Source organism: Neophocaena asiaeorientalis, unplaced genomic scaffold, assembly GCF_003031525.2.
Source record: "Neophocaena asiaeorientalis asiaeorientalis breed wild unplaced genomic scaffold, Neophocaena_asiaeorientalis_V1.1 scaffold151, whole genome shotgun sequence".
Taxonomy (NCBI): Eukaryota; Metazoa; Chordata; class Mammalia; order Artiodactyla; family Phocoenidae; genus Neophocaena; species Neophocaena asiaeorientalis.
In genome coordinates this window covers 3,486,908-3,558,996 of record NW_020175490.1, presented here as the reverse complement: position 1 = coordinate 3,558,996, position 72,089 = coordinate 3,486,908, and the positions used below count along the sequence as shown (strand labels likewise).

General features: G+C 37.1%; 1 protein-coding gene and 1 long non-coding RNA gene across 3 annotated transcripts; both read left to right on the top strand.

Moving 5' to 3' along the window:
- Window positions 1-34,065: 34,065 nt before the first annotated feature.
- Window positions 34,066-46,127, top strand: MSANTD4 (Myb/SANT DNA binding domain containing 4 with coiled-coils). 2 transcript variants are annotated; one of them, XM_024768907.1, is made up of 3 exons: window positions 34,066-34,113; window positions 44,393-45,010; window positions 45,361-46,127. In XM_024768907.1, the coding sequence occupies exons 2-3, from the start codon at window positions 44,549-44,551 to the stop codon at window positions 45,934-45,936; spliced, it is 1,038 nt and encodes a 345-aa protein (XP_024624675.1). In that variant the 5' UTR covers window positions 34,066-34,113; window positions 44,393-44,548; the 3' UTR covers window positions 45,937-46,127. The 2 variants fall into 2 exon arrangements, with proteins under 2 accessions (XP_024624675.1, XP_024624678.1); XM_024768910.1 differs by lacking the exon at window positions 34,066-34,113 and adding an exon at window positions 34,151-34,535.
- A 90-nt stretch (window positions 46,128-46,217) lies between these two features.
- LOC112415746 (uncharacterized) lies at window positions 46,218-69,031 on the top strand. The gene is made up of 3 exons (XR_003006366.1): window positions 46,218-47,891; window positions 48,802-48,948; window positions 68,976-69,031. It is a non-coding gene; the product is annotated as an uncharacterized LOC112415746 (long non-coding RNA).
- The last annotated feature ends 3,058 nt before the right edge of the window (window positions 69,032-72,089 follow it).

Here is a 72,089-nt window from a genome sequence, read left to right as displayed (position 1 = left end):
TCCCTGCCTCTGCAGGAAACTCTCCAAGACCAGCTGGTACGTCTGGCCTAGGCGCCTATCAAATTATGTATTTTGCCCTGGGTTCCAGTGTGTGTGAGATTTTGTTTGCATCCTTCAAGAGTGAAGTCTCTATTTCCCCCAGTCCTGTGGGGCTCCTGCAATTATTCCCCACTTGCCTTCACATCCAAATGCTCTGGGGGCCTGTCTTCCCAGTTCCAGCCGCCCAAGCTGCAGAGTCTGATGTGGGCTCAGAATTCTCACTCCTATGGGAGAACCACAGCAATATAATTATTCTCCACTTGTTGGTTACCCTACTGCAGGGTATGGGTTTTGATTATATTCTGAATCTGCCCTTCTTCCCCATCTCACTGAGGTTTCTTTTTATGTCTTTTGCTGTAGAAGATCTTTTCTGGTAGGTAACAGTTTTTTCCATCAATGGTTGTTATGTGGTTAGTTGTGATTTTGGTGTGCTTGTGAGAGGCTGTGAGCTCAGGGCCTTTCTACTCTGCCATCTTGGCCACTCTCCATCAGTTTTATATTTTTTTTTTTATATATATTATTATTTTTTTAACACAAAAAGCCCCTCAAAACCGCAGGGAATTTCCTAAGTTTTGTGGCCCTTAATTGCCATTAATCTCCTACTTATTTCACTGAAAAACAGGCAAAAATATTCTCCTTTACCTATTAATATTTGATTTAAATGTAACATTTCATAAATTAAAGTTGTTTTTGTACAGGTTTAATGTAAAAGGCTTATTCTTAATAACAAAAAGATTGCTTTACTATTGTTCTACTCTCGTAGTTTCCTGCTAGATATTTTTCTATTTTTAAGCATGTTTTTAAGTTTGATTAACATGTAGCAGGAGATTGGTTCAAGATGGCAGAGTAGAAGGACGTGCTCTCACTTCCTCTTGTGAGAGCACTGGAATCACAACTAACTGCTGAACAGTCATCAACAGGAAGACACTGGAACTCACCAAAAAAGATACCCCACAGCCAAAGACAAAGGAGAAGCCACAATGAGATGGTAGGAGGGGTTCAATCACAATAAAATCAAATCCCATAACAGCTAGGTGGATGATTCACAAACTGGAGAACAATCACATGACATAAGTCCACCCACTGGAGTGAAGGTTCTGAGCCCAATGTCAGGCTTCCCAACCTCAGAGTCTGGCAACAAGAGGAGGAATTCCCAGAGAATCAGACTTTGAAGGCTAGCAAGATTTGATTGCAGGAGTTTGACAGGACTGGGGGAAACAGAGACTCCACTCTTGGAGGGAATACACAAAGTAGTGTGCATATCAGGACCCAGGTGGAAGGAGCAGTAACCCCATAGGAGACTGAATCAGACCTACTTGCTTGAGTGGGAGGGTTTCCTGCAGAGGCAGGGGTGGCTGTGGCTCACTGTGGGGACAAGGACACTGGCAGCAGAAGTTCTGGGAAGTACTCCTTGGCATAAGCCATTCCAGAGTCCACCATTAGCCCCACCGGAGAGCCTGTAGCCTCCAGTGCTGGGTTGCCTCAGGCCAAACAACCAACAGGGAGGGAACTCAGCCCCACCCATTAGCAGACAAAGTGGAGGGAATACACAAAGTAGTGTGCATATCAGGACCCAGGTGGAAGGAGCAGTAACCCCATAGGAGACTGAATCAGACCTACTTGCTTGAGTGGGAGGGTTTCCTGCAGAGGCAGGGGTGGCTGTGGCTCACTGTGGGGACAAGGACACTGGCAGCAGAAGTTCTGGGAAGTACTCCTTGGCATAAGCCATTCCAGAGTCCACCATTAGCCCCACCGGAGAGCCTGTAGCCTCCAGTGCTGGGTTGCCTCAGGCCAAACAACCAACAGGGAGGGAACTCAGCCCCCCCCATTAGCAGACAAAGGGATTAAAGTTTTACTGAGCACTGCCCACCAGAGCAACACCCAGCTCTACCCACCACCAGTCTCCCCCATCAGGAAGCTTGCACAAGAACTTAGATAGTCTCATCCACCAGAGGACAGACAGCAGAAGCAAGAAGTACTACAATCCTGCAGCCTGTGGAATGAAAACCACATTCACAGAAAGATAGACAAAATGGAAAGGCAGAGGACTATGTACCAGATGAAGGAACAAGATAAAACCTCAGAGAAACAACTAAATGAAGTGGAGATAGGTAACCTTCCAGAAAAAGAATACAGAATAATGATAATGAAGATGATGCAGGACCTCAGAAAAAGAATGGAGGCAAAGATTGAGAAGATGCCAGAAATGTTTAACAAAAGACCTAGAGGAATTAAAGAACAAACCCCCAGAAGAATTAATTAAAGAACAAACAAACAGAGATGAACAATACAATAACTGAAATAAAACATACACTAGAAGGAATCAATAGCAGAATAACTGAGGCAGAAGAATCGATAAGTGACCTGGAAGAAAGAATGGTGGAATTCACTGCTGTAGAACAGAATAATGACAAAAGAATGAAAAGAAATGGAGACAGCCTAAGAAACCTCTGGGACAACATTAAAAGCACCAAAATTCACATTATAGGGGTTCCAGAAGGAGAAGAGAGAGAGGAAGGACCCGAGAAAGTATTTGAAGAGATTATAGTTGAAAACTTCCTTAACATGGGAAAGGAAATAGACATCCAATTCCAGGAAGTGCAGAGAGCACTAGGGCAGGGTAAACCCAAGGAGAAACATGCCAAGACATGCAATCAAATAGTAATCAAGTTGACAAGAATTAAAGACAAAGAAAAATTATTAAAAGCAACAAAGGATAAATGACAAATACATACAAGTGAATCCCCATAAAGTTAACAGCTGATCTTTCAGCAGAAATTCTACAAGCCAGAGGGAGTGGCAGGATATATTTAAAGTGATGAAAGGGAAGAACCCACAACCAAGATTACTCTACTCGGCAAGGATCGTATTCCGGTTTGATGGAGAAATCAAAAGATTTACAGGCAAGCACAAGCCAAGAGAATTCAGCACCACCAAACCAGCTCTACAACAAATTCTAAAGGAATGTCTCTAAGTGGGAAACACAAGAGAAGAAAAGGACCTACAAACACAAACCCAAAACAATCAAGAAAATGGTAAATCGGAACAAACATATCAATAATTACCTTAAATGTGAATGGATTAAATGCTCCAACCAAAAGACACAGGCTTGTTAAATGGATACAAAAACAAGACCCATATATATGCTGTCTACAAGAGACTCATTTCAGACCTAGGGACACATACAGACTGAAAGTCAGGGCATGGAAAAAGATATTCCATGCAAATGGAAATCACAGGACAGCAGGAGTAGCAAACTCATATCAGATAAAATAGATTTTAAAATAAAGACTGTTGCAAGAGACAAGGAAAGACACTACATAGTGATCAAGGTATCAATCCAAGAAGAAGATGTAACAACTATAAATATATATGCACCCAACATAGGAGCACAGCAATACATAAGGCAAAGGCTAACAGCTATAAAAGAGGAAATAATAGTGGGGGATTTTAACACCTCACTTACACATCCAGACAGAAAATTAAAAAGGAAACACAAGCATTAAATGACACAATAGACCAGATAGATTTAATTGATATTCATAGGACATTCCACCTGAAAACAGCAGATTACACTTTCTTCTCAAGTGCACACAGAACATTCTGCAGGATAGATGACATCCTTGGTCACCAAACTAAGCCTTGAGAAATTTAATAAAATTGAAATAATATCAAGCATCTTTTCAGAACACAATGCTATGAGATTAGAAATAAATTACAGGGAAAAAACCCTAAAAATAAAACACATGGAGGCTAAACAATACATTATTAAATAACCGAGAGATCAACGAAGAACTCAAAGAGGAAATCAAAAAATACCTAGAGACAAATGAGAACAGAAATGCGACAATCCAAAACCTATGGGATGCAGCAAAAGCAGTTCTAAGAGGGACGTTTATAGCAATACCTCAAGAAACATGAAAAATCTCAAGTAAACAGTCTAGCCTTACACCTAAAGAAACTAGAGAAAGAAGAACAAACAAAACCGAAAGTTAGTAGAGGGAAAGAAATCATAAAGATCAGAGCAGAAATAAATGAAATAGAAACAAAGAAAATAACAGCAAAAATCAATAAAACTAAAAACTGGTTCTTTGAGAAGATAAAAAGATTGATAAATATTTAGCTAGACTCATCAAGAAAAAGAGAGAGAGAACTCAAATTAATAAAATTAGAAATGAAAAATGAGAAGTTACAACAGACACTGAAGAAATACAAAGCATCATAAGAAACTATTACAAGCAACTCTATTACAATAAAATGGATAACCTGGAAGAAATGAACAAATTCTTAGAAAAGTATAACCTTTCAAGACTGAACCAGGAAAAAATAGAAAATATGGACAGACAAATCACAAGTAATGAAATGAAACTGGTTAAAACTCTTCCAACAAAAAAATCTCCAGGACCAAATGACTTCACAGGTGAATTCTATTAAACATTTAGAGAAAAGCTAACAGCCATTCTTCTCAAACTCTTCCAGAAAATTTCAAAGGAAGGAACACTCCCAAACTCATTCTATGAAGCCCCCGTCACTCTGACACCAAAACCAGACAACAGTACTACAAAAAAAGAAAATTACAGACCAATATCACTGATGAATATACACGCAAAAATCCTCAACAACATACTAGCAAACAGAATCCAACAACACATTAAAAGGATCATATACCATGATCGAGTGAGATTAATCCCAAGGATGCAAGCATTCTTCAATATATGTAAATCAATCAATATGATACACCATATTAACAAATTGGAGAATAAAAAACCATATGGTAATCTCAATTGACGCAGAAAAAGCTTTTGACAAAATTCAACACCCATTTATGATAAAAACTCTCTAGAAAGTGGGTAGAGAGGGAAACTACCTCAACATAATAAAGGATATATGCAACAAACCCATAGCAAACATCAGTCTCAATGGTGAAAAACTGAAAGCATTTCCTCTACGATCAGGACCAAGACAAGGATGTCCACTCTCACCACTATTATTCAACATAGTATGGAGGCTCTAGCCATGGCAATCAGAGAAGTAAAAGAAATAAAAGTAATCCAGAGTGGAAAAGAAGAATTAAAACTGTCACTGTTTGCAGATGACATGATACTATACATAGATAATCCTAAAGATGCCATCAGAAAACTACTAGAGCTAATCAATGAATTTGGTAAAGTAGCAGGATACAAAATTAATGCACAGAAATCTCTTGCATTCCTATACACTTACAGCAAAAGATCAGAAAGAGAAATTAAAGGAACAGTCCCATTCACCACTGAAACAAAAGAAAAAACATGCCTAGGAATAAACCTACCTAAGGAGGTAAAAGACCTGTACTCAGAAAACTATAAGACACTGATGAAAGAAATCAAAGATTACACAAACAGATGGAGAGATATACCATGTTCTTGGTTTGGAAGAATCAATATTATGAAAATGACTGTATTACCCAAAGCAATCTACAGATTCAGTGCAATCCCTATCATATTACCATTGGCATGTTTTACAGAACTAGAACAAAAAATCTTAAAATTTGTATGGAGACTCAAAAGACCCTGAGTATCCAAAACAATCTTGAGGGAAAGGAATGGAGCTGGAGGGATCAGATTCCCTGACTTTAGACTATACTACGAAGTTACTTAATCAAGAGAATATGGTACTGGTGCAAAAAACAGAAATATAAATCAATGGAACAGGATAGAAAGCCCAGAGATAAACCTACGCCCCTATGGTCAACTAATCTATGACAAAGGAGGCAAGGGTATACAGTGGAGGAAAGACAGTCTTTCAACAAATGGTGCTGGAAAACTGGACAGCTACATGTAAAATAATGAAATTAGAACACTCCCTAACACCATGCACAAAAAATAAACTCCAAATGGATTAGAGACCTAAATGTAAGACCGGACACTATAAAACTTTTAGAGGAAAACATAGGAAGAACACTTGACATAAATCACAGCAGGATCTTTTTTGACCCACTTTCCAGAGTAATGGAAATAAAAGCAAAAATAAACAAATGGGAGATAATGAAACTTAAAAACTTTTGCACAGCAAAGGAAACTATAAACAAGACTAAAAGACAACCCTCAGAATGGGAGAAAATATTTGCAAACCAGTCAATGGACAAAGGATTAATCTCCAAAATATATAAACAGCTCATGCAGCTCAATATTTAAAAAAACAAACAACCCAATCAAAAAATGGGTGGAAGACCTAAACAGACATTTCTCCAAAGAAGACATACAGATGGCCAAGAAGCACATGAAAAGCTGTTCAACATCACTAATTATTAGAGAAATGCAAATCAAAACTACAATTAGGTATCACCTCACACCAGTTAGAATGGGCATCATCAGAAAATCTTCAAAAAACAAATGATGGAGAGCGTGTGGTGAAAAAAGGAACCCTCTTGCACTGTTGGTGGGAATGTAAATTGATACAGCCACTATGGAGAACAGTATGGAGGTTCCTTAAAAGAACTAAAAGTAGAGTTACCATACAACCCAGCAATCCCACTACTGGGCATATACCCAGAGCAAACCATAATTCAAAAAAAACATGCACCCCAATATTCATTGCAGCACTATTTTACAATAGCCAGGTCATAGAAACAACCTAAATGCCCATCGACAGACAAATAGATAAAGAAGATGTGGTACATATATACAATGGAATATTACTCAGCCATAAAAAGGAATGAAATTGGGTCATTTGTAGAGATGTGGGTGGACCTAGAGATTGTCATACAGAGTGAAGTAAGTCAGAAAGAAAAACAAATACCATATATTAATACATATATGTGGAACCTAGAAAAATGGTAGAGGTAAACCAGTTTGCAAGGTAGAAATAGAGACACAGATGTAGAGAACAAACATATGGACACCAGGCGGGGAAGGTGGGGTGGGTGGGGAGGTCGTGGGATGAATTGGGAGACTGGAATTGACATATATACACTAATATGTATAAAATAGACAACTAATAAGAACCTGCTGTGTAAAAAATAAAATATAATTCAAAAATAAGAAATAAAATCTCTATGTTAAAGAAATATTTATTTGAATTTCAACAACAACCAAAAAAACAAATGTAGCAAAGTGTGTCTCATGTTGTCCATGTCCTAGTGCTAGAAAACATCCTCATACGTCTTGTGCATTAATAGTACTGGCCTTTCCTTCTTCTTGAGGGGTGAAAGGGGCTTTATTTTAATAGAATTTGGAAATGGTGTCAGAATCCAAGATTACATTACTATAGCAACAGAGAGTAATGGAAAGACTAAATGTCAAACAGATTCACTGTTGCCATAGTGACAATCAGTTGCCTTACCAAGTATGTTTACTGCTATGTTCTAGTTCCGTTTTTAAAATATGCTTATCTATATGAATGCTCCAAAAGGGGAGAAAAAGTCAAAATGATGAAAGACAGAGAGAAGCTCTTCAAGAGATGAAAGCAATTTGTTTCACTATGCATTATTTAATAAGAAGCCAGAGTCCACAAAAAGCCTATAGGGGAAATAGAAATAACCGTTTCTGTTCAAATAAGTATCTTTTCTATTTGCAGTCAGAGAAATTGAAGCATGGAGTCTAAGGCATGTCTGTATTGTCATTTCATGCTATTTCAAATGATTTTTTTCTGAGCTCATGAAAATAGGGAATTCTGCCACCTTGAAATGGAGGAGTTTTTAAGCAGTAGCACCTGAGGACAGCACATGCATGCCAGACAGCTGAACCTGAGGCAAAATCATTAAAGCAAGCAACAATTTATTTTAGCCCCTTTGACTATCTTTTCCTTTTCCTTTCAGCAGCCTCCTCCCCTTGCTGACAAAACATTCTCATTATAGGAACTCATCAAGGCCCTCCCCATCCCACAGCTTCCTAGTGACCCCAATTTGTACCTTTCTCTACCTCTTCCCATAATTATTTCCACTAGACTAAAGCTAGGGAGGGCAGTGCTCACGCTTACCATTGAAAATGCAGTTCCCTTTTTAAAATCAGGTTGTTTTTTGTTTGTTTGTTTGTTTTTGCGGTACACGGGCCTCTCACTGCTGTGGCCTCTCCTGTTGCGGAGCACAGGCTAGTCTAGACGCGCAGGCTCAGTGGCCATGGCTCACGGGCCCAGCCGCTCCGTGGCATGTGGGATCCTCCCGGACTGGGGCATGAACCCATGTCCCCTGCATCGGCAGGCGGACTCTCAACCACTGCGCCACCAGGGAAGCCTGGGTCGTTTGTATTTTTGATGTTGAGTTGTATGAGCTGTTTATACATGCTGGATTTTAACCCCAAATTGGTCATATAATTTGCAAATATTTTCTCTCATTCAGTAGGTTGTCTTTTCATTTTGTCAATGATTTCCTTTGCTGTGCAAACGCTTTTAAGTTTAATTAGGTCTCATTTGTTTATTTTTGCTTTTATTTCCTTTGTTTTAGGAAACAGATCTGAATAGACATTTTTCCAAAGAGGAAATGCAGATGGCCAGAGACATATGAAAAGATGCTCAACATCACTAATTATTAGAGAAATGCAAATCAAAACTACTTTGAGATATCACTCCACACATGTCAGAATGGCTATCATCATAAAGAACACAAATAACAAATACTGGCAAGGATGTAGAGAAAAGGGAACCCTTGTACACTGTTGGTAGGAATGTAAATTGGTACAGACACTGTGGGAAACACTATGCAGGTTTCTCCAAAAACTAAAAATAGAACTCCCATATGACCCAGCAATTCCACTCGTGCGTATATACTCCCTCAAAAAAGCCAAAAACACTAATTCAAAAAGATACATGTACCCCAATGTTCATAGCATCTTTATTTACAATTGCCAAGATATGGAAGCAACCTAAGTGTCCATCAACAGTTAAATGTATATATATACAATATTCAGCCATAAAAAAAAAGAATAAAATTTTGCCATTTGCAGCAACATGGATGGACTTGGAGGGCATTATGCTAAGTGAAGTAAGTCAGACAGAGAAAGACAAATACTCTATGTTAGCACTTATATGTGGAATCTGAAAAAATAACAAACTACTGAATATAACAACAAAAAAGAAGAAGACTCACAGATATAGAGAACAAACTAGTGGTTCCTAGTGGAGAGAAGGAAGAAGGAAGTGACAAGATAGGGGTAAGGGAATAAGAGGTACAAACTATTAGGTATAAAATAAGCTACAAGGGTATACTGTACAACACAGGGAATATAGCCAATATTTTATAAAACTGTAAATGGAGTATAACCTTTAAAAATGGTTAAAAACAAACAAACAAAAAGTAACCAGTAAAATAAATAAATAGATATTTGTTTTAAAAAATGCAATTCCTAGTATAATGCCTGGCTCATAGTAGGGCACAATAAATATGAATTGAATGAATGAGCTTCCATCAAATGATATCCTTTTTTTAGTTTTCTAAGATCTACTAGGTGACTGAAACACCAAATCCAAAGTTACATGTAAATAGACAGTAATGGCCCAATAGGTCACTTTCTCAAAGTCTACTTTAGAAATGACTGGTATTTAAAGGTTAATTTTGGAGGTTGTTGTTGGGAAATCAAGATGCATTTATTCTAGAGAAGCAATGTGTGAAATGGTAGTTAAGTATCTGCACTGACCAGCAAAAATATATGTAATGCCAAATGTGCCTGAGCTATAAAGATAATAGTCCCACTTCCATAATTTCTAACCCATTTGTAAAATTGTTTCAATTGTTCAAAATTAACTTTCATTGTCATTTCAGAATTTCAGGAGCTTGTCTCCACCAGCAAATAATGGTAGTTCTGGCAACAGAAAACATTCTTAGGTATCAGTAATGTGCTGACTAACTATACTTCTGTAGTAGGCATAGGCAGGGTAATTTCCCATGAAAGATGCCCACATTCTAACTCCCAGAACATATAAATATGTCACATGGCAGAATGGATTTTCCACATGTGATTAAGGATCTTGAGATGGGGAAATTATTCTATATTATCTTGGTGGGCCCAATTTAATCACAAAGTGTACTGATAAGTAAAAGGGAGGATGAGAGTATCATAGTGATGCAGTGTGAGAAGACTTAACAAGACATTGCTGGCTTTGAAGAGGGAGTAAGGAATCATGAACCAAGGAATGTGGGCAGCCTCTAGAAGATGGAAAAGGCAAGGAAATGAATTTAACCCAGTGACTCCAATTTGGAATTCTGACATCCAGAACTATAAGAGAATAAATTTATGTTGTTTTAAGCCACCAAGTTTGTGTTCTTATTAAAGCAGCAATAGGAAATTAGTGCAACTTCCACATCTACATAAAGGAAATGAGCTCTCAGAGAGCAGTGGTTTTGAAATGCTTTTGATTTGGCCCACTTAAATTCCATTTAAAAACTTTTCCTTCACCCACTACAGCTATCCTTACTTTCCAGTGAGCAAAAGAACTCTAATCATACTGAAAATGTACAAAGTAACAATAAAAATGAGAAATAGCAATCATTAAAAGACAAAAAATCAGCAAAAGTAAAAATTTTGTGAATATATTAACAGCAGTCAAAATCCACAACCAGATTAAACCAACACAGATAATTCAATAACAATTTTCCCTCCAGAAAACTTTGGGGATTCCAATGATCTGCATGTGCCCATACCCAAAGAGGAAGTTTGCAATGTTGTCAAGAACTATGTGAAGTCAGACTCTCACTGAACTCATTATGTGGTGGTTTTAGTTTATGAGCATCAAATTTTATTAACCCTTAATAACATACTAGGTAGCCTACTTGGAATTAGCCCTTATCCATATGAAAATTAGTCCTTATCCATATTAATAGGGCTTTTGAAATGGGCCCTTAAGAACAAAAAATCAGCCCTTGATTTGGAACATCTCTAAGACAAACAGTAGGAGATCAAATTTTGACAATTCTTCCTGCAACTTTTGTATAACGTATTAGAGAGGAAATACTTATTGTGTGCATAAGATAAGGAACTGTGAAGAGGGGTTGAAAGAAAGTGAAAGAAAATAATTTCAAATTTTGAGAGATGATCCCATTCATTATGTAAGTCATTATAAATTGATTCTTTTTCTTGGAACACTTTGGTTTAAACTTTTATTTTTCATTCATCTATTCATGTTTCATAATGTATATCTAGAATATAAGGGATATGATGTTATCACAACTTAATCTAGGTTTAACAATTAACAATTGTTACAGTTTAATCCAGGTATTAGAGTTACCCTACCAGACAAAAATAATTTGGTTGCTATATTTTCAAAAATCTCCGTAGAAAACTGATAGCAGATGTTCCAGATATTAAGATGAGAGCCACTGAATCACAAGAGTGAAAGGGTCTCTACAGGTGACCAGCTTCAAATAATTTAATAAATGTTTGAATCTCATCTACCCAGCACCACTAAGAACTTTCTACCAAAACAATCCCAATTCCTTTAAGTAATTTTCAAAACAGGATTTCAAGCTTCGTCACACCTTGGTCCTTTAGAATACTTCTAGTATTCTTTTTTTAAATGTGATATGCAATATTCTAGATATAAAATGGGATCTCCCCATAGCAGATCAAACCATAATTTTCCTTATTAATGAAGGCTAATATTACATTGACCTGCTGTTTATTTTGATTGCCATATTTATTCATTCAACAAAAATGTATTGAGAATCTACTATGTGAACAAAACAATAAAAAAAAGCCCTGCTCTCATTGAGTTTACACTATATGACGTTGTAAATGTATAAGTCCTAAATTCATTTTGAATTTATTTTAAATCTATCCATCCAGGTTCCTGCCAGCTTCACACCACTTTTAAGCCACTGCTTGTCCATGAGATGTTTGCTTCTGCCCTGTTCAGAAAATTTTCTTCAAGTTTTCATAGCTTACCATGTGTAAGAGTTGCCATTCTTTCACAATAAACAGATCTTTAAATGAAAATATTTTTATTCACTTTTTACACTTATCATTTAACTCAAAATTATTTACTATTTCCTTTCCTTCTTGAAAATTATAATCTCGAGTGAGAAAAAGCAGAATAGTGAAGTATCTTAGAAAACTAAGCAACAACAGAAAAACGAAAGATACAACCTCAGCACTTTGAGAATGATGAAAAGAAAAAGAAATTATGCATAAATACAGGAAGCTAAGCATTACTTTTAGTTAATTGCCAAAATGAACAGCAGCACACTACTGAGGGCAATTATTAAGAAGCACATCACCCAGTATTCTCTGTGTTGGCTATTGGATTACACTTGTTTTCATTCATGCATGTGGACTTTAAACATTATTTTTAATTATGCCATAAAGCTGAACATGCTTTTTGTTTCATGCAGAAAACAAAATGATTTTGAAGCATCACTGACTAAAGTAATAACTTATTTCAAGGCACTTTTCGAAAACATGAGTCACTAATTTTGCTGGAAAGCAAGACTCCTTAAGGTCATTTGATTCAACATACACTAATCCACCAGGAGTTTCTCACAGCTAACAAAGGAAGGGAACATTCTAACATGACTGGCTGTATTTCTCCTTCACCAGCAAAACTAATAAGTCTTTTTGATTTTCTTTCTTCAGTGTTTTTTTCAAAACTGTTTCATTCTATCTCCTCTGTGTTGTGGTTCTCAACATCTTTTGCCTATAGAAAATATGGTCTCCTTAATAATCCCCCTGCACCAATCCATCTTGTTCACTGCTATCAAGATTCTTATCTTGAAGCATAGATCCCATCTTGCTACTCTCTTCCTCAAAAAATCTCTACCCTCCTGGGCTTCCCTGGTGGCGCAGTGGTTGGAAGTCAGCGTGCCGATGCAGGCGACGTGGGTTTGTGCCCTGGTCCGGGAAGATCCCATGTGCCACGGAGCTGCTAGGCCCGTGAGCCATGGCCGCTGAGTCTGCGCATCCGGAGCCTGTGCTCCGCAACTGGAGAGGCCACAGCAGTGAGAGGCCCGCATACCGCAAAAAAATCTCTACCCCTCATCCTGCTCCCTATTGTTCTTTTTTATACCAACATCTCATTTATAACTTCTGAGTTTTTACAAGGTAATTTTTATTTTGTTTTCTTATCACTAACAAGCTCTTTACCCTGCCTCTATCTCTTATCTGGGATTTTATACATGTGGGGATTTTTGTCTCTTTGTATTGTTTGCCTAGGGGAGAAAAAGGGGGTGAGGGAAGGTGAGGAGTCTATGTGTTTTTAGGATGTGCTACATTCTAATGAATATGTGGATTCCTGTCTTTTTAGTAGGAAGGTAGGTAATAGTATTAATAAAACAAAATTCATTTTATGGCAAGACAAGAAAAATTTAAACATAAAATTTTCTCTCAGCCCATTTGGGCCTCGTCCCTCCTCTTTAGTGAGCACTGTACATGCGCATTATTCGTTAACCAGACCTTAGAAGACACAGGAATGCCTGCTCTACTGAAAAGAGCAATTTTTCTCCTGGCACCAGCAAGGTAGCTCCTTAGGAGATAACATTCCTTTCTCAATCGTGTAAAGGGTCACAATGACCCCACTACTCGCCTTGTATGTGTAGATCTGGACTATGTAAACTGTCAGTATGTTACTTTGATGTATAATCCTTTTCTCAAAATATATGTAACTGTTGCTTTGAACTCTAGTGGATAGAACAGTCCTAAGAGCTTTCTGAAAGACTGTCTGCTGAATTATAATCCTCAGGTTGACTACAATAAAATTCTTTATTTCTTTTTTAGGTTGACTATTATTTAAGTTTTCATCGACAGTATCTTGGACAAGCATTGAAAGTTGGTGAGAAGATTAGACAGGACAGTAAAGTATGCCTGACAAGAAAAAAGTCTTCAGTGACAATACAGAGGAGGGGTTTAAGTGAGAAATGGGGAAAGAACAGCAGGCAGAGTTGGAGCTCTGGTGGCTGGTAGGTGTCAGTATCACAGCAACACAAGGATTTACAGTAGAGGCTGTAAGAGGTTAAAAGTAGTCTTGAGCCATTTCTCTAAGAATAATTAAATCAGCTTGGTGCAAAATACTGTACAATCCATGGTGATATTAGAAATTTACTAGATGGATATATTTAAAAGTCATTATAATGCAAGTTTAAAACCATATACATTTATTGAATCTGTTTTGTTGTTTTGCTATGGAGCAGTTTGATGTGGTAGAGACATCACTGGATAGAGATTAAGAGAATCTGAGTTTATGGAAGATTATATGTTCTAGAGATGACCACAACAATATCTCCCACCCTCCACATTCTTCTACAATGTGACTTTACCACTCCCCCATTAAGAGAGGGAGTCTATTTGTCCTCCTCCTTGAATCTGGGCAGGTCCTGTGACTACCTTGACCAAAACCAAAACAAACAAAAATCTCCAACCACAACAATAAGAAAACCAGCAGAAGCAGTGTTATCATGCCAGTTCTAGCCATAACCGTTAACTGGCATGGCAGCTTCCACTTCTGCCTCTTGCAAGGCAGCCACTATATAAGAAGTGTGACCACCCTGATACTACTAAGTTTGTAAGAAGTCCATACATAGAGAGGTCCTAGAGGATAAAATGTGATGTGGAGATGGAAAGACACCATGAAGCACTGAGGTGGCAGACATGTATATGAAGAAACCATTTTGGAAGTTGAACCCTCACCTGCTGGCCCAGCTGATGCTTCACAGATCAGAAATAAACCACAAGCCAAACACTTCTGAAATTCCTCATCCACAAAATGGGAGGGGAGTGGCAGATGCAATGGTGGTTCTAAACAGGTAAATTTGGGGATGTTTTGTTACATAGCAATAGATAAACAAAATAGGGTCTTATTCCATTTGTCTTTTAGTAATCCAGTGAATGAAGAGGTCCACCTCTAGAAGATGGGAATACCAATCCTTGTCTATCTACCTCATATACTTGCCTTGATGTTCAAAGAAGATAAATAGGTGAAAGTGTTGAGGAGGCAAGATATTATTATTGTTCCATGAACAATGTCTATGTGTCTATATTACTAATTTGTGTTTGCCCGTGTATATATGTTTTCATTACCTCATGATTGTTCTTTCCAATTATAAGCTGAGATATTTGAGATTTGGTCACTGTATTCCCTTTGTAGTAGCTTTCAATTTAGGTGGAATATCTTTTATTGAACATAGAAATTATCCTATGTTATTTTAATAACAATCTTTTAAGCAATATTAGCATTTTTCATTCCAAATATACATTTTTGTTCTATATGATTAGAAAGCATACTACATTTTTAAGTTATCAAAATAATTTTCTAATTGTTTGAACCGAGTCACAAAGCCTTAAAGGAATTCTATGGTTCATTGTTTCTTGACTAAGGTAATTTGAAAGAGGAAATAAAAATCAATTGTGCTTCTCTGAATAATAGAAAAGCAAATGAGAAATCAAAGTAGCAATAAAATTGTATTGGCTGTTTTTCTTTCTATAGAGCAAGCATATTTCTAATTTATAGTCAGCTGAGTGACTCATTCTGTAGAGTTGGTCAATAGTGTATTTCAATCATTCTCAAACTTTGAGACACTTTAGTTAATGACAGAAGGGCTCACTTTTCAATAATTCAGATGGATAATAACCTTATAATGTTGAACAAAGATTAAATTTTTTCTAGTAATAAAGTAGAAACATTGATCAAATAAAGTTTCACAACTATGCTACTTCCAACTATGGTGTCTTGGAATTAAGTGTTCTAGTCAATTTAATAATCTGATTAATAAAAACTTTTATAGAGAGGCAGTGTGTTTTCAAAAGAATAGTTCTAGGTCCTATCCTGAGCTGCTCATCTTACTAGTTGTGTTTTTCTTGTGTTATTCTTTATGTCTAGAAGTTTTCATTGGAATCTGCTGTTTGATATCTATCTTGGAGGCAGGACTGGGCATTTTGCTGCCTATATCACTAATATCAGCCTTGTCACTTCTATAACTACTGCTATCACCCTTTACTCCCACTACTTGTTATTGCTCATGATGGGTCAGAGGCAGACCCTCTCTTTACCAGAGGGTCCTGAAAAGGATAACCTCATATTTTAACTTTTCTTATAGTCCTTTTTTTCTATGTAAGTTTCCCTTGAGCTTGGTTAGTGGAAACTTGAATCCTGCCCACAGTCAGTCACAGTGCCAGAAGAGCTCCCAGAGGTTAGGGCAGCCATTGTTGTTTCCCTCTACTCCACCCCACAAACACACAACATATTTCTTTGAGACTCTTAATTTTAGTGTCTATTTGACAGTCCCACAGTCTATAGGTGCAGGGAAAAGGACTCCCCATGACTTACCCCTCTTCATTCTGAAATTTCCAGTAGATACAATCTTTCTCCTAAAGCCTTAGGGACATCACATTTAAAGGTTTCTGATTGCCTGTAGATGGTTTTCTGTATGGCAATTCCTCTTTTAGCACTTGCTACTCCAACTAGAGAATCATCTACTATATCAAGTTATAGAACTGGGCTTGCCAGTATTATACGGCTGTGCTTAAGGTCTTATACAGCCTAAGGGACTGAATAAGAACTTTCTTCTTTGATTTGCCTTTCTAACATGGTTTAAAAGGAATGAGAATAAAAAGGGAAAGAAAGAAAACAGTGCACTTAGTTTATTCCATTTATGAAAAATATTTCAGCAAGCAGGCCACACAAATTTTCATTAAAAAATTAGATCAATACAGTAATCAAACAAAAATCCACTAAGCTTTGAAACAGCAGAGCTACACATCTGTGTTGTCTTTGCATTTAGTTGTTAAGGGATAAAATATTCAGAGGAAAGATGAAGTGAGTCCTTGGTTTTAAATAGATTTAACCTTGCAAATACCATTTGTATATGCAGCCTCTACTACTAGAAAGACATGATGGTCAAAAGTGCAAGTTACTTTACCAAAATATCAGAACAAAACATTAAATAATGTTTTTGAGAATCCTGAAATGTTATCATTAAATGTTTAATAAGCACCCACAGGATGGACTGTATTCTGTTAGGTACTTTGGGACCCCTGTAATTTTAATTAGAGCAGTTCTTGTCCTCAGAAACTTTATTTTTTAATTAATTTTTATTGGAGTATAGTTGCTTTACAATGTTGTGTTAGTTTCTGCTGTACAGCAAAGTGAATTAGCTATATATATATATATCCCCTATATTTTTTTGGATTTCCTTCCCATTTAGGTCACCACAGAGTACTGAGTAGAGTTCTCTGTGCCATACAGCAGGTTCTCATTAATTATCTATTTTATACATAATAGTGTATATATGTCAATCCCAATCTCCCAATTCATCCCCCTTCTTCCCTGCCCTTGGAATCCATGTTTGTTCTCTACGTCTGTGTCTCTATTTCTGCCTTGCAAATAAGTTCATCTGTATCATTTTTCTAGATTCTACATATAAGCAATATTATACATATATATTATAAGCAATATTATAAACATATATAAACATATATATTATAAGCAATATTATACATATATATACATATATATGTTTTTCTCTTTCTGACTTACTTCACTCTTTATGACAGTCTCTAGGTCCATCCGTGTCTCTGCAAATGGCACAATTTCATTCCTTTTAATGGCTGAGTAATATTCCATTGTATATATGTACCACATCTTCTTTATCCATTCCTTTGTCAATGGACATTTATGTTGCTTCCATGTCCTGGTGATTGTAAATAGTGTTGCAATGCACATTAGGGTGCATGTATCTTTCTGAATTATGATTTTCTCTGGGTATATGTCCAGGAGTGGGATTGCTGGGTCATATGGTAGTTCTATTTTTACGTTTTTTAAGGAATGTCCATACTGTTCTCCATAGTGGCTATATCAATTTACATTCCCACCAACAGTGTAAGAGGGTTCCCTTTTCTCCACACCCTCTCCAGAATTTATTGTTTCTAGATTTTTTGATGATGGCCATTCTGAACAGTGTGAGGTGATACCTTATTGTAGTTTTGATTTTCATTTCTCTAATAATTAATGATGTTGAGCATCTTTTCATGTGTTTGCTGGCCATCTGAATATCTTCTTTGGAGAAATGTCTATTTAGGTCTTCCACCCAGTTTTTGACTGGGCTGTTTGTTTTTTTTGATATTGACCTGCATGAGCTGCTTGTATATTTTGGAGATTAAACTTTTGTCAATTACTTCATTTGCAAATATTTTCTCCCATTCTAGCCCTCAGAAACTTTAGGATGAAATAAGGAAAGAAGCAGGTAAGCACTAAGTATAGTATATATTGATTTATGTAATATAAAGTAATTTACTTGTTAGATCACTGAGCAAAGCTACCATTTTAAAATTGTGTTATGTCATCCTGTTCTCTTTAACTTTAAATCCATACCCTAAGCTAAAAAGCCACAGAATTATATTTGTAAATAAATGTAAAACTTAAATTTCAAAATTGGGGTATCAATAATAAAAACTAACCCTCATATGGTGCTATTATAGGCCTAGCACTATTCAGTGGGTTCTATATATGTTAACACACTGAATTCTCACAATGATCCTGTGATGATGACACTACTAATATTTGTATCTTTCAGAGGAAGAAACTGAGCCACTAAGATGCTAAATAGCTTAGTGATTGAGCCCTCTGGCTCCCTAAACCAAATTCCTAGTGAAGGGAATTAAGAGTGAAAGAGGAATGACTTGTTCAAATAAAAATAATTCCACATTGCAAAATTGATGTTTAAATCTCTCAAATATTCGCAAACACAAGACAACTAAATGTATAAGACAAAAAACATTCGTTTAAGAAAACTATGAATTTTGAAAATAAAGAAATTATAGGCATTTTCCTGATGAAGTACCTACTTCAAGCCATTATGGACTAATGTGCTAGAAGGAGTTAGTTTATGTAGCAGATTTCTTTCAAAATGGGATATAGGTAAGAAAAATAAGATAAGGAGGGAAGACTAGCAGAGGGAGAAAGGGTAATTAATCTTTCTTGACAATTTGACCTGGAACTGGTGTTAAGATATGATTTACCTTCAGAAAATTAATTTGTCACCTGGAACAGTTAATGTTGATTATCAAACTGTTCTATAATGTATTTAAATTTATTTTGACATTGGTTCTGACACCGATACAGGTAAAATATGCAGTTTCTAAAACTTCATTTAGTTATTCAAAAAATATCTATTAGGCACCCATGATGTACCAGGTATTAGGTACTTGAGATATATCAGTGAAACAATAGACAAAGAACCCTGGCCTTAACAGAAATTAAAGCCTATTAGAGGGAGATATAAAATATAACTATATAGTATGTTAGAAGTTGAGCAGTGCCATGGGTAAAGGAAGAGCAGAGTGTGAGGGGTTGGAGGCTTTAGGGGAAGTGGGATGGTTGTAGGTTTAAACAGAGTATTAGAATAAGTGTTATTGAGAAGGTGACATTTGAACTTAGTTTTGAAGGTGGAGAGGGATATAGCCATACAGAAAGCTTGGGGAAGAATATTCCAACCCAAGGAAACAGCCAGTGTAAAAGCCCTCAGGAGGAACTACCTGTGGTGAGTGAGTGAAGGGGAGAATAGTAAGAGAGGAGGTCAGAAAGATAAGAGGGAACAGGTCCACTGTATGGGCTTTGAGAAGAGAAATTTGGAGCCATTGGAAGGTTTTGAGCAGGAAAATGAGATGATCTGATCTATATTTATCTTAATGATGTCACTCTGGATGTTGTATTGGGAACAGATTGCAGGGGTGGAAGAGTAGAAGCGGAGAGAATAATCAAGAGGCTATTACAATAATCCATATTGGATATGATTGTGGCCGAGGTAGAAGCAGAAGAAGTGGTAATTCTGGTTATTTTCTGAAGGGAGAGCCTACAAGAATTCCTGATGGATGGGACATAGGGTGTGAACAAGAAAAGTTGAAGATGTCAACAAAACATTTGGTCTGAGGAGTGAGCAGCAAAGAAGGTGGAGTAGAAAGACCCTGAGCTCACCTCCTCCCACGAGTATACCAAGATCACAAAATGGTGCAGAACAACCATCAATGAAAGAGACTGAAACTTACCAGTAAAGATCTACAACTAAAGACATAAAGAAAGAACAATGAAACAGGTAGGAGGTGTGGACTTTTGATATGATCAAATCCCATAAACCCCAGGTGGGCAACCCACAAATTGGAGAACAGTTATATTGCAGATGTTCTCCCATAGGAATAAGAGTTCTTAGGCCCATATCAGGCTCCCCATCTTGAGAGTCCAGCACCAGGAAGAGGAGACCCCATATGGCTTTGAAGGCCAGTGGGGCTTAATTGGAGGCACTCCAAGGGACTGAGGGAAATAGAGACTTCATTCTTAAAGAATGCCCACAAAATCTCACCTACACAGGAACCAAGAGCAAAAGCAGTAATTTGGTGGGAGCCTGGATCAGAGCTACATGCTACCGTTGGAGGGTCTCCTGGGGAGTCTGTGGCTCACCCTGGGGACATAGACACTGGTGAGGGACATATTAGGGAGTATTTATCTGTGTGAAACCTCCTGGTGGCTGACATACTGGGTCATTAGTACCAAAACCTAGCCACATCCAACAGCCTGTAGTCTCCAGTGCTGGGATGCCTCAGGCAAAACAACTATCTGGGTGGGGACACAACTACACCCATCAGCAGACAGGCTGCCTAAAGACATTCTGAGCCAACAGCCACCTCAGGACATGACCTTAGACACAGCCCTGCCCACCAGAGGGCCAAGGCCAAACTCCACCCACCAGTGGGCAGGCACTGACCCCCTCTAACCAGGAAGCATTCACAAGCATCTAGAACAGCCCTGCCCACCAGGGGGCAGACACCAGAAGTAATAAAAGTACAATCCCACAGCCTGCAGAACACAAAGCAGGCCAGAACCTACCCTGGAAAGAGCTCGTCCCTGGCCCATGTGTGAAAACAAGGGAGTGTACTGCTGGGACACATAGGATCTCCAACAAAGAACAACTTCTCCAAGGTTGAGAAATGTAACTAACCTACCACATACATAAAAATACAAACAGCAACTTGGATAACATGAGATGGCAGAGGACTATGTTCCAGATGAAAGAGCAAGATAAAACCCCAGAAGAATAACTAAGTGTCTACCCAAGAAAGCATAATGATCACAAAGATGATCAAAGAACTCAGGAGAAGAATGGATGGACAGAGTGGGAAGTTAGAAGTTTTTAACAATGAGATAGAAAATATAAGGAGCAACCAAACAGAGTTGAAGAATACAATAACTGGAATGAAAAATACACTAGAAGGAATCAGTAACAGACTAAATGATGCAGAAGAACGGATCATTGAGCTGGAAGACAGAGTAGTGGAAATCACTACTGCAGAACAGAGAAAAGAAAAATGAATGAAAGAAATGAGGACAGTTTAAGAGACCTCTGGGACAACATCAAGCACACTAATATTTGCATTATAGGGGTCCCAGAAAGAGAAGAGAGAGAGAAAGGGCCTGGGAAAATATTTGAATAGATAATAGCTGAAAATGTCCCTAACATGGGAGAGGAAACAGTCACCCAAGTCTGGGAAGTGCAGAGAACCCCATACAGGATTAATTCAAAGAGAGACATCCCAAGGCACCTTATAATCAAAATGATGAAAATTAAAGATAAAGAGAGACTATTAAACACAACAAGGGAAAAGCAACAAATAACATACAAGGGAACTCCATAAGGTTATCAGCTGATTTTTCAGCAGAAACTCTGCAGGCCAGAAGAGAATGGCATAGTATATTTAAAGAGATGAAAGGGAAGACCTACAACCAAGAATACTCTATCCAGCAAGGCTCTCCTTCAAATTTGATGGAGAAATCAAAAGCTTTACAGACAAGCAAAAGCTAAACGATTTCAGCACCACTAAACCACCTTTACAAAAAATATTAAAGGAAATATTCAAGGTGAAAAAGAAAAGGTCACAACTAGAAACAAGAAAATTATGAAATGAAAAAGCTCACCAGTAAAGGCAAACATACAGTAAAGGTAGGGAATCATCCACACACAAATTAGCAGGGAGCTTAAAAGACAAAAGTAGTAAACTCATCTGTATACACAATAGGTAGCTAAGGGATATAATTAGATATAATATACAAAATAATTAGATGTAAATATGATATCAAAAACAGTAATCATGAGTGGAGGAGAGTACAAACGGAGTATATTTTAAATGCATTTGAAATTAAGAGATCAGCAACTTAACACAATCACGTATGTGTGTATACATATATGTGTGTTATCTATGGTAGATATACACACAAAAAAGAAAAAGGAATCCAGATATAACACTAAAGATAGTCATCAAATCAGAAGAAAAGAGAACAAAAGTAGAAAGATGAACAAAACACCTACAAAAACAAATCCAAAACAATTAACAAAACGGTGATAAGAACACACATATCAATAGTTAAATGTAAATGGACTAAATGCTTCAACCAAAAGACATAGACAGGTTGACTGGATACAAAAACAAGACCTGTATATATGTTGCCTACAAGAGAATGACTTCAGATCTAGAGACACACACAGAATGAAAGTGAGGGGTTGGAAAAAGTTATTCATGCAAATGGAAAAAAGAAGGCCAGAGTAGCAATATTTATATCAAACAAAATAGACTTTAAAATACAGACTGTTACAAGACACAAAGAAGGACACTACATAATGAGCAACGGATCAACCCAAGAAAAAAATATAACAATTGTAAATATGCATGCAACATAGGAGCACCCCCATATATAAGGTAAATGTTAACAGACATAAAGGAGAAATCAACAGTAACACAATAATAGTTGGGTATTTCATCACTCCACTTACATCAATGGACAGGTCATCCAGACAGAAAATCAATAAGGAAACACAGGCCTTAATTCAAACTTTAGACCAGATGGACTTAATTGATATTTATAGAGCATTCCATCTGGAAGCAGCAGAATACACATCCTTTTCAAGTGCACATGGAACATTCTCACAGATAGACCACATGCTGGACCACTAAGCAAGCCTCAGGAAATTTAAGAAAATTGAAGTCATATCAAACATCTTTGCTGACCTTAACACTATGAGGCTAGAAACCAACTACAAGAAAAAAAAACTGCGAAAAACACAAACACGTGGAGGCTGAACAGTATGCTACTAAACAACTAATGGATCACTGAAGAAATCAAAGAAAAATATAAGGAGCAACCAAACAGAGTTGAAGAATACAATAACTGGAATGAAAAATACACTAGAAGGAATCAGTAACAGACTAAATGATGCAGAAGAACGGATCATTGAGCTGGAAGACAGAAAATACCTAGAGACAAATGAAAAAAATACCTAGAGACAAATGAAAACAAAAACAAGACAATCCAAAACCTATGGGATGCAGCAAAAGCAGTTCTGAGACGGAAGTTTATAGAGATACAAGCTTACCTCAGGAAACTAGAAAAATCTCAAATAAACAACCTAAACTTACACCTAAAGCAACTAGAGAAAGAAGAACAAACAAAACCCAAAGTTCATAAAGATCAGAGACATAATAAATGAAATAGAGACTAAGACAACAATAGGAAAGATCAATTAAACTAAAACCTGGCTCTTTGAAAAGATAAACAAAATTGATAAACCATAGGGCAGACACATCAAGAAAAAAAGGGAGAGGGTCCAGATGAATAAAATCAGAAATGAAAAAGGAGAAGGGACAACCGACACCATGGAAATACAAGGGATCATAAGACTACTATGAGCAACTATACACCAGTAAAAAGGACAACCTAGAAGAAATGGACAAATTCTTAGAAAGGTACAATCTCTTAAGGCTGAAACAGGAAGAAATAGAAAATATGAACAGACCAATTGCCAGTACTGAAATTGAATCAGTAATTTAGAAACCGCCAACAAACAAAAGTCCAGGACCAGATGGCTTCACAGGTGAATTCTACCAAACATTTAGAGAAGAGTTAAAACCTATCCTTCTGAAAATATTCCAAAAAAAAAAAATACACATGAAGGAACACATCTGAACTCATTCCATGAGGCCCCCATCACCTCTATACCAAAACTAGATAAAGATAAAACACAACATAGAAAATTCCAGGCCAATTGATACAAAAATCCTAACAAATTATGAGCAAATCAAATCCAACAATACATTAAAAGGATCACACACCATGATCCAGTGGGATTTATCCCAGGGATGCAAGGATTTTTTAATATCTGAAAATTAATACACCACATTAACAAATTGAAGGATAAAAACAATTTGATCATCTAGATAGATGCAGAAAAAGGTTTTGATAAAATTCATCATCCATTTATGATAGGAACTCCAGAAAATGGGCATAGAGGGAACATACCTCAACATAATAAAGGTCATATATGACAAACCCACAGCTAACATCATACTCAGGGATGAAAAGCTGAAAGCATTCCCTCTAAGATAAGGAACAAGACAAAGATGTCCACCCTTGCCACTTTTATTCAACATAGATCTGGAAGTCCTAGCTACAGTAATCGGAGAGGAAGAACAAATAAAAGGAATTCATATTGGAAAGGAACAAGTAAAACTATCACGGTTAGAGCAAAAAACTTTACAGTTTGCATGGAAACACAGAAGACCACAAATAGCCAAAGCAATCTTGAGAAAGGAAAACAGACATGGAGGAATCAGGCTCCCTGACTTCAGACTATAGTACAAAGGTACAGTAATCAAAATGGTATGGTACTGGCACAAAACCAGGAATATAGATCAGTGGAACAGGATAGAAATCCTAGAGATAAATCCATGCACCGATGGACAACTAATCAATGATGAAGGAGGCAAGAATATACAATGGAGAAAAGACAGTCTCTTCATTAAGCAGCACTGGGAAAACTGGACAGCTAAATGTAAAAGAATGAAATTAGAACATTCTCTAATACCATATACAAAAACAAACTCAAAATGGATTAAAAACCTAACTGTAAGCCTGGGTACAATAAAACTCTTAAAGGAAAACATAGGAAGAACACTCTGACATAAATCGCAACAAGATCTTTCATGATCCGCCTCCTGGGGAAAGAAAAATCAAAACATAAATAAACAAAGGAGACCTAATTAAACTTAAAAGCCTTTATACAGCAAAGGAAACCACAAACAAAAGAAAACCACAGCCCACAGAATGGGAGAAAATATTTGCAAATGAAGCAACTGACAATGGATTAATTTTCAAAATATGCAAACAGTTCATGCAGCTCAATATCAAAAAAAACAACAACCCAATCAAAAAATGGGTGGAAGATCTAAATAGACATTTTTCCAAAGAAGACAAACAGATGGCTTAAAAAGCACATGATAAGTTGCTCAATATCACTAATTACTAGAGAAATGCAAATAAAAACTACAATGCAGTATCACCTCACACTGTTTAAAACAGCTATCATCAAAATGTCTACAAATGGGGCTTCCCTGGTCCGCATATCCCCCCCCCCCAAAAAAAAATGTCTACAAATGATAAATGCTGACGAGGGTGTGGAGAAAAGGGAACCCTCCTAAACTGTTGTTTGGAATGTAAACTGGTACAGCCACTATGGAGGACAGTATGGAGGTTCCTTTAAAAACTGAAAACAGAGGTACCATATCATCCAGCAATCCCACTCCTGGGCATATATCTGGAGAAAACCATAATTTGAAAACGTACATGCACCCCAGTTTCGTTGCAGCACTATTTACAATAGCCACGATGTGGAAGCAACCTAAATGTCCATCGACAAAGGAATGGATAAAGAAGATGTGGTATATATATACAATGGACTATTACTCAGCCATGAAAAAGAACGAAATAATGCCATTTGCAGCAACATGGGTGGACCTATAGATTGTCATACTGAGTGAAGTAATTCAGACAGTGAAGGGCAAATATCATATGATATCACAATGGTACAAATGAACTATTTACAAATCAGAAACAGAGTCACAGATGTAGAGAACAAACTTATGGTTACCAGTGGGGGAAAGAAGGGGAGGGATAAATTGGGAGATTGGGATTGATATATACACACTACTATATATGAAATATTGAATAGATAACTAATAAGGACCTACTGTATAGCATAGGGAACTCTACTTAATACTCTATAATGGCCTATATGGGAAAAGAACCTAAAATTGAGTGGATATATGTATATGTATAACAGATTTACTTTGCTGTACACCTGAAACTAACACAACATTGTAAATCAACTATACTCCAATAAAAATTCAAAAAAAACAAAGGAGGGTGGGGAGACAGGCAAATTAGTAGGTAGGTGTGTAGATAATCCTTACTTCCCCGTTCCCCCAGCCTTCATTGTTCATTCCATTTCATGTCTCCTCCAAGATTTATGCTAAATGTTTAGTATTTTCGGAAGGCATTGTGAATGTGAGCAAATTGAGGATTCAGGGAGGGGAAGGGGAATAATTGGTTGTGAAGTGATACTGTAAGCAGAACTGTGAAGAAAATTTAAATGTATTTATTTCTTTAAAAAAAAAACCTTTAAAGATATGAAGAAAAAAAGTGTCACTGTTTGCAGATGACATGATACTATGCATAGAAAATTCTAAAGATGCCACCAGAAAACTATTGCTATTAGAGCTCATCAATGAATTTGGTAAAGTTGCAGGATACAAAATTAATATACAGAAATCTGTGCATTTCTATATGCTAACAACAAACTATCAGAAAGAGAAGTTAAGGAAAGAATTCCATTTACCATTGCATCAAAAATATAAAATACCTAGGAATAAACCTACCTAATGAGGCAGAAGTTTCTGTATTCTGAAAACTATAAGATGCTGATGAACGAAATTGAGGATGACACAAACAAATGGAAAGATATACCATGTTCTTGGATTGAAAGAATCAATATTGTTAAATATACTACCCAAAGGCAATGTACAGATTCAATGCAATCCCTATCAAATTACCAATGGCGTTTTTCACAGAACTAGAACAAAAAAATGTTTAATCTGTATGGAGACACAAAAGACCCTGAATAGCCAAAACAATTTTGAGAAAGAAGAATGGAGCTGGAGGAATCACGTTTCCTGACTTCAGACTATACAACAAAGCTACAGTAATCAAGGCATTATGTTACTGGCAGAAAAACAGGCACATAGATCAATGGAACAGGATAGAAATCCCAGAAATAAACCCACACGCCTATGTTCTATTAATCTATGACAAAGGAGGCAAGTATATACAATGGAGAAAAGACAGTGTCTTCAATAAATGAGCTGGGAAAACTGGACAGCTATGAGTAAAAGAATGAAATTGAAATATTCTCTAATACCATATAAAAAAATAAACTCAAAATGGATTCAAAAGCTAAGAAAGACCGGATACTATAAAACTTCTATAGGAAAACATAGGCAGAACAGTGTTTGATACAAATTGCAGCAATACCTTTTTGTATCTGTCTCCTAGAGTAATGGAAATAAAAACAAATATAAACAAATGGGACCTAATTAAATGTAAAATCTTTTGCCCAGCAAAGGAAACCATAAACAAAATGAAAAGACAACCTACAGAATGGGAGAAACTATTTGCAAATGATGTGACCAACAAGGCATTAATTTCCAAAATATACAAAGAGTTACACAGCTCAATATAAACTAAACTAGACTCTATGACTCATTTTCCCTAACTATAAACCCCTTTAAAGAGATAATACATGTGAAGTACTTAATAGTGTCTAGTATTTAGTTAGTGTCCAGCAATTGTAGTAGTTGTTACATTTTGTAGCTGGGAATTATGGAAATGGAAGGAATTCAGAAAGGACATAACATGGGTCTATTTTGTTTTATGTTTTTTGTCTTTGTTTCTCAAATCATGAAGTTTTCGAACTTCGAATATCAAATAATTTGATATAGAAGAACATGCTATTTGAACAGGCAGAACATGACTCTGAAGTAGAACACCATATAGTGGAAAGAACCTAGAGCAGGAGCTGGCAGACTTCTGATGTGGTCTCAGATTAGCTACTAATTAGTTATTAGATAAGCCACAAATAACTCTGGACATGCTTTCTCTTTTGGAAAATGGAGATTAAAAGATAACATCTTGAGAACAGAAATAAAAGGATACACACTATAAATAAAAATATGATAATAAAATAGTCTTTTAATTGATCTTTTCATGAAGTTAAAAGTTATTTTGAAAAATGATTTATCACTAGGATCCCCCTATCTACCTTATTAACTATGGTTTAAATATGTATTTTCATATCTTGTACTTGCATATATATGAATGGTGTAATGTGTTAAATAGTATAAAGACAGTGTTGTATGCTTGTGAATGCGGGATAAGTTAAAATTTGAGGCACTGCTTATTTCTGGATCTTGTGAAATGCATTTTCCCCAAAAAGTCTTGTCAGGAACCACTACTCTTGTCTTTAAAAATTTAAATAAGTTGAGTAACCAAAGGCAAGTTCCAACTTAGGTTCCTATTTACATTTGTATTATTGTTACTGCATATTGATCACAGCCGCTATTACTCCCAATAAACAAATAATGTGAATAGGAAAAAGAACCGAGAACAAACTTTTCTCACAGACAGTACAGGCTGTGGTGTTTAGCAGAAGGCATTCCATGGAAACTGGTGAATAAGTGAAGTAAAAGCAATGGGAAATGTAGTATAGAAAAGCTTATATAAAATAGATAACTAATAAGGACCCACTGTGTAGCACAGCGAACTCTACCTAGTACTCTGTAATGGTCAATATGGGAAAAGAATCTAGAAAAGAGTGGATGTACGTATATGTATAACTGACTCACTTTGCTGTACACCTGAAACTAATACAACATTGTATATCAACTATGCGCCAATAAAAAGTTTTAAAAAACCTTCCAGTCAGCTGCTAACCAATGATAGATTCATTGACTAAGGCTACTGTTCAGAGTAATTATATGACTATTGTCCATCCCACAACCTAAAATCTAAATTTGTTTGGGAGTAAACTGTGAATTCAAGGTCTCTGCTAGGTGCTGGGGGCAAAAGAAGGACATGATCCCTGCCGTTGAGGAGCTTACAACAGAGCCCAACAAATGTTAGAAGAAAGACAGTGTTTTGTGGGGACACTTTTGTTATCCCTCTACTTCACTAAAATCTTTTCAAACGTTTTGGCATCTTTAAAACAATCTCCTTGCAAGTAGTGCAAGGAGACATTTTTAAAATGAGTTGAGGAGAGAACTGGCCAGTGATTTTTGGAGTTTGGAGCTCCCAACTCCAAAAATCTGTGAGATTCTTATAAAAGGAACTCAAGAATACACATCCATTTTGAGTGATGTTATAGCATGGGGTTTAAATGTAGGCTAACTGGGTTTAAATTCCAGCTCTGCCACTTAATAATTCTGCAAACTTGGAAAGATATTTAACATCATTTTGCCTCAGTTTCCTCATCTAAAAAATGTGAGGAATACCAGTAGACTTCCTACTTAGGGTTATCATAATAGTCCAATAGATTAATGTAAATGAAGCCCTTAGATCAGTGCTTAGCACAGAACAGTCTTCAAAACTTATTTTTTAAATGAGTTGAGGAAAGAGAACTGGCCAGTGATTCTTGGAGTTTGGAGCTCCCAACTACAAAAATCTCTGAAATTCTTATAAAAGGAAATAAAGAATGCACATACATAAGCACAACCAAGAGGTTATAAAAAGTCACAATAATTTCTCAAACTGAGAAAACAGTATGATCAATCTTTACTATTAAAATGAAATTTATACATATGTTTTTCTGATACATGATGTAAAAAAGGCTAGATCAATTTTCACTAAATATTAAGGGTGTATTTGGGATGGGTAGTTAAAATATAGGCTATTTGGCGTAAATAAAACTCATTCTGCAGGGGACTCAAAGAAACAGGTGGTCATCCTACAAAAGTGCTAAAATTGTTATTCAACAAGAAGCCTCTGACTGTTAAACAGGAGAGATAAACCAAAAGTGATTTTTAAAAATGAGCTCCAAATAGATAGTCACCAGGGCACATATTCCAAATTACAAGAATAGATTTGCAACTGATCTGATTCTTTCATGGGCAACTCCATGTATAGGTGTACTGGAATGAAGAACAGAATGAGATATATACATATATGTGTGCGTGTGTATGTTTTAAATTCTACACTTTCTTCCTTTTCTTTTTTTAAAATTTATTTATTTTATTATTTATTTTATTTTTGGCTTTGTTGGGTCTTCGTTGCTGTGTGTGGGCTTTTCTCTAGTTGCAGAGGACAGGGGCTACTCTTCACTGCGGTGCGTAGGCTTCTCATTGCAGTGGCTTCTCTTGTTGTGCAGCATGGGCTCTAGGCACACGGCTTCAGTATGCAGCATGGGCTACTAGGCTTCAGTAGTTGTGGCTCGCGGGCTCTAGAGTGCAGGCTCAGTAGTTGTGGTGCACGGGCTTAGTTGCTCCGCGGCATGTGGGACCTTCCCGGATCAGGGTTCGAACCTGTGTCCCCTGCATTGGCAGGTGGATTCTTAACCACTGAGCCACCAGGGAAGCCCCAGAATATTTTTAAATATATATATTTTAATGATTCTTCTAATAACCATTGACCTATAGTATTTCATAGGCTATTCTAGTAGAAACCAAACCTCCCACCATAAATAAAAATGGCAACCTAACCACAGCTGATGCTGGTTGGAATGCCAGAAACCATTTGACTTCTCAAGATTTGACCAAACTGATCTTTGAAACTAAAATTTTCCATCCCTACCTCTTGCTATAATTATTACCATTTAAAAATAGCTTGTGTTCTAACACTTCCTATTTTTCCCAGTAATAACAAAATCAAAATCTAAAAGAAATTAATTGAAACAATTCTACAGGAAACATATGGGCTTTCCATTCAATATAAATTTTTTAGAAACATGAAATTTGCTGGTGAAAAGTTTTCAGTGTTATTTTACAAACCATTATAACTTACCTGATGGATGATGAAAATTGCAAGCAATATTATCACAGAGGAAAAAACAGAGTGAGTTTTCTTTTGTCAGTTTTCAGGTCAATTCATCAAATATAATTTTGTCAGACTAAGTGCCAGGTAATGTGCTACGTGCTGAAGATAAAAAGGTAAAAGGTAATAGCAATACTGAATGATATCTAAATAGAACATGTATGGGTGTAAAACTCATACGAAAAAGGAAAAGATCTGTTCTAACATTGTCAAGGAAGAGTTGTTTTTAAAGGGGAATAAGAGTGTGTCGTAAGGACAAGGAGGAAGCAGTACCTGTGCAAAGGAAGAAGAAACAGCATATGCAAAGGCAAAAATGGAGACTGAAAACAGCATTGATACAGTTAAGTGCAACTGTTGGTATATAATAAAGGTTATAACGTGTTCACTGGGTTATTTTTTTCTTAACTAAACTGTGTCTGGAAGAAAGAAAAAGTGATTTTTTTCTTTCCCTTTGGTTAAATAATAAGCAATGAAATAAAAAATTTTTGTTAACAATTATATTCTTATTGTGGCCAGGCACAGTCTAGAACAGCATTGTCTAATAGAAATATAATGCCAACCACATATATAAGTTTAAATTTCCTATTAGCCTCATTTTAAAAAGTAAAAAATTCACAGGTAAAATTAAGTTTAATAATATATTCTCCTTGATCCAATTATGCAAAATATTATAATTTCAACTTATCAATATAATCAATATGAAAATGATCAATGAGGCATTTTACATTTTTATATTAAATCTTTGAAATCCTGTGTATACTTTACACTTACAGCACATCTCAATTCACATGTTAATTTTATCAGAAATATTCAATCTGTACTTAGATTTCAAAAAATTTATAGTTGAAAAAGTAGATTCACAAAGCTCAAGTTTCCCAAACATATATAGACATTATGTAGTAACTGAATTGGGTATTAGTTTTTAAATTTAAAATTAAACACAACTAAAATTCAGTTATTCAGTTGTCGCAGCCACATTTCAAGGGCCCATCAGGCTTGTTCAAGTGGCTACTGCAGTTGAACAACCCAGTTCTAGAATAAATGTTAGGTCAAATCTCTAGCCTGAAATTACTATTACAAAAATCAAATCAGTAAGCAGACTATCAGGTTGGTAATGAGGTACTAATATTAGGCATTTTGGATTACCTTTCATCTCTCCCTTGTTGGTCCATGTCTACCCAGACAAAATACAGATGAGAAAAAATAGTAAGGGTATCTGGAAAAGATCTTGCAATCAACAAGGAGACTGAAGTTAATTGGAGGAAGCTTAAGAGTTCATGATATAAAAGCAGAACTTTCCTAATACTTACTGACTTACTAGGCCTTAACCCTGTTACTGAAGTAAATAAATAGATTCAAGTAGTAGACAGACTCTGAAAGGGTCAGAGAGAAAGAGTCTGGTCATAATAAGGATGGATAGTTCTCTTGCCTTTTCACTATACTCACCCAAAAAACATCCACTATAAATGAAACCCCAAAACATAAAATACAAGTTCTTATATTTTTCCAAAAGCAAAAAAATTTTTTTGTTCTACTTAGGCAAAGTTATAGACATGCTTCTTTCACAAAGTCATAGGTAAAAATATGAAAGACTAAACTAATTGTTACATTTCAAAGAGCATTATTTCATAAGTACTTCTATTTTATGGAAGAGAGTTCCTCCAGGAATATTGAGCAAGTATTCACGATTCACCCAGAATATTCCATTATTTATTTACCAAATATTCTTTGAGCGACTATTATATTTTAGGCACTGCGCTAGGCAAAGAAAGTTCAGCAGTGAACAAGAAACACCTGCCCGCACAGAATGTGTGGTAAGAGCTGTCAGAGGAAAGGTACTATGATGGAAGCGTGCTGGAGTAGGTTGCCAGATTTAGCAAATGAAAATACAGGATGTCAGATATTAAATGGGACATAGTTATACTAAAAATTGTTATTTATCTGAACTTCAAACTTAGTTGAGTATCCTGTCTTTTATCTGGCAAACCTACATTAGAGGGACAACTTGGAAGTGGAGGTAGTGTGAATGGAGAGAAAGGAAGGCTTCCTTCAGAAAGCAACTTTAAAAACAAATTCTGGGCATAGCAGGGAATAGGCAGGAAGAAATCATTCCAGGTGGAAACAATGCAATGCAAACTAAGTCCCAAGGCCACTGTCAAATCTAGGAACTGACAGAAGGGAAGTAATTGGAGTAAGGAAGAAGGAAAACGAAAGAAGAGGAATGTTGATGAAAGATATGCCTGAGAGAAAAACAGAAGAAACTCTTGTAAAGAGTTTATACTTTATCATAAGATGAGTGCGGTTCCACTAAAGAACTTTAAGCAGCCTGTCTTGGCTACAGTGTGAACAATGGACTACAGTCGTACTGGCAGGATAACTGACAGACCAGTAAGAATGCTACTGATGTAATTCAGGATTTCAATAGAGGCCTGAACAAAGGCAAAGGAAAGACAGACCCATTAGTAACACCGTAACCTGAGATGGCAGCGAAAGAGGCAACTGCAAAGGGGATAGAGAAGAGGCTGAGAGTTAGGAAAACCAGGAGAAGCATTATGTAAATCAAATGAAGAAAGGTCAACAAGTCAAATATTTTTTGACGAGGTAAGATAAGGACAGAGATGTGATGCCTAGATTTAGCCGTAAGGAAATCACCCAGCTTTGGCAAGGGCAGTCTCAGAGGAATGATTTTGAGGCCAAACTAGGTCACAGTTGTCTGAGCAGAAGGTGATGCTGGACTAGGAACCAGCTGGGGCAACGCAAGGATCCCACTTCCTCTTTGCTCTTTTAACAAGTAAGGGTCAGGATAGGAGTAGAGTTTGGGGACGGAGCAACCTGTGTCCCAATTTTGCTGAACAGGCTGCGGGCTGATTGCTAGGGGCCAATCCTTTCCTAGAGCTCTTGATTGACAGAGCCGTGCGCCAAAGACTGAGCTTGAACGGGAGGCCATGACTCACAAGGGGGCGGAATTCCAGGGCACTAACCCGGAACGGTTTGGGACCCGATTTCCTTTGTGAGGAAGACCTAGGGCGGGCCCTCTGCCAGAATGGCAGTATCCTCCGGGCCAATGGACGAACCTCGTTAAACGAGCGGCAGCCGCGCCAGCCAATGGTTTAGCGGCAGGAGGGGGGCGAAGTCAGAGGGCGGGGAATTAATGAAGCGTCTTTTTGCCACCCCACCCCCACACACCCCAGAGGCGAGCGTGGGGAGGTTCCGCCAGCGTCGAAGGTGAGCTGTTGCGTCGTGGAGGAGGTTGCTAGGGAAGTGGAGGCTCCGCGGCCGGTGGGTGCTAGCGTGGCAGCGTCAGGTAGCTGCCCCCCCGCTGCCGGCTCTGGACCTGGCCCTGCGGCGTAGCAGACTACGACGTTCAGGAGAAATACCAGTCGCAGCTGCCGCCTGACCTGGGAGGGTAGGGAGGGCCCAAGCCGCTGAAACAAGGCTGCGAAGGTTTTTCGGCCGCCCAGTCGCGACTCTAATTTAATATGCGGAGCGGGGACTCTTCCAGTTTGCCCCACATCCTACCAGGTGCAGCCATTGCTCTGTGGCAGAGTCATGGGCGCGCCCCCTACTCCTCACTGACCTCCCAGGAATTCAGCCTTCCTGGATTCTCCCAAGGGGGCTGCTCCAAAGGAAGAGGTGGGGAGTGAGAGGTATTTTATTAATATGATAACCGGCGACACTTAAGTAAACTTTAATCATTTACCTATCACAGCTTATAGAGAAGAGCATCCTATTCGGCAGGAAGGTTAATTTCCTCTAAGTATATGGTGGCGACGGTAGGGTGCGGGGTTGGTGGGAGGTGGGGAGCACACTTCCAAGATGATTGGGGTGGGGGTTGGGGGAAGTTTGTAGATTTTGTGATGTTTTTCTTCTTGAACAGCCTAATGAGTTTACCAAAAAAAAATTTTGGACCCAGAATTTACTGCCTGATTTAACTCAGATCTCTTACTTCTGTCTTATCATGCAGTATTTAGGAACTTCATTCTTAAGTATTAGTCCTTGAAAAAAATTGCCCAGGTATAAGATGGTGGTACACCATCTTCACAAGGATTACCTAAGTGAACTACTTATACCTATTTCCAACCAGGAAAGAATTATTGTGAAATGGGATTTCAGGAAAATGGCTGTTCTCTGTGATTGGGCATGGAAGAAGTAAGAATTTTTAGAGGTTGCAACTACTAAATTCCCTTTTGTAAAGATAGGGAAGAAAACCAATATGAAAGGGATAGTGTTTGACATCTAAAATGGCATCTTTTCATATTTTGTGAGGTGTTTAGCCCCAGCACCAAGAATATGTGCCTGGCACATAGTAGGAGTTTGATAAATATTTGAGTAAATTATTGGGTAATGGATGATGAAAATCTAAGCTGTTACATGAGTACCAAAATGTAAAGGAGAAGAGAGAAAAAAGAAATTCCTGGAAACATAGTTTAGTTTCTTTTCATGCAAGCATAGCTACCAAATTTCAACTCGTTTGCTTTGATTTGGGTACTGTCTTAACACTAATCAGATGTCAAAGATTTTCACACACTTAAGCCATGACTGACTGGAAATCTAAGATACATATTGATGTCAATTTCAGTGAGGTAAAATGTGTTAAAGTGCATTTTGTTGAGTTCCCTGGTAGCCTAGTGGTTAGGGTTCCGCGCTTTTACTGCTGTGACCCAAGATTCCCTGGTCAGGGAACTCTGCAAGCCGTGCCTCCCGGCCAAACATTTAAAAAAATTAAAAATAAATAAAGTGCATTTTGTCAATGAAATAGTTCATCAGTTTAGCATAGAACAGTCAGGGACAAAGGGATACCACTTTTGTAGGATAGAGATATGGAGTTACAAATTGTTGGGGGGTGGAAACAGGATATGCACATAAAAGCAACTGCTGCCAAAATTTTAAGAGTGTATTGACTCAAGCATAGTTTTAAAAGGATTGTTATTTTTATCATTACAAAATTGATCTCAGACTCTAAGAGCAGCAAAATCTGATTATGGATTTCTGCCTAAATTAGGATTCTCTTGACAACTGCAATCATTGTTTATTATTATGCACTTGTATTTTGCATGTTATAGTTTGTATATTATTACAGTAACATTGCCTCCATATAAAAGGTATATTGCTTGAATTTCAAAAATATGTGAATTTTCACAGATATATTTGCCTCTTATAGTAAGTTTTTTAGCAAAGAATAAGTTCTTACAAGTCAACATTAAAGATTTGCTGACATTTGGCCCCAGCCTAGCTATCCAACTTTGATTCCTGATACTTCTGCCATTTATTACTGCCCCTCATTATTATATTTGTTTTTTAAGACCCAAATCAAGCGCTGATTCCTTTTCACAACCTCCCTTGATCCCACCAAAGATTTCTCCTTCTGAACACCCAGGGTATTTTGTTAATAACTTCTCTTGTTGCACTTTTCTTACATTCACATTATTCATCGAGTAAAGAAATATTCACTTACTATGTCTAGACTATACTAGGAAATGGATAATAGCTGGTATTTGTTAAGGGCTTATTATATCCTACATATTATAAGCTTCTTGACTGGATTATCTCATTTAATCCTCAAAACATCGTGAGTATTATTCTATTATTTTTCCTATTTATAAATTAGGAAATAAGTTTAAAAGGTTAAGTAATTTGCTTAAGATCACAGAGCTTCTAAGTGGTGGAATTAATATATAAGCCTAGGTAGTCCGTATTCAAACTTGACATTTACAGTCTCCATTAAAATTTTTTCATGTAAATTTTATGCGTATATGTTTTACTAAATTATAAATTATTTGATAGAAATAATATATTCATCTTTGATCCCTTATTGCGCCTAATGTAAAGTAAGTGATTATAATATAGCCTGATAGTGGAAGCATGTAGCAGGGATATTAGATTTAGATTAATGGAACAATGAAGGTGCTGAGGATGAATAGTCACTGGCCAGATAAAAGAGCAAAGACCATGGGAATTGGGAGCATGTGCCAAAGGAATACATGTATGATAGTCCTAAGGTAGGGGTCATGAAAGCTAGAACTGGGCTGTCCAATACAGTAGCCAATAGACATATATTGCTATTGAGCACTTGAAGTATGGCTAGTCCAAAATACTCACTGGATTTTGAAGACTTAGTAGAAAAAAAGAATGTAAAATGTCTCGATTGTTTTTATATTTTTTAAATATTGAAGTAATAATATTTTGGTATATTAGTTTAAATAAAATATATCGTAATTAATTTTTACCTGTTTCTCTTTACTTTTTTTAATGTGGCTACTAGAGGATTTAAAATTATATATGTGACTCTCATTATATTTGTATGGAACAGCACTGGTCTAGAATTTAGAGGAATTTCAGAATGACATACTGTGTGTGCCCATACTGACGTGTATTGGAGAGGGTGGGTTGGGAAAGTATGTTTGGGGTTAGTATTGGAGGTGATAAAATTGGCAAAGGTAGATACGAAGATATATAGGTAGGACTCAGGGTTTGTAATAGGGAGAGAGAGAGTAAGACTAGGGAGAGTAAATTTACCTCCGAAATGTGTACAAATCCTTTGAAAGGTTTTAAGCACTCAATACATATTTGTTGAATGAAGCATTGTGTCTTAATCACTCAATCTTAATGGATGTTTCCAATGTATACTCCTAGTTCAGTCCTAATTCTAATAAAGATATGGGTAGCTGTCTAAAGACTTAAAAGAAAGTTTGGTTCTCTAAAGAGAGCAGTCCATTTCTACTTAAGTCTAAATTGACTTAGCTTGTATTCCTTTGATGTATTCCCAGCACATAGGAGTGTGAATTGGTTCTTACAATTAGACATATTCCTCTTCCACCTAACATGACTTTCTCCTGGGCATATTTTTCCGAAAAGAGTCCAGCTTTGTCTGTTGTTGTAAGTCTTGTGGCAGATGAAGCCTTAATGATCTCTGAAGAGAAATTTCTTAGCAGCTACAACATTTGCACTCCATCTTGCCTCTCAGTACACATTTGAGCAAGTAGACTTTTAACACGGATTCTCTAGCGGGGTGCTTCTCAATCCTGGCTGCAAATGAGAATCACCTGGAGAAGATTTTTTTTAACTTTATTGAAGAATCATTGGTAAATATAATTGTATATGTTTAAAATATACAGCATGATGATCGATATACATAATACATTATGGAATGATTACCAAGATAGAGATAATTAACACATCCATCATCTCACATAGTTAACTCTGTGTGTGTGTATGTGTTGAGAATGCTTAATATCTGCTAGAGCACTTTTTAAACTCCCAATGCCTAGCAGTATTTTAAGATTGTTTTAATTGCTCAGAGATAGGGACTGGTTATAAGTATTTTTTAAAAGCTCCCTAGGTTATTTTGATGTGCTGTAGATCTGTACTAATATATGCTATTGAGTTCTTAGAATGTGTTTAGTACAAAATGAGATGTGCTCTAACTGTAAAATATACACTGGATTCAAAGACTTAGTAGCAAAACAAGAATGGAAACTCCCTCATTAATCATTTTTACATCGACCATGTATTGGAAAGATAATATATTGAACTTATGGGGTTAAATATGTTAAAATTAATTCTACACTTTCTTTGGTTTTGTTTCATTTTTGCTTTTCTGAGGCTACTAGAAGATTTTAAATTACATGTGTGGATCCCTATTTCTATTGGTGTAGTCCAAGGACCAGCAACATCGGCATCATTTGGGAATCTGTAAGAAATGTAGAATCACTGGTCCCACTCCAGACCTACTGAATCAGAATCTCATTTTAATAAGCGCTCCAGATGATTCAAATACATAAGGTTTGAGAGACAACATCTTTAGAATTTTTTCAATTTCATAATTTTTCTTCATTTTTTGTTGATTATTTTTCATTGTAGAGGGTGGTAAGTTTTTACATTCATGATTTCCTCTTTGTCTCTTCATTTGTTCTTTAGAATCATTCATATAAATCTCATTTTTCTGTTTTCAATTTTCCTTTCATTTTCTTATAATTTTACATCTCAACATCTTCAACAGTCACTGCTTTTTTTTTTTTTTGTGGTACGCAGGCCTCTCACTGTTGTGGCCTCTCCCGTTGTGGAGCACAGGCTCCAGATGCGCAGGCTCAGTGGCCATGGCTCACGGGCCCAGCCGCTCTGCGGCATGTGGGATCTTCCCGGACCAGGGCATGAACCAGTGTCCCCTGCATCGGCAGGCGGACTCTCAACCACTGCGCCACCAGGGAAGCCCAGTCACTGCTTTTTAAATTAATGAATGGAATTAATATGCATTCATGTAATATGTGTAATATATAATGTTTCATAAATACATATGTACTTTTATATTCATATGATTTTCTGGAAAACATCTCAAGAAATTATTAATATCAATTACACTGGTGGTGGAGAGAGATTTTCACTTAATTTTGTTGCTTTATTTAGGTTCTCTAACCATATCTATGTATTTTACTGTTTTTTTTTTTTTAAGTCAACAGAGATTTGTGGGTATTGGGTTTATGGAACTTTAAAAAGTGTATTTTTCTGTAATAAAAATCCCTCATAAATATATTTTTAATATAATGTTAATCACCTCAAAGTAAAATGAAACAGATGTGCTCTAGGCAAACAAACAGCTCTATGATTGAGACAAACGACTATACATGATCCCTAGAACTGGTGGTTGGTGGTGGACAGAGTGAGTGAACCTGTTGTAGAGCATAGCATGTTCTGTCTATAAATGTTCCTAAGTTGAAAACTGAGCTTCTGTGAGTATGTACACACACATAGACATATGTACACATTCCTTTTCTGGTTTTGTTGGCTTGCATTAACATAGTAAAATGTTGTGCTAAGCCATATTCATACTCTAATTGGGCATCATATTCCATTATGTAGCTGTAGTATAGCTTATTCATCTAATCCCTTATTGATGAATATTTGTATTTTTACCATGCTTCTACCTTTTAAATATGACAGTGCTTTTTAAATGGTTCAAGAAGCTATTTAAATGGTCTGAAACATTCTGTATCTTTTGGAAACAAAAAGTCTTCCTTAATGCATTGTAAGTAATTTGATACAGAATTTGATGTAACTTTAGCAATTTGTTCTATTTTTAAGGACATCTAACCTGCTGATTTCATTTTTTAAATATGTCTTTGATAACCTGCTCATCATTGGTTCATACTGCCTAAGTAGTAACATAGCCTATTTATTTAAAATTTCCTTTCAGAATTTTGTATAACTTGTTAACTGTTATATTCTTTGGCATAGTTATAGGGTAGGTAGTTTATCTAAACTCTTCACTTAATCTCATAAACTGCTTCTTGCCTATATTGACTTGAGCTGCCTTTTCCTTTTAAACATACGCTTTGCCCATAGCAGTTTCAGTTTTGCTAGCTGACCTTACTTGAGTTATTTTCCATTTCTTTTTCTGCTCTTTTTCCCATCCCTCAATCACTGCCTTATTTTAAGTTGTATTTTTACCTCCTTCTGTTTGTTAGGCACAGTGTTATGTGTTCAGGATACTGCCTTTGGAGCAGGTGGGCTACTATCTTCCAGCTCCTCATAGGGGTGGAGCAAATGGTAGAGGAAGGAGAAAGTCAAGTTTGACTGCAGTAATTCCTTGAAATATGCCACAACCGCAACATAGGTACTAAAGAGAAGTATATTTGGGCTGGTTTAATAATGTGTAAATCAGTTAGGTTCAGTTCCTTTTTTGTGTTGCTTATAAATATAGTATTTCATGAGTATTCTTCAGTTGCCTCTAGAGAAAAGCAGAATACTTGCCCAGCCCAATTGATAACTTGAATTACATAAGGAATGTTAGGTCAGTGCTAATTAAATGTGATCCTCTAAAATTACAAGTCTTCTAGAATGTTCACTAAACTGTTGTGGGATCAGATGTTAAAACATTGCATTTTCTTAATTTTTATTAGGTAGTATTTGAAATATGCAAAAATCATGTAGCTTTAAGTGTGCTAGTAAACTAACTCCCTGACCACTCAAAAGAAAAATGTTCTAGTTTGTAACATTTATCCAGTTCTATGTTGTAAATACTGCCATCTTGGCCAGTTTCTATTTCCAAATATGACATTACTGAATGTGGAGTTGGGAAGAGATGTGCACAATGACCTTTGCCAGCTCACATCAGCAGGCTCCAATATACCACTAATGTTATAAAGCTTAATGATAAAGACCCACAGACCTACCACTTGACCTACGAACTAGAACAATACCAATATTATTGTGGCCTTTCTGTTTCCTATGTCAAAATTACTTAAAGATTTGCCTTTCGTGCAATAATAGTGAACCTAATTTGCTAACTGTGTTCCAGGAACTATTCCATATTTTACTAAAACCTTTAATCCTTACAGTATCTCTATGAAGTAATATTATTTTACAAGTGGAATTGCACATAGGGAATTTAAATTAGGCCACACAGCTAGGAAGTGGCAGAGTCAGGATTCTAACCCAGGCAGTCTGACTGCAGAACGTGTGCTCATGACCATTACACTACACTACCTCTTTTGATGATATATTTTTTTTAATAGATCTTTTGTGGAGTATAATTGCTTCACAATACTCTGTTAGTTTCTGTTGTACAACAAAGTGAATCAGCCATATGCATACATATGTCCCCATATCCCCTCCCTCTTGAGCCTCCGTCCCATCCTCCCTATCCCATCCACCCCTCTAGGTCATTGCAAAGCACTGAGCTGATCTCCCTTTGCTATGCTGCTGCTTCCCACTAGCTAATTATTTTACATTCGGTAGTGTATATATATCGATGCTACTCTCACTTCATCCCAGCTTCCCCCTCCTGCCCCATGTCCTCAAGTCCATTCTCTATGTCTGTGTCTTTATTCCTGCCCTGGCACTAGGTTCATCAGTACTATTTTTTTAAATTTTTTTTAGATTCCACAGATATGTGTTAGCATACAGTATTTGTTTTTCTCTTTCTGACTTACTTCACTCTGTATGACGGACTCTGGGTCCATCCACCTCACTACAAATAACTCAATTTCGTTTCTTTTTATGGCTGAGTAATATTCTATTGTATATATGTGCCACATCTTCTTTATCCATTTATCTGTTGATGGACACTTACGTTGCTTCCATGTCCTGGTTATTGTAAATAGTGCTGCAGTGAACATTGTGGTACATGTCTCTTTTTGAATTATGGTTTTTGTATGAATATGTTTGCTTATATTCTAGTGACAAGAGGCTTATATTTGACTATAAAGGCAGGATTTGCCTAGGGCAAGATCAAAAGTGCTGCCACTGATTATACATTCTTATTTAGTGGATTTCAATTTTATTATTAAATGTCTCAAGAAATTTTGGAAGTCTGCTTTAGGCATAGTTTGCTGCAGTCTTTTTTTGTTTTTGCATGCTTTGCCCTTTTTGTGGAGGTATGAAATTGACAATGATTTCTTGAGAGTTTATTTTCTACTCGTTTGAACTTTTAGTTCTCTCTCGTCTCCTTTTCAGCAGCAAGTGGCAGTTCAGGAGATGGTTATTCTACATCAGAGGTTAGAAACAAAACGACGTAGTGGTGGGTATGTTTTTGGTGATGTTATTAGATACACAGTTGAAAAAGATTACTGGAAACTTGAAAAGGAAAAAATGCATAGAAGTTTAGTGAAATCTTAATAAAAATCACCTTTTTATTAGAGTTTAGAAATAAGGGATTTGCATCCACTTTTAAGTCCTAGAGAGAAGAGGCTCAAACAGTGATAGAAAAGATTAGTCCATTTTCTGATTAAATTTAGTTAGCCTTAGTCAGTTGCTGTATTTTTGCTTCAGTAGAAAATACTATTTATATTTTTAATTACAAGGGAAAAATTTTTCACTCTAATAAAAATTTTAAACTGGCAGATATTAAAGTTTTTAAGAGAAGAAACCATGGTAGAGTGAAACATAACTAGTTGAAACTTTGGAGAGTTTTTCTGCCTATATACAGAACTTTATCCAAACCTTCCACATAGATAAGGATCTGTTCTTTTTGAAAATTTTCTACTAAAAGGCATCTCAAAACTTAGCAACACATTTCTAAGATTTAGCTATCACAAGCTGCTAATAAAGTGGAAGGAGATGTGGCCTAAGGGAGCCTGAATTTATATCCAAGTTCGGTCATTTAACTAGCCATGTAATGTGCAAATTATTCAATTTGCCTGAATCTTGTCGTATAAATACAAATGCAAATGATGGTATCTCGCATTCAGTGCTGTGGTGGGGATTAAATGACAGGACATGGAACTTAATGGATATTTGGTATTTTTTTCTTTGTATTGGCAGGAAATGTGGACCTTAACAGCCTCATCCCAACCCTCTCATTTTGTAAGCAAGGGAAAAAAATCGGCTCTGTAGCAGTGATCAGTATGTGAATTAGAAGTCATAAACCATGGTTTGTTTATATATCCCTTACTCTTTCTGAGCCCTTGTCCCCATTACATACTTTTAAAAATCTCTTTTCCAAGAAAAAGACCCATTCAACATCTTTTCCAGTTTGCTAGTGTGCCTTCCCATAATGCGAAGGCTAGATAGCAGAAAAACTACATTTCCCAGCTATTGTATTGAGGATTTGGATGTGCTTTAGATTCCACCAAACAGATGCACTATTTATAAGACTCGAAATCAGAGTCTGTAAGAGAATCAGGTGTGTAAAGCATTTGTTTCACTGGTGTGAGTCAGCCCCATGGTTTTCAAACTTTAGCATGTATTAGAATCATCTGGAAGGCTTATTGAACCACACATTGCTGGATCTTGCCCCCAGAGTTCCTTATTCAAATGATCTGGGGTGGGGCCTGAAAAGTTACCTTTCTAACAAGTTTCAGGTACACCCTCTTTCAGAGTCTAAATTTTTTTGCTTTTTGACATCCCAAACTAATGGTCATTTTGGCAGGTTGACTCATTTATTCATTCAAAAAGTTTATGGTATGCCTGCCATATGCCAGGATCTCTGCTAGACTCTGGGGACATGATGGTGAGTAGAAATGTTGCTGTCCTCATGAAACTTCTGTTGAAATGGGAGAGACATTCTTAGTTGTATGTTAGCACAAGTGTAACATTTAGATGAAGACAAGGAGTAATTTGACTTGTCAGCAAAGGCATCACTGAGGAGCAGATGTCTCATCTGCAAGTTGAAGGATGAGGAGGAATTAAGTAGGCTAGGCAAGGAACAATCCATTTCCTAGGCAGAGGGAACAGCGTGTGCAGAAGCCCTAAACTGGGAAAGGGACTGACAAGAATGGGTGACTGAAAGAAGGCCTTTGTAGTTAGAGTAGAAAGGATGAATTTGGGAGAGTAGAGTAGAAGTAGGGAGCAAGTCAAGAGTGAATACTGTCAATTAGTTCGGAACCATTACAGCAGCCTAGGTGAGAGAAAACGGTATCTTGGACTGTGGTAATGCTGGCAGAGACACAAATATAGTCAATTTTGAGCCATATTTAGAGGTCTTTTGTTTTTTTAATTATATAGCTTATTGGGTTGAAGTACATTGCAGAAGTTGCAGGTTGATTGATTTTTACTTTTTTCTCCTTAGGAATCATCCATCCTGCCTGTGCTATTGGATGAATGGAAAACTCTGATTTAAACAAAGTACTAACAAGGAATTGTCCTTGATTTCTGTACTTCGTAGCATTCCTCAGAATTCTTTTTACATCTTTTCTTACTGTAAAAACTGCATTTAAGTTAGAAAATGAAGCAACTGAAAAGGAAAAGGAAAAGCAATTTCAGTGTACAAGAAACTCAGACCCTTTTGAAAGAAATTACAAAAAGGAAAGAAGTCATTTTTTCCAAGCAGCTCAATACAACAATTAATGTGATGAAGCGAATGGCTTGGGAGGAGATTGCACAGTGTGTGAATGCTGTAGGAGAAGGAGAACAGAGAACAGGGACAGAAGTGAAAAGGAGGTACCTTGACTGGCGAGCACTTATGAAGAGAAAGAGGATGAAGGCGAACATTAAGCTAGTTGGTTCGGGGTTTCCCCTTCCCACATCCGATTTAGATGATTCTCTCACTGAAGAGATAGATGAAAAGATTGGATTCCGAAATGATACAAATTTTGATTGGCAAAATGTGGCAGATTTCAGGGATGCAGGTGGATCCTTAACTGAGGTCAAAGTGGAAGAGGAAGAAAGAGATCCACAGAGTCCTGAAGTAAGTATTAGCCTGTGTGAACCCTCTTTTTATTTCTCCATTTCTGATATGAAAGTTTATTATAGACCAGGAACAGTTAAGAAATTCCCAGATTTTCAAGCTAACTTAAAAATAGTACATAACAAAGTCATTCCATTTTTTTCCATCTTAATATCATCAATCTCTTCTCACCTAAATATACTTCTCTTAATTATATATATTAATGATGTCAGATAATAGTAAATATTTTTCAAAATTCAAAGTAAATGGTTTTGTGTGCTCAAACAATACAGAAAGCTTTTAAGAAATTCTTAGACAAATTAACAACCATGAAGTATAAATAAATACTGAGAACTACTTTTCTGTTTTAGTTTGAGATTGAAGAGGAAGAAGAAATGTTGTCATCAGTCATACCGGATTCCAGGAGGGAAAGTGAACTTCCTGATTTCCCCCACATTGATGAGTTTTTTACTCTGAATTCAACACCATCTAGGTCTGCATATGATGAGCCCCATTTGCTTGTAAACATAGAGAAACAGAAACTAGAATTGGAAAAACGACGGCTTGATATTGAGGCTGAAAGACTGCAGGTAGAGAAGGAACGCCTACAGATTGAGAAAGAGAGGCTGCGACAGTTAGACATGGAGCATGAGCGGCTTCAGCTGGAGAAGGAGCGGCTGCAGATTGAAAGAGAGAGGTTGAGGTTACAGATAGTCACCTCAGAGAAACCATCTTTGGAAAATGAACTTGGTCAAGGAGAAAAGTCCATATATCAACCACAGGATATAGAAACAGAGAAGTTAAAACTTGAGAGAGAACGCTTGCAACTGGAAAAAGATAGGCTGCAGTTTTTAAAATTTGAATCAGAGAAGCTGCAGATTGAAAAGGAGCGCTTACAAGTAGAGAAAGAGAGACTACGAATGCAGAAGGAAGGACACTTGCAGTGATCTATCTAGATCTCCATTTATCAATCGTTTGTAAACCACAGACTTAGATAATATAAAAACGGTAGCAGGATTAGCTGTATTTTTTTTTTTTTCCTGTTTAGTATTAGTATTTTCAGGGCTTCCCTGGTGGCGCAGTGGTTGAGAGTCCACCTGCCGATGCAGGGGACACAGGTTTGTGCCCCGGTCCGGGAAGATCCCACATGCCGCGGAGCGGCTGGGCCCGTGAGCCATGGCCGCTGAGCCTGCGCATCTGGAGCCTGTGCTCCGCAATGGGAGAGGCCACAACAGTGAGAGGCCTGCGTACCGCAAAAAAAAAAAAAAAAAAAAAAAATTAGTGTTTTCAATAGGAAAAAGTTATTTGTGGGTAATTATATGCTTAAGTAGTATATTGTATAAAAACTATGTGCCCTTGCATAAACAGTATAGCAAAAACTATTGTGCTATACTCTTTAAATTAGTAAAATTACATAGTTTTGTCTAATCTGTGCACTGAGTTTACAATTATGTCTGTAAAATTCTAGCTCAGTAGTTCTCAACTGGGGGTGACTTTGGCTCCCAGAAGATATTTGGCAGTGTCTGGAGACATTTTTGGTTGTCAAAACTGGGCAGTGGGGCACGTTGCTACTGGCATGTAGTAAGGAGAGACCAGGGATGCCTACATCCTGCAATGCACAGGACAGCCCCCCACAAAAAAGAGTGATCCAACCCAAAATGTCAACATTGCTGAGGTTGAGAAACCCTGTCCTAGCCTGACTGAGCACCTCTTCAGCTTTGTTTCAGTTTCAGAATATTAAAACCTCAGATATTTATGGGGGAGTTACTTAAATGGCCCAGAACTTTAACTATGAAACATTACTGTGTAGTATATTGAATATAGAAAGTAATGAAGATTATAGGTATTTTATTCATATGTTTCCATCTGTAAATAACGTGAGTCAGAAAACAATGTAGGGAACATCAGAGATTGTCTAAAGTGGGTCACTTTGAAAAGCAGTTCATTCATCTAGCTATTGATGCTTTAGATACCAGGCACACTTTTTAAGCTTTAGTTAGTTACCCTTCTTTGACTCCATTGTCTTAGTTTAGACAAAAATTTTCATTTCAGCCATGTACTGAAATCTTAATGTAAGTGGTTGAAGCTAGTAAAAATGTTACCAATTTAAAATTGATACCCGTAGTCAATGAGCTTGAACTCGGTAAGTGGTAATTTGAGTTTTAAAATAGATAATAGCTGTTTGGGAGTGGGGGTGGGGGGAGAATGTCCTTGTATCCAATAGTAATGATGATGGTGATGAAATGATAGTAGCTGTGTGTTTTGAATTAGGGAATCACTGCACACTACCTGACCTAGTCTGTAGAAAACTGAGAGTAGTATCTATTATTATTCCTGAATCTGAGGCTTAGAAGTCATACAGTGTGTAAATGGCTAATTTCATATATCATGATGTATTTTGTCTTTGCCCCTCCCTGTGCAACAAAGTATGTATCTTTAGTCCCTTTGGTATTTATTCTGAGACCAAGGGCTTGCTTAATTTGGTGATTTGCCTTCAGTCCCCTGAAGGTACTTATTCCACAATCCAGGTGATTCTAATGCACACTAAAGTTGAGAATCACTGCACGAGATCACTTTGTATTTTCCCATTTCCAGAGCTGATATGTAGCCTTAGTATATCTCTTCTATTGACAGGTACTACCTTGATTCTGCATTTGGTCCTTGTTAATTTAAGAATGTCTTGAAACCATATGTGACATTTGAGTATGGGTATATAAGGAAAAAATATACTTCTTCTTAGTTACCTTGACTTTGAAATAGTGTTATTTTTCTATAACTGAAATAAATGCTTCTGCCATAAAAATAAAATTTGCCTATACTAACTATGTGAACGTTTATCATTTCAAGTGATGCTCAGTGATGAGGGTTGAGGTTGTGAAGCCTGGAAAAGAGCTTTATCATGGTGAGTGGGGGAAAGGGGCCTAAACATTTGTGTTAGACATTGTGCTATGTGCTTTTTTATACATTATTTTATTTGTTTCTCAAAACAATCCTGAGCTAAGTCATGTTAGCCCTACTTTTATAAGAAAGGAAATAGTGCCTCAGAATACTTGAAAAATGATATGCCAATACTGACCCAAGATTTTAGCATAAGAGCTCTAAGAAGAAGGAGTATTGAAAGTTTGTAGGTGTAGTTGTAAGTATTGTAGCTTGGTCACTTGCTACTTGTGAAAGTCATTTAATTTACTCTGTGATTTGATTTCCTCATGTGTAAAATGAGCGTAATGATATTTGCTCTGCCTATGCTTCATAGTTCTTTTTTTGTTAAGAAAATGGTATTGAGACTATAATAGGCTATTTTAAAGGCAAGTTGATATTAGTGTTACATTTAAGATCAATAGATGTTAATTTCCTAGAAGTAAGCATTGAAGATAGCCAATATTATTTATGGATAGAGCATTCTTGGTTACTATAAGTAAGAGACTTAAAAAAAAAAAATCATCAGCTTAATATCTTCCAGGGCTTTGGTTGAGGAGCCTTGGGTTTCTTAACCCTGCCCCAGGTATAGATGGATTGGGTTGGGTCACTATAGTAGGAAACTTCATTGCTGCATTTCTGAAGTGGTAGGCACACTGGGAGTGAGTCATTTTGGTTATTTCTGTGTAACAAACCACTCCAAAACAGTGGCTCATGTTGCTTATGATTTTAGAGGCAATTAGGCTGAGCTCAGTTGGGTGGTTCTGATCTTGGCTGGGTTCTCATGGTCAGCTGCAGGTTAGCTAGGCTGTTCAGCTTCTGGGGGTGTTAACTGGATATTGGTTTGGGGTGGAGGGTTGTCTTAGCTCTCCTGATGGTGTTTAATCCTTTAACAGGATTTGTTTTAATGGCGATGGCAGGAGTTCAAGAGCGAAAGAAGTGATTCTCAAAGTGTCTTGAGGTCAAGGCTCAGGACTGGCACTTCACTTCTGCTGCACGATACTGGCCAAAAACAAATCATCGGGTCAGACCAGAGTTAACAGGTGGGGAATCGAGTCCATCTCTTGATATGAGGAGCTGTAAAGTCTTTGCAAAAAATGGGGATACAGAGAGGGGTGAGGAATTGTGTTCATTCTCATAATCTACTACACAGTCATTTTGGTTTGCCTGGGATACTCCTGATTATACCAGTGGTATTGGTAGCTTATCTGGTTTAGCATTTGTCCTAGGTAGAAATACCCCAATATGGGCATTAAATTATATTGTCATCCTGATCATGAGGAACACCTTCATCCCTTTTGTAAGGATGCTGATTTAGAAGAAGGAAGGAGCCATAAATTTGTTTATAAACACTATAGTCTTTGTGATTGAAGAGAATTTTTGCTTAACTTCTTTTTTCTACCTAATTTGTCCATTTTTTATTACTTTGCTTCCTCTTTTCATTTTTCCACTTCTTCATGCTTTGTCACTTCTATCCTGAAAATAAAAACAGATCATAGTGCTTCCAGAATATTTTGTTTTAAATTGGTAGCTACCTTTCCTACCTCTCCTTAACTTTTTTTTTGTTTTGAAATCAAAATTGTTTTCACTGGGTTGCTCTACATTTGTTTTAACATTATACTTCCCCCCAAATAAATTAATGTTTTAAATACAGGTGACCCATTGAACAATGTGGGGGTTAGGGGCACTGACCCCCCTATGCAGTTGAAAATCTGCATGTAACTTTTGACTCCCTGAAAACTTAACTACTAATAACCTATTCTTGACTGGAAGCCTTACTGATAACGTAAACTGTTAACACATATTTTGCATATGTATTACATTCTGTATTCTTAAAACAGAGTAAGCTACAGAAAAGAAAATGTTATTAAGAAAATCATGAGAAAGAGAAAACGCATTTACAGTGCCATATTGTATTTATACCGTAAGTTTACATCGTCTATTTACAAGATGAATTGTCTGTCTTGGCAGTATCTACATCAATATTGTGTTATATGATACAAAACACAGTAGATGTTATATGTATTACACTAGACATCAAAAATGAATAAAATGTGAAAAATTCATTTATTTACAGGTATAACGCTTCATGCATTGATAATAAAGGAGCAGCAGTATGATTGCTTTATGGTAGCCTAGTGTAATCAATATAATTAATTTACGGTAGCCTAGCCTACACACTAATGAATGAATCGTTACAAAAATTTTTATGAAATATAGTATACAGTCATATTCATCATAGAGTATTGGAAACATTGTTTTTTTTTTTTTGTAGTTGATTTTAAGTTTTTTTTTTTTTTTTTTAGTTTATTTTAAGTTTTTTTTTTTTTTGTAGTTGATTTTAAGTTTTTTTTTTTTTTGTAGTTGATTTTAAGTTTTTTTTTTTTTTGTAGTTGATTTTAAGTTTTTTTTTTTTTTGTAGTTGATTTTAAGTTTTTTTTTTTTTTGTAGTTGATTTTAAGTTTTTTTTTTTTTTGTAGTTGATTTTAAGTTTTTTTTTTTTTTGTAGTTGATTTTAAGTTTTTTTTTTTTTTGTAGTTGATTTTAAGTTTTTTTTTTTTTTGTAGTTGATTTTAAGTTTTTTTTTTTTTTGTAGTTGATTTTAAGTTTTTTTTTTTTTTGTAGTTGATTTTAAGTTTTTTTTTTTTTTGTAGTTGATTTTAAGTTTTTTTTTTTTTTGTAGTTGATTTTAAGTTTTTTTTTTTTTTGTAGTTGATTTTAAGTTTTTTTTTTTTTTGTAGTTGATTTTAAGTTTTTTTTTTTTTTGTAGTTGATTTTAAGTTTTTTTTTTTTTTGTAGTTGATTTTAAGTTTTTTTTTTTTTTGTTTTTTTTTAAATTTTTTTTTTTTTTTAACATCTTTATTGGGGTATAATTGCTTTACAATGGTGTGTTAGTTTCTGCTTTATAACAAAGTGAATCAGCTATACATATACATATGCTCCCATGTGTCTTCCCTCTTGCGTCTCCCTCCCTCCCCCTCTCCCCATCCCACCCCTCCAGGCTGTCCCAAAGCCCCGAGCTAATATCCCTGTGCCTTGCGGCTGCTTCCCCCTACCTATCTACCTTACTACGTTTGTTAGTGTGTATATGTCCATGACTCTCTCTCGCCCTGTCAAAACTCACCCTTCCCCCTCCCCATATCCTCAAGTCCGTTATCAAGTAGGGCTGCGCCTCTATTCCTGTCTTATCCCTAGGTTCTTCATGCCATTTTTTTTCCTTAAATTCCATATATATGTGTTAGCATACGGTATTTGTCTTTTTCTTTCTGACTTACTTCACTCTGTATGACAGACTCTAGGTCTATCCATCTCATTACAAATAACTCAATTTCATTTCTTTTTAAGGCTGAGTAATATTCCATTGTGTATATGTGCCACATCTTCTTTATCCATTCGTCCGATGATGGGCGCTTAGGTTCTTTCCATCTCCGGGCTATTGTAAATAGAGCTGCAATGAACATTTTGGTACATGACTCTTTTTGAATTTTGGTTTTCTCAGGGTATAAGCCCAGTAGTGGGATTGCTGGGTCATATGGAAGTGCTATTTTTAGTTTTTTAAAGAACCTCCATACTGTTCTCCATAATGACTGTATAAATTTACATTCCCACCAACCGTGCAAGAGGGTTCCCTTTTCTCCACACCCTCTCCAGCGCTTATTGTTTGTAGATTTTTTGATGATGGCCATTCTGACTGGTGTGAAGTGATACCTCATTGTAGTTTTGATCTGCATTTTTCTAATAATTAGTGATGTTCATCATCTTTTCATGTACCTTTGGCCATCTGTGTGTCTTCATTGGAGAAATGTCTGTTTAGGTCTTCCACCCACTTTTTTATTGTGTTGTTTGCTTTTTTGATTATTGAGCTGCGTGAGCTGTTTGTATATTTTGGAGATTAATCCTTTGTCACTTGCTTCGTTTACAAATATTTTCTCCCATTCTGAGGGTTGTCTTTTTATCTCATTTATGCTTTTCTTTGCTGTGCAAAGGCTTTTAAGTTTAATAGATCGCATTTGTTTATTTTTGTTTTTATTTTCATTACTCTAGGTGGTGGGTCAAAAAAGAACTTGCTGTGATTTATGTCAAAGAGTGTTCTTCCTATATTTTCCTCTAAGAGTTTTATAGTGTCCAGTCTTACATTTAGGTCTTTAATCCATTTTGAGTTTATTTTTGTGTATGATGTTAGAGAATGTTCTAATTTCATTCTTTTACATGTAGCGTCCAGTCTTCCCAGCACCGCTTATTAAAGAGACTGACTTTTCTTCATTGTATATCCTTGCCTCCTTTGTCATAGATTAGGTGACCATCGGTGCATGGGTTTATCTCTGGGCTTTCTATCCTGTTCCATTGATTTATATTTCTGTTTTTGTGTCAGTACCATACTCTTGATTACTGTGGCTTTGTAGTATAGTCTGAAGTCAGGGAACCTGATTCCTCCAGCTCTGTTTTTCTTTCTCAAGATTGCTTTGGCTATTCAGGATCTTTTGTGTTTCCATACATGTTGTAGAATTTTTTGTTCTACTTCTGTGAAAAATGTCCTTAGTAATTTGATAAGGATTGCATTGAATCTGCAGATTGCTTTTGGTAATATTGTCATTTTCACAATATTGATTCTTCCAGTCCAAGAACATGGTATATCTCTCCATCTGTTTCTGTCATCTTTGATTTCTTTCATCAGTGTCTTATAGTTTTCTGAGTACAGATCTTTTACTTCCTTAGGTGGGTTTATTCCTAGGTATTTTATTCTTTATGTTGCAATGGAAATGGAATTGTTTCCTTAATTTCTCTTTCTGATATTTCACTGTAAGTGTATAGGAATGCAATCGACTTCTTTGCGTTAATTTTGTATACTTCAACTTTACCAAACTCATTGATTAGCTCTAGTAGTTTTCGATGGCATCTTTAGAATTTTCTATGTATATACCATGTCATCTGCAAAGAAAAGAAGTTCTACTTCTTTGGATCTTCTTTGGATTCCTTTTCTTTTTCTTCTCTGTTTGCCATAGCAGGACTTCCAAAATTATGTTGAATAATAGTTGCAAGAGTGGACATCCTTGTCTTGTTCCTGATTTTAGAGGAAATGCTTTCAGTTTTTCGAGGAAATGCTTTCAGTTTTTCAACACTGAGAATGATGTTTGCTGTTGGTTTGTCGTATATGGCCTTTATTATGTTGAGGTAGGTTCCCTCTATGCCTATTTTCTGGAGAGTTCTTTTTATCATAAATGGGTGTTGACTTTTGTCAAAAGCTTTTTCTGCATCTATTGAAATGATCATACGGTTTTTATTCTTTAATTTGTTAATATGGTGTATTACATTGATTGATTTACATATATTGAAGAATGCTTGCATCCCTGGGATAAATCCCACTTGATCATGGTGTATGATCCTTTTAATGTGTTATTGGATTCTGTTTCCTAGTATTTTGTTGAGGAATTTTTTGTTGAGGGATTGCAGAGGAAGGAACACTCCCAAGCTCATTTTCCTCAGCAGTGTTTTGGAAGGGTATGAGGAGGATAGGTGTTAGCTCTTCTCTAAATGTTTGATAGAATTCACCTGTGAAGCCATCTGGTCCAGGACTTTTGTTTGTTGGAAGATTTTTAACTGTAGTTTCAATTTCATTACTTGTGATTGGTCTATTTATATTTTCTGTTTCTTCCTGGTTCAGTCTTGGAAGGTTGTACTTTTCTAAGAGTTTGTCCATTTCTTCCAGGTTGTCAATTTTATTGGCATATAGTTGCTTGTAGTCTCTTATCACCTTTTGTATTTCTGTAATGTCAGTTGTAACTTCTTTTTCATTTCTAATTTTATTGATTTGAGTGCTCTCCCTTTTTTTCTTGATGAGTCTGGCTAAAGGTTTATCAATTATGTTTATTTTCCCAAAGAACCAGCTTTTAGTTTCATTGATGTTTGCTATTGTTTTCTTTGTCTCTATTTCATTTATTTCTGCTCTGATATTTATGATTTCTTTTCTTCTACTAACTTTGGGTTTTGTTTGTTTTTCTTTCTCTAGTTGCTTTAGGTGTAAGGTTAGTTTGTTTATTTGAGATTTTTCTTATTTCTTCAGGTAGGATTTAATTGCTATAAACTTCCCTCTTAGGACTGCTTTTGCTGCATCCCATAGATTTTGGGTTGTCGTGTTTTCATTGTCATTTGTTTCTATGAACTTTTTCATTTCCTCTTTGATTTCTTCAGTGACCTCTTGTTTATTTAGTAGCGTATTGTTTAGCCTCCATGTGTTTGTGTTTTTCAGTTTTTTTTTTTCCTATAATTGATTTCTAATCTCATAGTGTTTTGGTTGGAAAAGATGCTTGATACGATTTCAATTTTCTTAAATTTACTGAGGCTTGAATTGTTACCCAAGATGTGATCTATCCTGGAGAATGATTTGTGTGTACTTAAGAAGAAAGTGTATTGTGCTGCTTTCTGATGGAATGTCCTATCTATTAAGTCTATCTGGTCTATTTCATTTAAAGCTTGTGTTTCCTTACTTATTTTCTGTCTAGATGATCTGTCCATTGGTGTAATTGGGGTGTTAAAGTCCCCCACTATTTTTCCATTACTGTCAATTTCCCCTTTTATGGCTTTTAACATTTGCCTTATGTATTGAAGTGCTTGTATGCTGGGTGCATAAATATTTATAATTATTATGTCTTCTTCTTGGATTGATGCCTTGATCATTATATAGTGTCCTTCCTTATCTCTTGTAATAGTCTTTATTTTAAAGTTTAGTTTATCTGGTATGAATACTGCTACTCCAGCTTTCTTTTGATTGCCATTTGCATGGAATATCTTTTTCCATCTCCTCACTTTCAGTCTGTATGTTTCTCTGGGTTTGAAGGTGGGTCTCTTGCAGACAGCATATATACGGATCTTTTTTTTTTTTTTTTTTTGCTGTACGTGGGCCTCTCACTGTTGTGGCCTCTCCCGTTGTGGAGCACAGGCTCCGGGCGTGCAGGCTCAGCAGCCTTGGCTCACGGGCCCAGCCGCTTCGCGGCATGTGGCATCTTCCCGGCCCGGGGCACAAACCCGTGTCCTCTGCATCGGCAGGCGGACTCTCAACCACTGTGCCACCCACCAGGGAAGCCCCGGATCTTTTTTTGTATCCATTCAGCCAGTCTGTGTGTTTTGGTTGGAGCATTTAATCCATTTATATTTAAGATAATTATCAATATGTATGTTCCTATTGCCATTTTCTTTATTTGGGGTCTGTTTTGTAGGTCCTTTTCTTCTTCTCCTCTTGTGTTTCCTGCCTAGAGAAGTTCTTTTAGCATTTGTTGTAAAGCTGATTTGGTGGTGCTGAATTCTCTTAGCTTTTGCTTGTCTGTAAAGCTTTTGATTTCTCCATCAAATCCAAATGAGATCCTTGATGGTAGAGTAATCTTTGTTGTAGGTTCTTCCCTTTTATTACTTTAAATATATCCTGCCCCTCCCTTCTGGCTTGAAGACTTTCTGCTGAAAAAACAGCTGATAACTTATTGGGATTCCCTTGTATGTTATTTTTTGCTTTTCCCTTGCTGCTTTTAAGGTTTTTTTCTTTGAATTTAATTTTTGTTAGTTTGATAAGTATGTGTCTTCGTGTTTTTCTCCTTGGGTTTATCCTGTATGGGACTCTCTGCACTTCCTGGACTTGGGTGACTATTTCCTTTCCCATGTTAGGGAAGATTTCAGTTATAAACTCTTCAAATATTTTCTCAGACCCTTTCTCTTTCTCCTCTTCTTCTTGGACCCCTATAATTCAAATCTTGATGTATTTAATGTTTTCACAGAGGTCTCCAAGACTGTCCTCATATCTTTTCATTCTTTTTTCATTATTCTGCTTTTTACAGTTATTTCCATCATTCTGTCTGCTGGCTCATTATTTGTTTTTCTGTCTCAGTTATTCCTTTATTGATTTCTTCTAGTGTATTTTTCATTTCATTTATTGTGTTGTTCCTCACTGTTTGTTTGTTCTTTAGTTTTTCTACATCCTTGTTAAACATTTCTTGTATTTTCTCAATCTGTGCCTCCATTCTATTTCCCATATCCTGGATCATCTTTAGCATCATTACTCTGATTTCTTTTTCATGTATGTTGCCTATTTCCTCTTCATTTATTTGGTGTGTAGGTTTGTACTTTACTGCTTTGTCTGTAACATGTTTTTCTGTGGTCTCATGTTTTTTTTTTTGATGAGTGGGGATGTGTTCCTGTCTTGTGGGATGTTTGGCCTGAGGCATCCAGCATTGGAGTTTGCAGGCAGTTGGGTGGAGCTGGGTCTTGGTATTGAGATGAGGACTTCTGGGAGTCTGCATACTGATTAATATTCCCTGGGACCTGAAGTTCTCTGTTAGTCCAGAGACTTGGACTTTTGATTGTGTTGTTTGCTTTTTTGATTATTGAGCAGCATGAGCTGCTTGTATATTTTGGAGATTAATCCTTTGTCAGTTGCTTCATTTGCAAATATTTTCTCCCATTCTAAGGGTTGTCTTTTCATCTTGTTTATGGTTTCCTTTGCTGTGCAAAAAGCTTTTAAATTTCATTAGGTCTCATTTGTTTATTCTTATCTTATTATTAATATTTCCTTTCTTCTGCTGACTTTGGGCTTTCTTTCTTCTTTTTCTAATTCCATTAGATGGAAAGGATTTGAGATATTTCTTGTTTGTTGAAGTGAGCCTGTATCTGTATAAACTTCCCTCTTAGAACTGCTTTTGCTGTATCCCATAGATTTTGTAAAGTTTTGTTTCTATTTTCATTTTTCTCAAGGTATTTTTTTTAAGTTTTATTTTGTTGCCCCATTGGTCTTTTAGTAGCATGTTGCTTAGTCTCCATGTGTTTGTGTCTTTTCCCCAGGTTTCTTCCTGTTATTGATTTTTAGTTTCTAATTATTGTAGTTGGAAAAAATGCTTGGTATAAATTTCAATCATCTTAAATTTATTGACAACTGCTTTGTAGCCTAGCATATTATCTATTCTGGAGAAAGTTCCATGTGCGTTTGAAAAGAATGTGTATTCTGCTGTTTTCAGATGGAATGTTCAATGGATATGTATTAAGCCATCTAGTCTAAAATATCATTTAAAGCCACTCTTTGCATATTGATTTTGTCTGGATGATCTATCCATTGATGTAGGTGGATATTTGTATTACTGTCAGTTTCTCCATTTATGTCTGTTAATATTTTCTTTATATTTAGGTGCTCCTAAATTAGGTGCATATATGTTTATGAATGTTATATCCTCTTCTTGAATTGACCCCTTTATCATTATATAATGCCCTTCTTTGTCTTTTGTTTTAAGACTTCTAAAAAAGTCTGTTTTGTCCAATATGAGTATTATGAGTATTACTACCCAGTTTTCTTTTCATTTCCTTTTGCATGAAACATTTTTTTTCTCTCCTTTCGCTTTCAGTCTGTATGTGTCTTTAGTTTGAAGTGACTCTCTTGTAGCCAGCATATAGATGGGTCTTCTTTTTTTATCCATTCAGTCACCCTGTGTCTTTTGAATTGAGCATTTAGTCCATTGACATTTAAAGTGATTATTGATAGGTATGTACTTATTGCTATTTTGTTACTTGTGTTCTTGTTGTTTTTGTAGTTCTCTTTTCTTCGTTTAGTGTTTTCCCTGTGGTTTGATGATTTTTTTTGGTTGTATGTTTGGATTCCTTTCTCTTTGTTTTTGTGTATCTATTGTAGGTTTTTGATTTGTGGTTACCATGGGTTCATATATTTTGACCTATAAATATAACTACTTGTTTTAAATAGATAGTCATTTAAATTCAAACACATTCTAAAAGCTCTATATTTTTTACTTTCCCCTCCATGTTTTAGGTTTTGGTGTAATATTTTACATTTTATTTGTATCCTTTAGCTGCTGATTGCAGTTATAGTTGATTTTACAATTTTTGTCTTTTAACCTGATACTAACTTAAGTGGTTTATCCATTGAATTTCGTATATATTGACATTTATCAGTGAGATTTTTCTTCATATATTTTCTTATATTTTTGTTTCATAGCCTTTTCTTTTTCACTTAAAGAATACCCTTTAACATTCTTGTAGGGCTGACTTAGTAATAATAAACTCTTTTTTTTTTTTTTGCTTTTCTGGGAACTCTTTATCTCTCCTTCAATTCTGAATGATAACCTTGCCTGGTAGAGTATCCTTGGTTGTAGGTTTTTTCCTTTCAGCACTTTAAATATGTCATGCCTCTCCCTTCTGGCCTACAGAGTTTCTGCTGAAAAATCAACTGATAACCTTATGGGGATTCCCTTGTATGTGACTCTTTGTTTTTCTCTTGCTGCCATTAAAATTCTATCTTTATTTTTAACTTTTGCCTTTTTAATTATGATATGTCTTTTTGTGGATCTCTTTGAATTCATGTTGTTTGGGACTCTCTGTGCTTTGTGGCCTTGGATATCTGTTTTCTTCTTCAGGTTAGAAAAGTTTTTAGCCATAATGTCATCAAATACCTTTTCTGCCCCTTTCTCTCTCTCTTCTCCTTCTGCGTACCCTATAATGCAAATATTTGTAACTTGATTCTGTCCTAGAGGTTCCTTAAACTATCCTAATTAATTTGTCTTCTCTATGCCATTCTGATTGGGTGATTTCCACTATTCTGTCTCCCAGGTTTCTTACGTGTTCTTCTGTTTCACCTAATCTGCTGTTAATTCCTTCTAGTGTACTTTTACTTTCAGTTTTTGTATTTTTCAGTTATGATTGGTTCCTTTTTATATTTTCTAGTTCTTTGATGAAGTTCTCACTGTGTTCCTCTATTGTTTTCCCAAATTCAGTAAGCATTTTTGTTACTACTGCTATGAAGTCTTTATCAGGTAAATTACCTATCTCCATTTCATTATGTTCCCTCCCACCCCAGGGTTTTATCTTGTTCTTTCCTTTGGAACATATTCCTCTGTCTCTCATTTTGTTTGACTTTCTCTATTTTTATCCATGAAATTAGGCAAAACAGTTACCTATCCTGGTCCAGAAGATATGTCCTTGTGTGAGAGCATCCTCATGTGGTTTGTAGCTGCCCAGTGGTTTTGGTTAGAGACTTGGATCTGAAGCATGGATTGTCTTTCCCAGGGTGTACTGGCAACCAGTGTTTTGGTGGAGGGTAGGTCTGGAGTTTGAGGGGCTAGAGCTCAAGTCTGGTGCAAACAGGGGCTTCTCTCAGGGTCAGTGGTGGTCTCTGACTTGGCTGGGGGCAGACCAGGGCCCAAGAGGCTGGAGCCATAGTTCTGAGCTAGTTCCACTTCTCCTCAGGGTGATGGTGGTCTACACCTTGGCAGGAAGCAGTGCCACAGCAGAACAGCCTGTAGTAGGAGGTTGGTGTAGGCTGGGGGCATGCTGGGGTGGTCCTGGCAGGCTGGCTAGAGCACCAATCTGCTGCCTTTGTGCTGGGACTCAGAGCAAGCAAGTCTGTATGCATGTTCTTCAAGAGCAGAGTCTTGGTTTCCTACAACCATCTGGTAAGCCCCAGCCAAGGAGGTTCATCCTACCTAGGGAGGATCCCTGAGCCCATTATATCCCCATCTTCTTCTGGGTCACCAAACATGAGTGTGGGTCCTGACTAGATTTCTTCTCCTCCCCTCCTTCCATACTCTGTGTGGTTCTTTCTTTATAACATTGGTTGTAGAAGAGCCATTCTGCTAGTCCTCTGGTCGTTCTCAAAGAGAATTACTCTATATGTAATTGTAGTTTAGATGAGTTTGTAGAGGAAGGTGAGCTCAGGGTCTTCCTACTCTGCCATCTTGATTGATATTGAAAATCAGTATCTTTATGTCTTCCAAAGTCTTCCTGGGTACCTTTTGAATAAAAATGTTAATATAAAATGAACATCAATCTACCTGGCTTATAATTCATTCCCCACTAATTTGAGCACTGTTCCCAAACCATAGGTGTGGGCCCTGGTAGCCAAGTGTGTGTTCTGTGATTCTTTTCCTTTGCCTGCACAATACACACTGCTGTAGGAGTGGACTTGGCTTGGCCTTGCATTCCCTGAGGTAACCATACCATTTGGATGATTCTCTTTCCCATTAAAGATGATTTGGTTTTCAAACCAGCCAAGGAGGTTCATCCTACCTAGGGAGGATCCCAGATCTAATGTTTCTTTTAATGATTCTGCAAATGACAGAATGACAAATATTTCAATTCATACATATTTGCTATGTATTCTGGTGCCCTCCTATGGGATTTGGGATCAGTTGTTTCGTTTAGAGTCCTCTTTGCTCCTCATGCTTTTTCCAGATAGTTGCTTCTTCATTCTTTTATTAAAAAAAAAATGCATCTTTGAAACTAATCCACTGACCAAAACCCAGTGTCGTTCTCTTTTTATTACTCTTCTCTGTCACATTCACTGACTCATTTTCTCTCTACACTTGATTGTTCTAGGAACTTTCCAGGTAACTTTGGTGTCTAGGTGGAGAATCCCTGAAAGCTTTGACCACTGAGTTCTGTGTCCTCATAACCAGTTCCACCTCTTCCACTTCACCTCAAACACCCATTCTGTCCCACAGTATTCTTCTGGGCTAAGCCACCCTGTTCCTCCGTGATAATGAATTCAAACACCAGCTCAGTGACTACAATTCCAAAACCTCCCAGCTTGCTGCAAGTTCTTTTTCATTCTCAGGACTTGTAGTCCAGTGCCCTTTCCAATTTCTCCTCTCTCATCTGTTCTTTCCCAGCTCATATTCTATGACCACCATTTCACTCTTGTTCCCAGGCAGACTGGTGTTACTTTAAATTCACAGCCCCATCTTGGCTCTCAACAGCACTTGACAATATTGCTTTGGTTCTTTAGAATGCACACTCTTCCATTCTTCAAAACCATGTGCTGTGGGTTGAACTGTGTCTCTCAAAAAGATATGTTGAAGTCCTGACAGGTACTTGCTAATGTAACATTTTGGGGAAGTAGAGTGTTTGCAGATGTAATCAAGTTAAGATGAGGTTATATTGGATTAAGGTGGACCCTAAATCCAATGACTGGTATCTTTATGAGAGTGCAAGATTTGGAGATGAGAATACACATAGGGAGAGACATGTGACAATGGAGGCAGAGAGTGGAGAGATGCAGCTATAAACCAAGGAACACCCTTGTTGGTAACTATCAGAAGCTAGGAGAAAGGCATGGAACAGATTCTCTTTCAACCTCCAGAAAGAAGTAGCCCTGTTGACACCCTGATGTCAGACTTCTGGATTCCTGAATTGTGAGAGAATAAATTTTTGTTGTATGAAGTCACCCAGCTTGTGATTACTTGTTAAAGCAGCCCTAGAAAACTAATACACATGATTTCAAGAGGTTTCCCACAGGAAAGCTTGGACCTTCCTTTGCCTCTCCATTTATGTTCAGTGGATAACCTTAACTTTAAGGAATTAGAAGCCACCAGACAGTAACTTATTGAACTTCTGGACACCAGAGTTACATATCTACACTTATTCTTTTCCTAATTTTCTTCCTTTTAGAACAAGGACAGTATGATCATATATCAAGCAGTGATTAAGGGTCCAGGGTCTGTAATAAGAATATTTGATTTTAAATTTAGATTCTCCAATTGCCAACTCTATAATTTTGGATAAAATATCTAATTTCTCAGTGACTCATATTCTTTTTATGTAGAATGGTTAATACTTCACAGAGTTGTTGTAAAGATTAAATCCTAAATATCAGAATTAACTGTCATATAGTACTCAGTAAAGGCCAGTTATTATATTTAATTATTACTTGAACCTATGAAATTGTTATAAGTAAAAAGTGCTTAAATATTGGCAATTCTGTATAGTTCAGCATATCATTTCAATAAACAGTCCAGAGGTAGTCTGAACTTTTATTAAAAGAGAATATTTTCTTGTATCCTCTTGGTGTTGAAAGAGAATATTTTCTTGTATCCTCTTGGTGTTGATCTCATTCCTTCCACTTTTTCAGACACACACAAGCTATCTCTTTTCCTGTATTTTCAACCTCAGTCTTTATATATGCTACTTTGCATCATTACATAAATGTGCTCTACTCTCTACCATTTAAAATTAATACATGGGCTTCCCTGGTGGCGCAGAGGTTGAGAGTCTGCCTGCTGATGCAGGGGACGTGGGTTCGTGCCCCAGTCCAGGAAGATCCCACATGCCGCGGAGCGGCGGGGCCCGTGAGCCATGGCCGCTGAGCCTGCGCATCCGGAGCCTGTGCTCCGCAATGCGAGAGGCCACAACAGTGAGAGGCCCATGTACCACAATAAATAAATAAATAAATAAAATTAATACATAAAAGTGACTGAATAAATGAATAATTTCTAGATGTCCATCTCCCCTCAATGCCTTTCACAGCCAAAGCTTTCTGACTTTTTCCTTTCTGACTCTGCCTGACTCAACTCCCCATTCTTTATCTCAGTTGAGCTTTCAATATTATCCAAACCAGGTGACCACTCCTTTCTTACATTCTTTTTTTTTAATATAAACTTATATATTTACTTATTTATTTTTGGCTGCACTTGGTCTTTGTTGCTGTGCGCAGGCTTTCTCTAGCTGCAGTGCATGGGCTTGTCATTGTGGTGGCTTCTCTTGTTGTGGAGCATGGCCTCTAAGCACGTGCACCTCAGTAGTTGTGGCTCGTGGGCTCTAGAGAACAGGCTCAGTAGTTGTGGAGCATGGGCTTAGTTGCTCTGTGGCATGTGGGATCTTCCCGGACCAGAGATAGAACCCACGTCCCCTGCATTGGCAGGCAGATCCTTAACCACTGTGCCACCAGGGAAGTCCCCTTTCTTCCATTCTTCATTTGGCTTCTCTGGTCACACTCTTGATTCACTGTTCTGTATCTGACCATTGCCTTTCTCTGTCTTTTGCCAGTTCCTGGCATCTTTTCCCATCTTTTAAATGTCAATTTTTTTAAGACTCAGCACTATGATCTTTTTATTCTACATCAGTGGTTCTCAAAGTGTAGCCCCTGAGCCAGCAGCATCAATATTACTTGTGAAACTGTTAGAAATATTTACAAATTCTGGGGCCCTGCACTCAGACCTACTATACTTATCAGGGTTCTCCAGAAAACCAAGACCAACAGGGTATGTATTTTTTTAAAGAATTCGCTCATGCAATTGTGGAGACTGGCAAGTCCAGAATTTCTAGTGCAGGGGCAGGTGAGAAACTCAGGCAGGAATTGATGCCTCAGTCTTGAGATAGAATTTCTTTTCTGGGGAATCTCAGTTTTTGCCCTTAAGGCCTTTCAACTGATTGGACGAGGCCCACTCATTTTATTGAGGGTTATTTCCCTTACTTAAAGTCAACTGATTATAGATGTTGACAACATCCAGAAAATACCTTCACAGAAACCCCCACATTAGTGTTTGATTAAATAACAGGTACTAGAGCCTAGCCAAGTTGACATATAAAACTAATCATCACACCCACTGAATCAGGACCTCTGGGGTGGGGTCCAGCAATCTGTGTTTTAAATAAGTTCTTCAGGTGATTCTCACGTGCAGTAAAGTTTGGAAGCTACAGGTCTATATTTTCTACCCAGGTGCTCAGACATTTCAGTGTCTTCAATTACTATCTATTGAATATATACTGACTCTCAAAGTTCAGTCTCTTGCCCAGATTTCTCCTCTGTTCTGTTCAAATGTTTCACAGACACCTCAAATTCAGTGCATCTAAAATTGAACTCTTGATCTACAGCAAACCTGGTCTTCCTCAACTGTTCAAAAGGTCAACAAATAATAACATCCTCCTCCTAGGAGTTCAAGCTAGAAACTTGGCATTTTTCTTTGAGTAAACCCTGTTTTTCACACAGAAGTCCAATCAATCACAGTTGTCTTATAGATTTTACCTCTAAATAATTTTTCATTCTGTTCCCTTCTTTCCATTTCTGCTGTCACCATACTATCCCAAACCCATCACTGTTTCACTTGGATTAATGTACTACTCCTTCCAGTCATTCATTCTGCTTGTAGATGTTTTGATGCAGATCTGGACATTACTTAATAATAGGTGATATACATCTGTTACATCTGTGCTTGTACTATTTAGGATACCTTTGGGTACAATCAAAGAAAAGACCAACTCTAAATGGCTCAAACTATAAGGGAATTTATGATTTCACAAAACAAAGTCCAAGGTTAGATGATTCCAGAGCTGTTTAGTTTGGCAGTTCATCAGCATTATGAAGGACCAACTTCTGTCTGTCTCTTGGGGGACTACTGTAGTCTCATTGTAGGATGTAGTGTTTATTGTAGCCTCACTAATGTGTATTTCACAGACTGCATGACTGTTAGTGGCTGCCTCATGTGTTGGAAACAGGACCATGGAGACAATGTGTGCAAGGACCAGTGAGGCCAAGGTTTAGATTAATTCTCTACGTGCATACTGAAATCACCAAAAATAGTGATACGAATGTAGGTAAAGAGATGGGTAGAAAGTCAGGGACTAAAATCTCTAATGAATGAGAAATGACCAGGAATATGGTAGATGACTGCAATAAATGGAAATAATAGATGTAAGGCAAGTCCTTCAACGGAGCTGGATTTTTAGAAAGAAGAGAGGAATAATGATCTGGCAGCAGCAATAAGGAGCAAGGATAGCATGTATCACCTTCAGATCCAATAGGAGAAAAGAAAGGGACTTCTTTTGAGAGGGCTTCAGAGGAAACTATGTCCTTAGGAGGCATCCAGTTTTTTAAGTGAAAGTTAAGGGACAAAATCATAGCCACAGAGGGAAGTTGGAAAATGAGTTTTGTGCCCAGATAAAAATCAAGGATTCAGGTTCAGTTATTCTTAAAGGAGAAAATAGATGATGTGGAAGAATAGCAGTCTTTGCCATAAGTACCATCTCCCCCAGTGTTACTATTTTATTTGTTAGCAGGATTTAGGAAGATATAATGTAGGTTGTTCTTAGCATTTGGCATTGTAATTGTACTTTTAGGGCAAAGGTCCCTAATAGGTATTCATGAATGGATTCCAGGTGTACCTCAGCCCTGAGGATGGTGGTGAATGGCCTCAAACTAGGGGTTGTCTTGTCAGGGACACTTCTGAGAGCAAGTCCCATAGTTCCCTCTGATTTACTTGGTACCTGTTGCTCTGCCCCTAGTGCAAGGCCAAGGGGCCAAGGATTGTCCTCTGGGTATCCATTTTAGTAGCCAACTGAAGAATGTGCCACTGCCCATTATGAACAAGGAACACTTAAATCTGCTGGAGGCATGCTCAAGGGTCACTGTACCTCATCCAAGGTTTTGCCGTGGTATCTATGGGTGGGAAGTGGAGAAGGGAGAGAGACTTTACAAAGCAGAGCTCTTGGCTGTAGCAGCAAAGAATTTCTGTCCTTATATATATTTGGCAGATTCTTCCATCCCTTTGTGTTACATATACTCTTTAATGGCATCCAAGTGAGCTTCAGGGTGACTGCTCCAATAAAGCATGTGCATTCATCAAAGTTTCATCATTTTAAAATAATTCATACAAAAAGTTTTATTGGATTCAAATCAATTCATATTTATCAAGAACTTTCAACATTATATTTGTTGACAAAAGAAAGGGAAGATTTGTTGTATCCTTTAAATATAATTTTATTTGTTGTAAATTTTTGAATGGTTGTAAAAATGGTTTAAACTTTTTAAAAAAATCACTAGTACAAATAGCGTTTCTGGTTGATGTCAACTATTAAGGATTTAAAGAGGTTGTCTCTCCTTTGTTGAGAATTGTGGGTAGGCATTTAAGTATATACAACCTGATTTAAAACAAAAGTTATGGCTACGGAACTAAGCTCATGTTTCACAGTAAATTTATTTGGAAAATATCTGATTTGAAAGCAAGGACAGATTTATTCACTAATGCTTTGTATTCTTATTTCTTATCAATTATGTAATATAGAAAAAAATAGAGTTAAGGTTTTTCACCAAGTCCCACATAAATGCCTCTAAATATCTTCCAGTTTACTCCAAGTGGGCTGCTAAAATGTTACTGCTTAAAAAAATTTTTATTGAAATATTTTCCCTGTGTATACAATTGGTCCTTGTTGGTTATCTATTTTATATATAGTAGTGTTTATATTTTAACCACAGACTCCTAATTTATCCTTCCCTCCCTTTCCCCTTTGGTAACTATCAGTTTGTTTTCTATATCTGTGAGTCTATTTCTGTTTTGTAAATAAGTTCATTTGTATCATATTTTTTAGATTCCACATATAAACAATATAATATGATATTTATCTTTGGCTTACTTAGTATGATAATTTCTTGGTCCATCCATGTCAATGCATATAGCATTATTTCACTTTTTTATGGCTGAGTAATATTCCATTGTATATATACAACATCTTCTTTATCCATTCATCTGTTGATAGACACTTATGTTGCTTCCATGTCTTGGCTATCGTAAATAGTGTTGCTATGAACATTGGGTACACAAAAACGCAACAGGGTAGAAAGCCCAGAAATAAACCTACATACCTATGGTCAACTAATCTATGACAAAGGAGGCAAGAATATACAATGGAGAAAAGACAGTCTCTTCAATAAGTAGTGTTGGGAAAACTGGACAGCTACATGTAAAAGAATAAAATTAGAACATTCTCTAGCATCATGAACAAAACTTAACTCAAAATGGATTAACGACCTGAATGTAAAGCCAGATACTATAAAGCTCCTAGAGGAAAATGTAGGCAGAATACTCTTTGACATAAATCACAGCAATATTCTTTTGGATTTGTTTCCTAGAGTAATGGAAATAAAAACAAAAATAAACAATTGGGACCTAATTAAACTTAAAAGCTTTTGCACAGCAAAGGTAACCATAAACAAAATGAAAAAAGACAAGCTACAGAATGGGAGAAAATATTTAAAACAATGTGACCGACAAGGGATTAATCTCCAAAATATACAAACAGCTTATACAGCTCAATATTGAAAAAACAACTCAATCAAAAAATGGGCAGAAGATCTAAATAGACATTTCTTCAGAGAAGACATACAGATGGCCAAAAAGCACATGAAAACATGCTCAGCATCACTAATTATTAGAGAAATACAAATCGAAACTACAGTGAAGTATCACCTCACACTGGTCAGAATGGCCATCATCAAAAAGTCTACAAATGCTGGAGAGGGTGTGGAGAAAAAGGAAACATTCCCATTGTTGGTACAGCTATTATGGAGAGCAGTATGGAGGTCCCTTAAAAAAAAAGGATAGAGGGCTTCCCTGGTGGCGCAGTGGTTGAGGGTCCGCCTGCCGATGCAGGGGACACGGGTTCGTGCCCCGGCCCGGGAGGATCCCGCATGCCGTGGAGCGGCTGGGCCCGTGAGCCATGGCTGCTGAGCCTGCATGTCCGGAGCCTGTGCTCCGCAGCGGGGTAGGCCACAGCAGTGAGAGGCCCGCGTACCGCAAAAAAAAAAAAAAAAAAGGGTAGAGCTATCATATGTTCCTGCAATCCCATTCCTGGGCATATGTCTGGAGAAAACCATAATTCGTTAAAATTTTAGCACTTTTGATGTGGGCCAAGATGTGAAAGACTGCTTTAGTAAGAGTAACGCTTCAGTTTAACCAAAATGGTTTTGGTAATATCTGTCTTCTCTACTTGTTAAAATACACATTAATAAATTGTGTGTGTGTTTTCTAAACATTCCAAGATTGTTTGAGTTACTACCAGGTAAAGCCATGCTTTTCTGTCCTGAAAGAAAGGGGAATCTGGCATCTTTTGCTACTGTGATATACGTACTGGTACCAGAAACATGAAAAATTCTGACTAGCAGGCATTTTCGTTTTGTATGTCAGAATTCATGTCCTCTTCCTGGGTTTATAGATTTTCTTCTAGAAATCACTACGTTTCCCATCTTCACAGTCCAAGGAAGGTTGACTTGACCACAAGCTCTAGGAGTGGGGTATGATGTGTGCAAGCCTATCCCTATATTCCATTCTCTTGCTACAAGGTTGGTTCAGAGACAGGCAGATAACTCATTCAGAGCCAATGAAACAGAAGAAGGTATTTGTTGAAACTTCTAAAAGAAACGTTCACTCTTCCCCTTGACATCTTAGCTTCCCATGGAGATGAGATATCTGGAGATGTATAAAGCCATTTTGCTATATTGAGTGGCACAGTTGGCAAGTCTCTGTATAGAGCTTATCAGGGAAGATATAAATGAGAGGGTAAAGTTGAGCCCTTGATGAGATCACTTGAACTGTTGAATCAAACCTCTCCTGATATTGAGGCTAATTCTGAATCAGCAAATTTCTCCCTGTTCTGTGCTTTCCTAGATTCTGCATTTGTCTATTTGGCATACATTCATCGCAGGGTCAATTTGTGGCCTCTGACTAGGTAGAGACTGCTCCTCTCAGGACTAGCCAATTCTTAGAGATAGCCTGCAGCATGCATTTCATATGCAAACCAACCAATCTTGAGTCTATATGCCCCAGCCACTCCCTTTATCAAACTATAACAAACCAATATTTCCTCAGCCTTAAATCAACCCAGGACCAGGTATGCAATATTTTTTTTCACATCTTTATTGGAGTATAAATGCTTTACAATGTTGTGTTAGTTTCTACTGTACAACAAAGTGAATCAGCTGTATGTATACATATATCCCCATATTTATTAGACAACTTTCTTCTCTTACACCCTTCTCTCCCTCATTTCCTCCCCCTTTTTCTTTCCCTCCCTTCATTCAATATTTATGAAGTGTTCCTGAGTACCTGTGCTGGCACAAATGTTACAAAATTGTATGAGACAGTTCCTACCCTTGAATGTGTAGCAGTGAATACATTTGGAGTAGACAGATGATAAGTAATCTGATAGAAGCATGTACAAGATTTAGTGGGGCCTGAGGAAGGGAGTGATCAGTTTTTCTTAAGAGTGGTATTCAGGAAGTTTCCTAAAAGGAGTGGGTACTAGGTAGAATTTGTTACCAAAGGCAAAAACAGAGCAGAGTAGAGCTTTCAGTCAGAGGGTACTGCATGGACAAAGACTCAGAAGATTAACTCTTGTCATGCTTAGGTATGGACAAGTGATTTTCTATGGCTGGAGCACGGGATGTGGCACTTGGTATGGTGCAAAATTTAATGGCACACCAAAAAACTAAGTAATAGATAAATTTATTTTAATGCAGTATTTTTTTTTTTAATTCATGCAGGGCTTCCCTGGTGGCACAGTGGTTAAGAATCCGCCTGCCAATGCAGGGGGCACAGGTTTGAGCTCTGGTCTGGGAAGATCCCACATGCCGTGGAGCAACTAAGCCCATGTGCCCCAACTACTGAGCCTGTGCTCTAGAGCCTGAGAGCCACAACTACTGAGCCCGTGTGCTGCAACTACTGAAGCCCGTGTGCCTAGAACCTGTGCTCCACAACAAGAGAAGCTACCACAATGAGAAGCCCACGCACCGCAACGAAGAGTAGCCCCCGCTCGCCACAACTAGAGAAAGCCTGCTCACAGTGATGAAGACCCAACACAGCCAAAAATAAAATAAATTAATTTTTAAAATAATTTTTAAAAATTCATGCAAAACTCTTGATAAACAAAATATGAAATTTTGAAAACTTAAAAATTGACATAGTAAAACAAATGGTACCTTGCTACCTTGCAAAAGAAGTTTCAGTAAGCTGAAGTTAATTAAAAATTATTGAAGATGTTTACTTATTTTAAAAAAGTGTCAATAATGTCAGTTCTCTCAATTGAAAAGAAGATAAAGAAGTTAATTTTGAAAGTACTATGAGTTTGTTTGATTAAAGCCAAGAAAGTAAAAACGTAATACAGGGGCTTCCCTGGTGGCGCAGTGGTTGGGAGTCTGCCTGCTGATGCAGGGGACACAGGTTTGTGCCCCGGTCTGGGAAGATCCCACATGCCGCGGAGCCGCTGGGCCCGTGAGCCAAGGCTGCTGAGCCTGCGCGTCCGGAGCCTGTGCTTCACAACAGGAGAGGCCACAACAGTGAGAGGCCCACGTACAGCAAAAAAAAAAAAAGGTAATACATTTTGTTTTGATACAAATAAAATATTTTAAACCTAAAATAATATTGTTGGTTTAATACATCTATTTTTTAAAATTTCAGTATTTTTTCAACTACCTTAATATTCTATAATAAAAGCTAACCATTACAAACAAAAAACGTATATAGGGACATTTTTTCTTTTACTTCACAGTCTCATATGGCTTGACATGGAGCTCTCTGTATATTATCTTTGTTTAAAATTTTGATGTTTTATCAAAATGTTTTGTAGCAATTTTGATTTTTAAAAAATATTGCAATAAAATATTATTTAACTTGATTACTGAGTTATTTGATTTCCCCTTAATTTTTGCTCTTAAAGCAGTTGTCTCACTGGTCTCACTCTAATATTGGCCTTGGAAAAGGAGTTAGATTCATTTAAAGACATAACATATTCTTGCTGTTCATACCCACTACAAATTGCTTTCTGATGAGTGAACTTAAACTGGTAATACTTAACTGAAACTTACAACCATTGCATTAGAAAAACTTAGCAGTCTTCCTTCTATGTGTCCATCTTACTCCTCACACAGAACACTTCACTTCTGACACTTCTGGTCACCAACTATGTGGGGATTTTTTTCCCCAACACCAAGCAATCCTCCACAACACCAACTGGTGTCCTATAATTTAATTCAAAATTGTAATTTAATGTCTCTGTCCCGTAAGACTGTTCCCACCCCACTTCAGATGCCATTGGCAAATAGTAGGTTCCCAAGTTATTCACAACTTCTTTTTTTTTTTTGGCTCCATTGGGTCTTCATTGCTGCACGTGGGCTTTCTCTAGTTGCAGTGAGTGGGGGCTACTCTTTGTTGCAGTGGGCAGGCTTCTCATTGGGTTGGCTTCTCTTGTTGCAGAGTATGGGCTCTAGGTATGCAGGCTTCAGTAGTTGTGCCACATGGGCTCAGTAGTTGTGGCTCACAGGCTGTAGAGCGCAAACTCAGTAGTTGTGGTGCATGGGCTTAGTTGCTCTGTGGCATGTGAGATCTTCCCAGACCAGGGCTCGAACCCATGTCCCCTGTATTGGCAGGTGGATTCTTAACTACTGTGTCACCAGGGAAGTCCCAAGTTACCCACAACTTCTGTCAGACTTGGCTACAAATGAGAGCTTCCCATTACCTGCTCCTCATTGGATTTCATAATTTGTTGAGCAGCTCACAGACCTCAGGGAAACACTTAACCAGCTTATTAAAGGATATGATAAAGAATACAGATGAACAACCAGATAAAGAGATACAAAGGACAAGGTCTGGGAGAGTCCTGAGTACAAAAGCTTCTGCCCTTGTGGAAGGTGCATCACCCTCTCAGTATATGGATGTTCACAGAACTGGAAGCTTTCCAAACACCATACTTTTGGGATTTTTATGGAGGAGTTATCACACAGGCACGAAGGACTATTAACTCCATTTTCAGCTCTTCTCCCTTCTCAAGAGAATAAGGGGTGGGGCTGAAAATTCTAAGCTTCAAATAATAGTTTGGTCTTTCTGGTGAATGGCCATTCATCCAGTAGCTCTCCAGGAGCCCACACAGAGTCTCATTAAAATAAAAGCCACCCCTATCACTCAGCAAATTACAAGGGTTTCAGGAGCCCCATGCCAGAAATGGGGATGATGACAAAATATATATTTATTATAAACCACAATATCATACCATTATGTAAAAATCAGGCTTATATACATAGCCCTGCCCTCCAGAGAGCCTGCACTAGCTTTTAGACAAGCCTAACCTACCAGGGGGCAGACACCAGTTGTGAGAAAACAACAGCTCCACAGTCTCTGGACCTGTCCTCCCTTCAACCAGCAGGCCAGATCCTGTACTGAGATGGGTTGGGCCCTGGCCCTACACACTAGCAGGTCACCACAAGCTTCAGGACACCCCAGAACCCACACCCAACTGTGTCAGAAACATGCCCTACTCACCAGTGATCTAACATCAACTCAGGGATCCCTGGGTGCTGCAATCAGACTCCAGGACCCAGCTCTGCCTGCCACTAGGCCAGCACTAGCCCCAGGAAATGGCTTTCCCATTAGTGGGTGAGCAACAGCCCTAGAGTCTCTAGCTTCTAGACAAGCCTCAACTACCAGGAGGAAGATACCAGTCATAAGAAAACAACAGCTCCACAGTCTGTGGACCTGCTCCCCACCACAACCAGCAGAAGGACACATGCAGCTCTCATAGGAGGAATCCCTAGAGCATATAGCTCAAGTGATGAGAGTGGACGGATGCATAAGGATGCATAGGACGTCTCCTACAAAAAGTCACT

Coding starts and splice junctions, on each gene's coding strand:
- MSANTD4 (XM_024768907.1), top strand. CDS start 44,549: ATGAAGCAACTGAAAAGGAAAAGGAAAAGCAATTTCAGTGTACAAGAA. Junction 45,011..45,360: donor GAGATCCACAGAGTCCTGAA/GTAAGTATTAGC, acceptor TTTCTGTTTTAG/TTTGAGATTGAAGAGGAAGA.